Source organism: Mesocricetus auratus, unplaced genomic scaffold, assembly GCF_017639785.1.
Source record: "Mesocricetus auratus isolate SY011 unplaced genomic scaffold, BCM_Maur_2.0 Super-Scaffold_100676, whole genome shotgun sequence".
Taxonomy (NCBI): Eukaryota; Metazoa; Chordata; class Mammalia; order Rodentia; family Cricetidae; genus Mesocricetus; species Mesocricetus auratus.
This window is the reverse complement of record NW_024429266.1, coordinates 150937553-151006267: the sequence shown is the minus strand read 5'-3', so window position 1 is coordinate 151006267 and position 68715 is coordinate 150937553. Positions and strand designations below refer to the sequence as shown.

At 53.4% G+C, this 68715-nt stretch overlaps 1 protein-coding gene across 1 annotated transcript; it reads left to right on the top strand.

The window, feature by feature from the left end:
* The first annotated feature begins 9835 nt into the window (after positions 1 to 9835).
* Positions 9836 to 55034, top strand: Plxna1 (plexin A1). The gene is made up of 32 exons (XM_040739317.1): positions 9836 to 9918; positions 14636 to 15896; positions 17060 to 17242; positions 28037 to 28177; positions 29169 to 29269; positions 29500 to 29623; positions 29717 to 29870; positions 30256 to 30355; positions 31592 to 31706; positions 33706 to 33906; positions 35514 to 35610; positions 35688 to 35881; positions 36003 to 36154; positions 36235 to 36355; positions 36602 to 36738; positions 37864 to 38031; positions 38311 to 38404; positions 38765 to 39004; positions 39112 to 39255; positions 39649 to 39883; positions 40196 to 40338; positions 40853 to 41109; positions 41221 to 41287; positions 46582 to 46728; positions 46840 to 46999; positions 47631 to 47734; positions 47994 to 48090; positions 48385 to 48575; positions 48696 to 48865; positions 50273 to 50485; positions 50583 to 50733; positions 51905 to 55034. Exons 2-32 carry the CDS (start codon positions 14655 to 14657, stop codon positions 51998 to 52000), a joined length of 5739 nt encoding a protein of 1912 aa, XP_040595251.1. The 5' UTR covers positions 9836 to 9918; positions 14636 to 14654; the 3' UTR covers positions 52001 to 55034.
* The last annotated feature ends 13681 nt before the right edge of the window (positions 55035 to 68715 follow it).

Genomic DNA, 68715 nt, shown 5'->3' with positions numbered 1-68715 from the left:
ATGTTCAGAAGGAAGCTTCAACCATGGCTGGGTCTAGGGGCTGAAACCCATTTACTGGGAACTGGTCTCTTCTGACTCAGCTGGCTTTCTGTGTTGTCATTATTCTTGAACCCCGTGAGATACCCCAGCAAGTCTCAATTTATCCCTATAAAGTTTCTCTTCCCTGGACTTCCAGTTTGATATTCAAGATCATTTTTTAAAACCACCTTACAGCTATATAGCTAACATCAGGAAAACCTCAAGAGTTTCATAAACATGCAAGATGAGGCATGGGTGCAGCTTGCGGTGGTACCTGCCTCACATTATGAGGCTCTGGGTTCCACCCCCTGTTCTGTAAAGTTAGGGAAAAGCTCAAGTCATGATGTCTTACTGAAGAAATGCAAAATAAAGCCACCAGAAAGTCCTACATTCCCAGCCAGAGTCGAAATGCAGGCAGACAACTCCTGCTGTTGATAAGTGGTGTAGAGAGCTTTGGAAAATGGCTTGACAGTGTTGCTGTTGTGGTTTGTTTTTGTTTTGTTTTCTTCAGGGGAGTTTTGTTTGGCTTTTGGGTGTGTGTGTGTGTGTGTGTGTGTGTGTGTGTGTGTGTAGGTGTTTTGTCTGCATGTATGTCTATGCACCACATGTGTGCAGTGCCTGCAGAGATCAGATGAGGGCATAGGGTCATCTGGGAGTGGAGGGAGCTACAGAAGGTTGTGAGCCACCATGTGGATGCTGGGAACTGAACCCCAGTCCTCTGGAAGAAAAGTCAGTGCTCTTGAGCAGCTGGTGGTTTCTTGGGGGGGGAGCACCATGTTTCACTCTTGGGTTGGCACTCAAAGAGAATGATCATTTTTGTCCTCTCTACCCTACAGGATGTCATATAAATTTGTTCACAGATGCAAAGGACTTAGAGCAGTGAGCAGCTAGAACTACCCAGTCCTTCGAGAGAGAAACCTGCACAAAAGCCACTGCTGTGTTTGTTTTCTTTCAAGATAGTGTTCATATATGCATGCATGTAGATTCCCACATGGGCCAAAGGTGTTGGATCCCTCTAGAGCTTGAGTTACAGGCAGTTATAAGCCACCTGGCATGGATGCTAGTACCAACTTTCAGTCCTATAGAAGAGAGCAGTATGTGATCTTAACAGCTGACCCATCGCTCCAACCCATGCATTTGCTTGCTTTTGTTTCTCCCCAACAGAACCACAAACCTGGGCTGGCTTGGCACACATCTCATCAATCTGGGTTAGTTGTGGGCCCAGCCAGCTGGGTCATCAGTCACTCAGGCTGCAGTGCAGGCATGACCAGCCTGTTTCTCAGAAGCAACACTTCACTGTGTGCACCTGGGTGTCACCAGCATCCATTCCCTTGCAGCTGTCTTTTTACTGATGTTGAGCCCATCTCCTGGAAGCCACCAGCTGCCTATGGCCCTCACTTTTATAAGGCTGTCTCTCATCTTACATGGCATACATACGGAGCATCCCTTCCCCTTTGCCCTGTCTATCCTTTAGAACCTAGTCACATACCTAAGAAGAGGCAAGGATGTGACATAGTACTGATGGTCACAGATGCAAGACTGCAGAACTCATGCTGATGTGTACATAGAGGAGTGACAGAGAGCAACAGAACTACCTGGAGAAGTCTCCCTGGATACCTTCATTTCCTTTGTCATCCCTGCTCCCACCCTAGATGTGAACAGTGCCATGCTGGCAGGAATAGGGGACCTTCATATATGTGTGTAAGCATAAAATGGTGTGGTGCTGTGTGTTTAAGCCTGTGCACTTCATGGGGGGTGGAGTGAGAGGTCTCCATCTCCAGGGACTCCTGAGGAATGATCACTCAACTTTTTGGTAAGAGGAAAGACAGACAAAACACATACATGAAAGTTTCTGAGCAGCAGATTGTGTCTGCTCAGAACTGAAGGTATCTCAGGCTGGCTATGTGAGCCCAGGCTACCCCGAATTCTCACCCGCCGTCCTGAGTGGAGCTTGAAGACAGGCTTCTCAATGTGTTCCATTTTAATGTCTAAAAGAGTACCTATATTAACCATTAAAACATAGGTTGTTTTAACCAAAGGTGACCTCAAGGAAGTCCCAGGTTCTGGAGTTGTCACCATGCTGCCCCACAAAACAGTGCAGTTGAGAAGTACATGCACAGCAGTTTCAGACTAAGGAAACTCTTGTATTTCCTAAGCTGTGGCAGCAAGGAAAAACCCTTTGTGTGATTCCATTGCATCAGAGCCATGTGAGACAGACGTTCTTAGCACACTTGAGAATGGTGCGGTGGACCCAAAAATGGACCCAGCCCTGCCTGAAGCTCAATGTCTTTAAGCCATTCAGAGTGAGTCTGCAGTCATCTATGGGAAGAAGCGAAGCCAGGTTCCTACCAGGGTGAATGTCGGCTAGCCCAACCTGTGAGATCCCGCCCATTGCTGATATCTGGTGTCCACTCTGACTAGATATTAAATATTTGGGATGCCATTTTAGGGTTTGACTCTTTAATCAGAAGGGGTTTCCAGGGCACAGGGCGTAAGTTCATGGAGTGTGTGCTGGACTTTGAGCTTTTCTGGACCAGTGTCCTGACACCTGGTACAGCTGGTGCCCACGGGCTGGCGGAAGGGCTGCGTATGAGTCAGTGACTGGTGTCTTCACATGGTCCCTGTGAATCTTAGCCCATGCTAATGAGTGCCAGGGCCCATGACAGATGCCTCTGCTTTTGAGCTAGTACTGGCACAAGCCAAAAAACACAAGGTGTTGGTATTCAGCCTTTCTGACTGAAAGCAGAAGCTTGGGGAGTCTGAAGCCACTGCTAAGTTCAGCAGGGTGACCTCATGGAAGGAAATCCTTCCAGAATGGAGTGTCTCCACAGTATAGCACATGGTGTCAGGGAAATCCTGGGATGATGGCAGGAGCAGAGCAAGGATTCGGGGTAGAGCCAGCTGTAGAGAGAAGAGGCCTCTGTCCTGGGGCACGCCACTCTGCTTCGTGATGATGCATGCTCATACCTTTAACCTTTGTCCTGGTCTTAGGACACCCTAGATCTCCCCAGGAGCCTCCAAAAGAGCCTGAGATATCTGCCTGTGCTTGCAGATCAGTGCTGTTTCTGAGGGAGACCATGACTGCCATGGGCCAGTCCTCCAGTGGGTGCTTCCTTGGAGAGTTGAACAGAAAGTGACAGGCTGCCTAGAAAAGCCTCCCTGGATACCTTCCTTTCCTTGGTCATCTCCCACCCTGGACTTGGAGCAAATGAACAGAGACAGGAGCCACTGTCAAGTGGCATCTGAGATCTGGGGACTGGGGCACTCCGAGTCCCCACAGTAGCTTCTGAAGGTGGACCCTGGAGACCCTGTGGCAGCCCTGTCCAAGAGGCAACACTTGCAACAGGCTGGAAAAGGGTCAAAGCAGCAACCAGGGAGTTTTCTAAAATTTATTGTGAAATCATCACAATCCTAGGTTTACAGGAAGTTGCAAAGAGCAAAAGGACTCTTGTGCTAACTTCACAGTTGTCCTCAGTGGTCACATCTTATATGACACCATATTGAGACGAGAGCATTGGTCCTGGTGTCAGCAAGTTCTTTGTCATTTTGTCATGTGGACTTATGTCACCATCACTAACATTAAGTTACACAGCCGCTCCCTCAAGTTGGAAATGGTAGCTCATTCATATAATTCCAGGACTCAGAGGGCTGAGGCAGGAGGATTGCTGCAAGTTTAAAGCTAGCCTAGTGTTAAGGCCAGCCTAGACTATATAGTAAGTACTAGGCTAGCCAACACTATATGGTAAGACCCTGTTTCAGAGCGGACAGGAGTGGGGAGGAAGAAGGAAGAGGGAAACTGTCTTGGCTTGAAGTTCTGAAGGTCAAGGCCACTTGGTGAGGCTTCTTGCTGTAGGGCATGTCGAGGGAAACAGAAAGCATACATGTGTCTGGTCCTGTCTTCCTTTTCTTTTAAAGCCACCAGATTTCAAAGGGGCTCTACAATTGATATCTTCTAGTCCTAGTCCTCCCACAGACCCTGCCCTAGACACCATGGGAGGTCTTAAAATTCCACAGGGGGATTAAACTTGAATAAACAAACCTCAGGGATCCTGCTTTAACCAAGACCAAACCAGAGTACCCTGGTAACCTCCAGTTTGTCCTCCATCTCTGTAATTTTGTTATCCCAAAAATATACAAGTGGAATTAAGCCATTTGTTTTCTGTAACTACTGATAATATGGCTACCTGCCATTTTAACTTTTGCTTTGCCTCCAGTTTGTTGTTTTTATTTTCTTTTTCTGTTTAGTATTTACTTTTGGCTTCTCTGCCTTGTTTTTAGTATCTGTGGTTAGTGAGTATTACCTCATTTATTGGGACATTACACAATGTCTAAATTTAGATACTCTACAAATGACCATTGCATTTACCTGTCATTTTTCTCTTCCTATTTTCCTTTCTTCCAAGATTCTTTTATCATTTTCTTTCTGCTACATCATGGCTTTCTTTAGCCACAAGGAGTGTACACACACACACACACACACACACACACACAGACTGAATAGACTGCTGGTGAACACCTCTCTTGTCTCCATTTATGTCCCTGAATGATAGTTCCACTGGGTATAAAAAAATGTGATTATCATGTTTTCTTTCAGCATTTAATAATGTTCTGCATCTTTCTGGACTCCATAATTTCTAATGAGAAATCTGTGTTGTTTGAATTGCTTTTCTTCCTAGTGAAAGTGAGATTTCCCTATAGCTGCCTTCAAGAATTTTTAAAAGTTTTGGCAAGTGTGATGTGCTTTAGTGTGGATTTCTTTAGGTTATGTTATTTGGGGTTCACTTAGCTGCTTGAATCGTTGTAACTACTGCTTTTGCTGAAGTTTAGAATTTCCAGTCGTTATTCCTTTGGATATTTTCCCAGCTTCCCTCTTTTTCCTCTCCTACTAGGACTTAGATAACATGAATGTTGCATGTTGTTTTTATCCCAGGAAGCTTGAACTGTTCCCCTTGCCATGTAACTATTTCCCCTCTGTTCTTTAGATTATGTGATTTCTACTGGTCTGTCTTCAGGATCAGTAGATTGTTCCTCTGTCCCCTTGTTTTTGTTTTTGTCTTTATGTGATATGGTTATTTTCTTGGTGAGACTCCATATTTTTATTGTTCCATTAATGGTCATAATTGCTCATTGAGGAATCTTTTGTGATGACTGCTTTAAAATCATCAGCTAGTGCCAATATTGATGTCATCTCTGCTGATGATACCTTTCATAAATTTGATATGGTCCTTGCTTTGACAGGTGATTTTTAAGTCTTTTCAGTGAAACAGAATTATGTCTCCCTCCCTTTCCTTCCTCTAGTCCCTCTTGCTACCCTCCCTTGAGCCCCCAGTGTCTCCCCCTCCACTTTCAAGCTGACCTTTCCCTTTATTATTGTTACATACAGACAGACAATTGTGGGTATGCTCAAATGTATATAAATAGAACTACTGAGTTTGTTTTTGTTGTTTGTACATATATGGTTTCAAGGCTGACCTCTCTGCACTAGAGAACCAGCAATGGGATTCATCCTGGGAAAAGCCAAGTCTCCTCCTTCTAGCATCATTAGTTGCCTGTAGTTCGCTGACTATGGGTCAGACCCCCTTCCATGTTAAGATGTCCATAGACATCACCATTGTTCCAAGAAACCTTTCAAATGGTTGGTTAGGGTAGTCAGAAGAACTCTGAAAATAATATAGCTTATAGAGGTCCCTTGTTTGCCTCTCGGGAGTCTTTATTTTGTTTTGTTTATCAGCCCTTGAACATTGGGGTTTGGCATATTGAGACTCTAAATTCCATTTCCTCCTTCTGTGTCATAGCTGTCCTCTTCTGCCCACTACCTGTGGGCAGAGTAGCATTGCCCATCACTGTTAACAGGGGAGGGAAGTCTAGCCGCTATACTTCTACCTAGCTATTTATAGCACAGTGGAAAAAGCCAGTCTCCAGTAAAGCCAGCAGACTAATGTCTTGCTTCTCTGATAATTGGCCAAGGGCTCCCATGTCTTAGAGTGGGGGTTTTGAGGGTGGCTCAAGAGGCTTCCCACTCTTTAGGACATCACCAGAGCCACTGACTTGGAGGGAATACCTGGGCCCTATTGCCATAGGAGATCCTGCTACCTGCTCTCCAGTTCTTTGAACAGTAACACTCCTGCTGTCACCTGCATCTAACCGTGAGGTACGGAGAGGGCAGAACAGGCTGGGAGAGTGCTTGGAGCCAAGCGAGCCCTCTGTCTGCAGTACCAGCTTCTGGCTTGGGTTTCTCTCCTCCTCCTCCTTTTGGAGAAGACCAAGCATGGGACCTGTGAACACCTTCCACTGACATCCTCCTTTCCTGGCCTAGAACAACTGCCCACATTTACACTGATCCTTTCTGACCAGGGAGCAGAGTGGGTTTCCCAGAGTACAAGTGATTGTACACTGCGCCATGTCTCCTCATCAGGCTTCCCAGGGCCTGAGGTGTGAGGGCAAGGGGAGTTCTTCTCTTAGACACCTGTTCCATAGATACCAAGGACGCCAGAGAATCATGCTGCAGGCTGGGGATGACTGGGTGTACAAAGCTTTAGTGGGGTTGGTAGAGGGGTATTGTCAGGGACTAAGGCAGAGAGAGCCATGGTCTCCTTTGGGGATACAGAAATCACGCAAGAGCTGGAGAACATACGGTGAGCCAGAGGGGTGAGCAGGCTGACAGGTGGACATATTTGTGCTGGGCCTGGGAGAAGTGGACCCTCTATGGTGCCTGGGCTCTCCTGATGCTGTCCTCTTTACCTCTTCCTCCTCAGGTGGGGCTGTCTGTAGGGAGGAAGAACCAGCTGACTCTAGAGTCTGTCACATGCAGAAATGGCCCTGAAACTGTTTGGGGCTGGAGCATGTGATGGGGGTCTTAAGAACTTGTTGGGTACCCTGAAAAGAACCTTGCTCCTGGGAGCTTCCCCTCCTCTCCCGTTCCTGCCCTCTGTACTGCATCAGGCAGGGAAGTGATCCCCGAGGGGAAACCCAGAGGGAGAAGCCCTGGCAGCCGCAGTCACAGCAGCTGTGCTGACTCACTTCCCCTCCCTGGAATGTGGTCAAGAGCCCTAAAGCTGCAGACCCAGGTTCAATCTCAGCTTTTCTAGTCACTGGCTTTCTACTTCTGCTTTTCGGAACTCAGTAAGGTCACACAAAGATGAGCGGGGACATCAACTGAGGGACAGTGCAGTTGGCAGGCTGAGGGATCCGCAGAGGCTGCTAACCTGGACTAATCCAAAGCAACAGCCCCTGGCCATGTTTCATCCAGAGAGGACACGTGGAGGTCATCTATCACTCTCCCATATATGGGGTGGTAGCCTTCAATTTGTTGATTCTTTGGGGATCTTTTTTATATTCTACATGCATATCCACGTCATGTGTATGGTTCTGTAAGAAATTTTTGAGATCCTGACTTGTCCCCCATATTTGCCTTTTAGAACCTTCAATCAACAGAAAATATTAATTTTAATGAAGCCAAATCTATCCATATTTTAAGCCTTTCCTTGTTTTTAGGCTGTTGTTTAAGAAAGCTTTCTTGGGAACTCCCTGACTCGGGCACTGGGATCTGAACTCAGTCCTCCTGATTGGGCAGCCAGCCCCCTTGACACTCAGTCTTCTCTCTCCAGCCCCTGCCACCACACCCCAAACCCTGCCCACATAGCCTTCTCTGTCACACTCAGGCCTTCCATCACCGGGCAGGTGACATGAGACAGGGACTCTTGAAGTTCCCAAAAGAAACACAGTTGAGGTGCTGACTTCCAAAGTTCTTGTTGCTCATTAGTAAGTAGACGGGTGCTGCCGAACGGTGTGGGAAGAACACACGGGAGACAAAGGATTGAGAGCAGCTGGCAGTAAGCCTTCTGGAAGAATTCTCAGGCGTGGGAATGTGGAAGGATAGAGGGTCTGGCCAATGGCACTAGAGTTTATGGTTGGACATCTTACAGAGCCGTGTTGAACTTTGGGAAATAGGCACAGGTGGGATTCCAAGGTAACCATGAGCTGAGTTCTGACTTCACACAGCCCTGGCTTTCTCAGAGAAGCTGGAGATGAGGACAAACCTCAGAGCAGAAGTCAGTGTTTTCTTGGACATGCTGATCACAAAATGGGAAGAGCCTTGTTGCCTGCCAAGTGGTACTTTGGAAGACAGGTCTGCATGGGACACGGGGCAGGTGTGGGCGGAGGCAGGCAGCCTCTGGAGCCAAGGAGCAGAGGGAACTCAGAGAACAATGGGATGAGCACATCCCCAGGCCAGCAGGGGCCTTCGCATTGCTACCTCCCCAAAGTGCTGCAAGCAGACTACTGAGTGTGTGAGGCAGGCCAGGCTGTGGCGTGGACAAATAGCCAAACACATGAAGTAGCCGTGTCAGCTCTGTGCCAGGTGTGCAAGTGGGAAGCCCATGGTCTGAGCTGGACCCCTGGGCTAGCCTCCAGACTGCCACCAACCAGCTGGGGAGCTTGGGCAGGTCATATGACCCATGCAGTCTCAGTTCGTCCCATCTGTACAGCACAGCAGAGATTTGTACATTCAGCATGTAGCGCCTGTGGGATCAGACAGCACATTAACTTGGAGAGAGGAGCCTCACCACCATTCAGGGGCACGGAGAACCAGCGCCTACCCTCAGCCTGCCAAAAATCAAAGCGAAATCTTTGCCACTGTTACTGACTCTTGACCATGCAGAGGGGCGGGGCGTCACTGATGAAAACCAGTTTACAGTGTCTGCTGAAGCTAAACCCACACCTACCACGACCCTGCACCGGGTCTAGAGTGGCGAGTCCTAGGGCATCAGCAGAGGGGAGGCTTAACTACCAGAGTGGTTCACATCACAGTGAGAGCAGAGACTGCCCAAGAACCCCTGCATTCCTCTCAGAGAGGATAGTGGGATCCCATTTCTATAGTATCCCCAAATAAGCTACACAAAAGGATATGTCATTCAGGAAGACAAAATACAAATGGTCACACCCAGAGAAAAAGCCAGGCAAGAATGATCACAGGGAAAGAGGATGACGGTTTCCTGGGAGAGGAATAAGTAGGGACAATGGTCCTTACCGAGTGAGCTGCACTGGGTCCCCCAGGCTGTGCCCAGCAGCGCTCGCCCCTCCCACTACCACCTTTTGTGGATGCTCTGTTCCGTTCTGCGCGCAGCTGCTTGCCTCGCTTTGGATGCTTTGCACTGGGTTCTCTTTGCGCCCCAGACCGGGCGCACCCAGCTCTGCAGGCAACCTCCGCCCACGGTCCACCTGGCACTGTCCCTATGCTGCTGGGGTGGTCTTAACATGCCCTGCTGCAGGACCGCGTACCGGACTGATCAGTCGTTCCTGAGCTTGGGCATCTTGGCACGTGCCACTGCCTGGGGCCTGCGAGGTGCAGTGCCCGTCCCACCTAAGAGATCGGGCGCGCAGGACGAGATGAGCAATATAACCAGGGCAAGTGCTTCTTCCATCCTCAGTTTACCCTTCCGTGGACGAAAGCTCTGCTTCCAGGCAGTGCTCGTTATAGAGTGCACCGACTCCTGGGATCACCCAGACCACCTCACCCACCCCCAAACCAGCCCAGAGTGTAAGGCTGAGGTGGCATCGCCCTTTGAAGGCAAGCGGTGGGACCCGGCGCGCGCGCTCTCGGCGTGGGGCTGGGCGCCCCCTGCAGGCCATTGCGGGTCCCGCCCCACCTCCCAGCCCCGCCCCCGGCTTCGGCCGGCGCATGCGCGCGGCACAGCGCTCCGCGGGGCGGCGAGAGCGAGGCCGGTCCGCAGCCGCGCGGCGCTCAGCGCCCCATTCATGCTGGGCAGCGGCGACGCAGCCACGCAGCGGAGCGGAGCCCGGGCGCTGCGGCCTCGGCCTGCGCGGCGTGGGCGGCCCCGCGGAGGGCCAAGCGGCAGGGCGCGGCGATGGCCGGTGGCGGGGCGCGCCCGGGGTTGTCGGGTGAGTCGGGGCGCAACTTTCCCCTCGGGCGGCGGGAGGCTCATCGCGGCCCGGGGTCCCTAGTGGCCGGGGGGGCGCTGGCGGTAGCCAGGGGGTGTGCGCGGGGACTGCGGCGCGCGTGTCCGCGGCTGGCGTGTCCTGCGGCTCCGGCCGGGCGCCCGCGTGTGTCCGGGCGCGGTCTCCGCGAAACACTGCCGCGTCCCGGCGGGTCGCAGCGCGTCCGGGGCCCTGCGATCCGGGCGGCGCTATGTCTGTGATCGCATTCGCGGCCCCCTCCTCCAGGCAGAAGAGAAAGTTTGCAGTGGCCCCGCGGGGAGGGCCCTGCGGGTGCTCTTGTCGGCCGGTGTCGCGCCGGGTCGGACCGGGCCGCGGGTGGGGACGTGGGCCGCAGGCGAGCGCCGCGCTGGGCAGGCCTGGGCAGGGCCGCGGGATTTGGGGAGGTCCCAGGCTGTGCCCTGGGCCGGCCTCGGGCGCTGGGGTGGAAGTTACGAGGCTTCGTGGGGACCCTCGCCCCCTCCGGCCCCGGCGCGCGAGTGAGCTCCGCAGCCACCCCCGGCCCGCAGGCCCTCCACCCGGCGGCTTCAAGGGGAGATGCGGTGCCATCGGAGAGGCCGCCGGCTCGGGCCTCCTCGGCCTCCCCCTGCGCAGGGCCTCCACGGGGTCATTCCTTCTCTGGAGGCTTCCCCCTTGCTTCCTGGACGGCCCCAGGCCTGGTGTGCTGTGCGGCGAGGACGGTGGCGGTGGTGGGCTTACTCTGGCTGCTGCGGAGAAGGACGAGCATAGACTCCAGGGAGGCCCCTCTGCCTGCAGAGACCCCAGGTGCAGCTCTGGAAAGGGATGAGAAGGCTTCTGAGGGGCTACTTAGTGCTAGGGGCTGTCTCAGGCTCATCTGTGGGGTGCTGGGGCCACGCCCCTTGAAAGAAAGGGGTGTGTTGGGGGGATGGGAAGGAACTGAGCCTCTGCCCCTCAACCAGGCTCCTACCTCCGGCTCTGTTGTACCCTGGTGCTGCCTATCCCTCCAGCAGGTGCTGTGGTCCGGTGAGGGTGGTACTATCCTGTGTGTCTCCAGCCCTCCGGGAACACCCCCAATTTCTCAAGTTTCTTGCTTGTTGGGGGTAAGTAGGGGGTGGGGGTGCTGTCTTAGGCTGGCCAGGAGTCTGTTGGATCTGGGAAGCACTCAGCTAGTGCCCTAGGCAGAGGTGCAAAGCAGGGGACTCGGCTTCAGGGCCAAGCTGTCAGGCAATGGGGAGGTGGCAGCTTGGAGCCCACCAGAGGTGTCTTCAGGCACAGAGGACAGTATGGGTGGAGACTTGGGCTCTGTACAAGGTTGGCTGAGCTATGTGTTCTTGGGTTTGGGGCCAGACAAGATGTTGTGGACAAAGCCACATCCGTGGAACATCTGGCCAGGAGTACGGGACTCCAGGGAAGACCAGAAGCTGGCACCTTCTCTGGAGAGCAGGACTCCAAGGCCTCCAGGTAGAGATTAGGCCATTGGAGACCATCTCCTGTGACCTCCTGTAGGGTGGGGCAGGGTGACAAGGCAAAGCAACCCCGTGGCTGCTGAGAGGGAACCACTGGTGAGATGACAGCTAGACCAGCCTGTCCACACCCACTAGGCTCCAGAGCATCAGGGTACAGAGAGCAGGCTGGCCCCATGTGAAGGCTCTGAGGTCTTTGTTTCTGAGCAAGAACCATGGTGTCATCCAGGGTTAGGAGAGAGCAGGGTACCAGATCTGTGTGGGCCACTGGAGGCCTGTTCCAGACTGGTCCTGGCTGAAGCCCCATCACTGAACCTGTCTACTCTCCCCGGGTCCCTATTGTACACACCCAGCACCCCGTGGTCCTCCTGTTCAGCTTCTCACTAGTCCATGTTGGGGAGCTGTGGCCATTTGTGCTGCCCCATCTGCATTTCCAGCAGAAATGTGTGTTCTCCCCACCATTCTTCTAGAACACCTCCACCCCACCAGTATCCACTGGACCTGGGTCTTCTAACGCAGGTGGAAAGGCCCTTCTGGGAGCTTCTGGAGGCTAAGGTGGCCAGGCAGCTCACAGAACCCAGAGCCTGTCTGCACCCCTCCCCCAGCCTGGCCCAGCACCCGGTACCAGGCCCTACTTTGCAGGCACACACTGTTTTCTGAGTGGACTTGGCCCCTTTCCTGCCTGGGGTCTCTACAGTAGCTCTAGCTTTAGTCCCTTTCTGTCAGCTGGCTGTGTGACCTTGGATTTGTCTGAGTCCTGAGTCTAGTCTCTAGACTAGAGAAAGTAGTCCCTGCTCGTCTTTGTGTGTGGTAGGTATGGGCTTGGGATCTCCTCTTTTGTGGCCGGCTGCCCCCCAGGCCAATCCCTTCCCAGCAGCTTCTGTTGGGAGGCGGGGGAGTAGGCCCAGGGCCAGACTGGAGTTTGGATGGTGGCTTCTTCAGCCAGGTCCCTCCCGTTTAATATAAAAAGTAGGACCCGTAATTGCATTAAGACATGTATAATTATCCCGGAGGAGGGGAAAGCCCAGCCCCTGGTAATTGCAGGCCTGCTTTGAACTGATAAACGGTGAGTGATTCATGTTTTCTTTGGAGTTCACATGGACTCAGTGCTCAGCCCAGGCCCGTTTTGTCAGCAGGCAACCTGCTCTCTAGTCTGCTTTGGTTTGTGGGATAGGAGGCTGGTGGGGGTGTTCTCCCCCTCTTGTCTGCCTGTGGGGGCCCCTGGTGGCTGCTGGTTTGGGGCACAAGGCAGCTGACAGCCTGCTGGGAGGTTTCCTGCAAGGTGGTACCATCCCGTATCTACTCTGGGATTTACACCAACACTTTTTGCTGCCCTGAGCCTTAGTTTCCCCATCTGATTTCAGGTTGAAGATAGCTTTGTCCAGGCAGGCCTGGCTGGCCACTCGCCGTGACTTAATTGTTTATTCAGTCACAAGTGTTTGCCGAATCTGCTTGGGCCTGGTGGCTCTGGAGAGAAAGTGTGACCTTTCTGCACCCAGCTTATGTCCTTTGGGGGGGGGGGGGGGCATTTGAGCAATAAGTAGCCAGAACCACTAACCAAGCCTGTGCCGCCACGGATTAAAGCAGACCAGTGAGTGCTAGCAGGTAGGACATCCCAGCAGGTCCACACGTTCAGCCTGCCTGCACGAGCAGGTCAGAAGAGGCATCACACTCAGGTTTACCTGAGCAGCTGTGGGGCAGAACAAGGTGCCTTGTGCTGTACAGTAGGACATGGAAGATTAAGGACTGAGCATCTGTAACTAACTTCCTGCCTCTGGCTAGCTCCACACCTGGACTTGCAGAAGGTACATCTTTAAACCTCCATGTCCCCAACTATGAATGGACTGTGGGGGAGGGCATTGTGACTGCACACTCGCCACACTAAACACTTCCATGGTCAGACATCAGCTAAGGAGTAGGGTGAGAGGTCCCACCACCACACACACACACCAAGCCCACAGGGCAGGCTCTGTGGCCCTGCTGTCCTCAAGAGTGTGACACTTGTCAATCAGGACATGGACTTCAAACTGTTTCATCCACCAGAAAAGCAGTGTTGCCATCCCGTTGGGGACTAGGGAAACTGAGGAAAAGGAGTTGTTTCCATTAGGGCTGCTGCATTTGACCAGCACTACTCAATCCTGGGAGGTGGCACTTTTCAGATGTAGTGGAAACACAGCTGGATTTGAGGTGTCCTGCCAGGGTTTGGGAGGCAGTGCAGATCCAAAAAGTCGCCCAAACGGCCTCATGGAGTCCTGACTGTGGGTAGACATGGTGGAGGAGCCAGGAGTGGGCAGAGGACACTGTTGAGGGCTGGGATTCAGGGAGCCCTCCCTCTCTCTGGAAGTCCTCTTCGCTGAGAGTGCATTGTGAAGCTGAGTACCTGGAAGGAGGCATCGTGGGGAGTGCCCTCTGCCTGGGAATGTGGGGATTCTAGTGGGAGTTGCTGCTTCTAGATTCATCCTTAGAGTGTCAGCCTTGAGGTTTGTAAGATGCTGGGCCAAGGTCAGCCAGGGAGCAATGCCAGAGTCAAGACCCCATAGAAAGTTGCGCAGGCTAGTCTAACCTAAGCTCAGAACTATTGCCATGTGGCTGCAGAACTGTGTGTGTGTGTGTCTTTCTGGTGGTCCTTGTGGGTATGGATACTGTCTGTGCTGGGGAATGTTTAAAGTCTCAGGGGAGTAGTCCACACATCAGAGAGTGTCTAATAGTGCTGGGAGTCACCAAGGCAGCTGACACTCTGTGGAGGAGGGGATGTGTACTACAGTCTATCTCTGCTCAACTTTGGTGGGGAACACTGAGGCAGGGAACATGTCACTCATTTGAGATTGAGAATTATGAGGGATCTTGATCCTTAGGGCATGCGCAGGTTCTGGGTCAAGGTCATGTAAACCCCAGACCCTTGAAAGATGCCCTGTGTTCTTGGGCCCATTCTTGCTAGGAGTGGCAGGGCACAGACTCTAGTGGAGCACCCTGCTACCAGGCAGGTATCCTGTTTTGCTGCTGCTAGCTACAGTGTGTTCCCTGTGACAGTTGGCTCACCCTTGCAGCCTGCATGCCTCAGGACACGGAAGTGCCTCCTTTGCTCTGCTCTGTCTGGGTACTGGTAGTGGTCTTTTTGGAGGTATCTACAAAGCACACACACATGCGGAGAACTCAGGAAATGAGGAGGCCATGTATGGATGCCCTGTGCTTATGTGGGAAATCCCACACTTACATCCTCTCTTGCTTATTCTTTCCAGGGCCAAGAAACCCAGTCCCATGATGCTCACCCCTATAGGACCTGAGTACATTGACTTGAGGCCCCAGCCCACCATGCCACTGCCAACCCTGAGCCCTCGGACACTGCCGCTGCTGCTGCTGCTGTTGGTGAGGGGTGTGTGGATGGCCATCAGCTCACCCCCAGCTGGTGTGGGTCCTCAACCCACCTTCCGCACCTTTGTGGCCAGTGACTGGGGCCTCACCCACCTGGTGGTTCACGAGCAAACAGGAGAGGTATATGTTGGCGCAGTGAACCGCATCTACAAGCTGTCAGGGAACCTGACCCTGCTTCGGGCCCATGTGACAGGCCCCGTAGAAGATAACGAGAAATGCTACCCACCCCCCAGTGTACAGTCTTGCCCACATGGCCTGGGGAGCACAGACAACGTCAACAAGCTTCTGCTGCTGGACTACGCTGCCAACCGCCTGTTGGCCTGTGGCAGCGCCTCACAGGGCATCTGCCAGTTCCTGAGGTTGGATGATCTTTTCAAGCTGGGTGAGCCACACCACCGCAAGGAGCACTACCTGTCTAGTGTCCGAGAGGCCGGGAGCATGGCAGGAGTACTCATTGCCGGGCCCCCTGGCCAGGGCCAGGCCAAACTCTTTGTAGGCACGCCCATCGATGGCAAATCAGAGTACTTCCCCACGTTGTCCAGCCGCCGGCTCATGGCCAATGAGGAAGATGCTGACATGTTTGGCTTCGTGTACCAGGACGAGTTTGTGTCATCTCAGCTCAAGATCCCATCAGACACACTGTCCAAGTTCCCAGCCTTTGACATCTACTATGTGTACAGTTTCCGCAGCGAGCAGTTCGTATACTACCTCACCCTGCAGCTGGACACACAGCTTACCTCGCCTGATGCCGCTGGTGAGCACTTCTTCACCTCCAAGATTGTGCGGCTGTGTGTGAATGACCCCAAGTTCTACTCTTATGTGGAGTTCCCCATTGGCTGTGAGCAGGCTGGAGTGGAGTACCGCCTGGTGCAGGATGCCTACCTGAGCCGGCCAGGCCAGGCCCTAGCCAAGCAGCTGGGCCTTGCTGAGGATGAGGACGTGTTGTTCACGGTGTTCGCACAGGGCCAGAAGAACCGTGTGAAGCCCCCCAAGGAGTCGGCGCTGTGTCTGTTCACACTGCGGGCCATCAAGGAGAAAATCAAAGAGCGCATCCAGTCGTGCTACCGTGGTGAGGGCAAGCTCTCACTGCCCTGGCTGCTCAACAAGGAGCTGGGCTGCATCAACTCGGTGAGCTGGGGGTGGGAGCTCCTGCCACCCTTCTTGTGGTCACCTCTTATCTACACACCTTGGTGTCCCTGTTCTATCCTGGGCCTGTTTTCTGCTTTTTCCCTAGCCTGCTCCCCAGCCCTTTGAGTTAAGACCCAACACACCAGCCCCAAAGTCTGCTCCTAGTCATGACATCACCTCATGACTAGGAGCAGCATCTGTCAACACAGCTCCAAAGCTCTTGGGGAACATTGGATGATGATGATCATTTTTAGATTGTTCCCCTTTTACAGATGAGGTTATAGAGGCTAAGAGGTGGATTGATTTACCCGGGGTCATACAGCCAGCACAAGGACCCCAGATACTGCTTCTCTGGAGCTTATCACCTTATCCTCTAAGGGTGGCCATAGGTATGGCAGGGGCTCTGAATGCAGCAGGGAGATGAAGCCACCATTCTCTTGTCTCAGGAAAGGCATTGTGTCCCCACGTGTATTCTGGATGCCCTGAGACCTGCTCCTTACTCCCTGATTATTTTCCAGGGATTCCTAGCCTAACTGGCCTCCCTCTACCTCCATATCAGTGGCCTCTGCCCTAACAGACCTCAGACCCCAGAGGAGAAGCAGCTGTTCTCTTCCTTCTCCCCCTAACTCCTGTCCTGTCTATCCACCCTCCTCCTGTGCCTCCACTCTAAGCCATCACCGGAACCTTGAGGTATTGATTGCTTCCTGTCAGCACAGCAGGTCCTTCTCTGTGCCTTCTGGGTGTGCTCACCCCCTCCTACCTTGCACATCATCTTTGTTTACATGCAAGGTGCAAATGTAGGATTTGCAGAAGAAAGACTTTTTTTGGCTGTCCCCCAACTCCAGGCTGTTCCTTCCTTTGTCCATCATGGCTGTTCCTGGAGTGACTGGCCTGCTTCCATGGTTGTGGGCCCCTAGCTCACCTGCCTGTTCTTCAGGTCACCCCTCTGGGTCTTTCTCCCACTCTGGGCTCATTCACTGGAACTCGACTGCTTCACGGACCCTGTTTCTTTCCCAGAATTTTGTAGACCTTGTTTGGGTCTGGCAGGCTATATGGCACCCCTCACTTCCACCCTGGGCCTTCCTTCCCCAGCCTTGTCCCCTGCTGTGCTCAAGGTGAAGGTGCTCATAGCTGCTAAATGCTTACCTTGTCACTTCTTACAGCCCTTGCAGATCGATGATGACTTCTGTGGGCAGGACTTCAACCAGCCCCTGGGGGGCACGGTCACCATCGAGGGCACACCCCTTTTTGTGGACAAGGATGATGGCCTGACTGCTGTGGCTGCCTATGACTACCAGGGCCGCACCGTGGTTTTTGCTGGCACTCGCAGCGGCCGCATCCGCAAGGTCAGGCCTGTGTGGGCTTGGAGGGGCCCCCCTGGGTAGTGTGTTTGTGTGTGTGCAGGTCCCATCCAAGGGAGAGAAGCTAGATTTTCTCTGACAGGGAGCCAGGGTCTGTGTGTGAGGTGGGCGGGTACATGCCTCTTTGTGCCAGGCCCAGTGACCCTGAAGGGCTCAGATCTCCGGGTGCCTCTGGAGGGCCTCCTCCTTTCTGGGCTTCCATGGGAAGTTTTCCTCTGTCCTGTTGTTTATCTGGGGGCCCAAGGGTAGACGAGGCTTGTTCTACTGTACAAGACTTTCAGGGCCATTGTACAGAAGCCCAGGTCCTAAAGGACGGTTTGGGTGTCTAGGGACTGGAGGGGAAGCTTGTGTAGATGTTGGGTTGGGCAGGACTGTGCAGTCCCCCTCCCCATTGAGCCCTCCTTTCAGCCCTGGGAGATCTGGTGTCTGCTGAAGCAGCACTTTGAGTCAGCCAGCCCCACTCCCACCCACCATGCAGCAAAGCAACGCCAAGGCCAAGGGCAGGGCAAGGGGAGTGCCCCGCCCCCATCACACCGTAGCCTGGTGCCTAGGGAGCGGGTGGCCTGAGTGACCGAGGGCCCAGCTTAGTAGGCCTTGGGGTGAGGCTGGCTCTGTGTACTGAACTGTTTGATTTCTAGACTCTCTTCCTTTCCACGACTGGCTGGACAGTGAAGGTTTCCAGAGGCTGTGGGTTTGCCTGTCACTGGGTAGGCAGTGGGTGGGGTCCCACATGGATGGAAGCAGCCTCTAGTAACACTGAAAGGTGGAGTTGCCTGGGTACCCAGAGGGCCGTCAAGCAGGGCCAGGAGATGAAATAACAGCTGAGAGCTCTTGCTGACACAGCCCCCTCCCTCTGGCCTGACTGCTCGTGTGCCTGTGGGTGAGACTGGGCCCACGGCCAAAAAGGCCTGACTGCTCTCAGCCCCTAGCCTTGTATGCGGAGCCTCAGCTCAGCCTTCCTGTTCTGGGATCTCTGGGAAGTCCTCATATCAGTGTCACTACCCTGGGCTGGGGTGCTGCTGCTCGTGGTCTTGAGGCCTTGGAACCTGAGCTGGTAATTGAGGGGCCTTCGGGGTAAGCGAGGAATCCATGGATTCTCTACAGTATAGTCCCAGCACCTGGCCAGTGGAGGTGGCTGGTTGAAAGACTCAGACCAGGTCCCTCCTGCCCTTGGAGCCCTGTCCTGTTTGTTGTGACTTTCAGGTGGTGTAGGTGTGCCCTGGAACTCCAGTGTAGCCTTTTCTATAACTTAAGAGTGCCTCAAGAAGGTACATGGGACTGGGAAGCCACTGAGGGGGGTTGTGGAAGCTGGGGTGCAGCAAACCTAGAGACATTCTTTTGGGGTTCCCTAGTGCCTATCTCCTAATTGGAGATGGGCTTCTATGGTTGGGAGTGTCCCTTTTGATGTCCTGTGTGAGGGGGTGGCAGACAGCCCCAAGTGAGGCTGGGAAAACAGGTCCCTCCAGTCCTGTCTCCTTGCTGCCTCCTGGGCCCCAGGGGCCCCTTTGGTTCCCGGCTTTGGTTGGCAAACTCAGAGCATACCTGTTCCCCAGAGTGTTGGTTGGCAGTGCTCCCACAGAGAGGAAACTGAGTCCTGGAGTATGGAACCTTGGAGGCTATCCATGAGCAGAGGCTGCATTGTGAGCCGTATCTGTGGCAGAGGTTGAATTGCCAGCCCTGCTGCCCCATTCCTGTCTCCTGCCTCCCCGCTCTCTCATGCCCAAGAGGGCGTGTGGGTGAGCAGGTAGGAGTGGGGTCGCCTCTGCTGTCCAGGCCAGGTTACCCCCTTGAGATTTTGTTCGGACAGCCACTAGACAGTCCCGCTGAGGAGCTGATTCTTTGCCCCCAGCCGGTGCTAAGTGCAGCTCTTGAGTGGATGAGGCCTTTCTGGGTATATGGGATCAGCTGCCGGGACGGTGTGTGCAAAGTTGAACCGACGTTTCGTTTCGATGTCTGTGGTTGAACTGGGTGCATGCTGTTCCACTCAGGGCATGATGTAATTACGTCACAGGACCCGGATGTCTGACCCTTTTCACCCATTCCACCTGTCCCAGACGTGGGATTTCATGAAATGGTTTAACAGGTGTTCCTGTCTTATCAATCTTCTTTTGTTGCCACTGTTGTGCAAATGAGGTGTTTCTGAGGTTTGTCAGCTCTCCTCTCTGTCTGTGTGAGCCTTTCTTTTCAGTAATGAGCCCCCTCGTGTGAGCATGCAGAGTGCTTATGTGACTGACTCACTCAAAGCCTCATTCCAGCATCCATTTCATGGATTGGGAAACTGAGGCACAGAGCAGTCATGTGACATGAGTCCAGGTGCCTTGCTCCCTCCCTCCCCTCTTCAGTGGGTTCTTGGGGGATGACTAGAACCTAGCAGGGCTCTGAGACTTAAGCTCTGCTTCAGTGACTCTGGGGGGCCCATTCCCTCACTACCCTTTTCTTAGTTGCTGGTCCCTAGAACTGCGTCCAGGGCTGCTATGGTGGCCTTTGAGATTGTGGTGGCCTCCAGGCGGTATCTTTAAGTTGTCCCTGGGAGTAGGGTGGAGTCCCTTCTACCTGTCCTGGCTTGGAAATGCCTGTAGCTCCCACTGCTGGGCCTGGGGCCTGGTCCACTTCCAGGCAACAAGATTCCCACAGCCTGTACCTCCCCAGGTCATGACCCTGACAGATGGGCGACTTTCTTTGGTTCCCTGTTCAAGCTAGTACTAGCCCTTTGCCTGTGGACTGCGAGCTACCTCCTGCATCTGGGCTTTGGAGTGGCCTCCTGAGTCCTCTTGTTTTTATCCATGCTCCTCCCACCCCTAAGGCTTCTGGGCCTGGCTCTGCTGACTGACCAGCTGTACACAGGGGTGCCCATGACCCCACCTCCTCCCCCACTCTCAGCACTGTGTGTTGGAGCCTGGACTCTGGGGACCCCAGGCCATTGCCTGACCTAGGGCAGGCAGACTGGGCTGGCCCCTCCCATCTTTCCCAGGCCTGGGACTTCCAGGGCTTTAAAAAGCATCCAGGGAGCTCCAGAGACTTGGCTGGCCCTAGGCCAGGCCCTGCCAAACGTGTTGTTGTGTAAAATTGTAGCGATTAATTTAAGACCTGCCAACTTCAGCTGCTCAAGGCCTGGCTGGGGTGCCCCTACCTCCCCCTTCTTCCCCAGAGCCCTGCCTGCCAATGTGACCCTCCCCCAATAGAGGCCATCTCTCTGGAATGCCCCTCCCAGAATCCTCTTGGGCCCCCAGAGCCCTAGCCCTGTGAGTAGCTCCCCCTACAGCCTCCAAAGAGCCATTTCTAGCTAGAGTTCCCAGGTGCAGCCCTTGTTTGGTCCTGCAAGATGACCCAGGTGCCTCTACAAAAAATAGGCTCTGGACTCCTGCCAAGTACTTGCTCCAGGCTATTACAGATCTGGTGTACCCCAGGCCAGTCACCCTGTCCATTTATATGTCAGGGCCAAGGGACTGTGCACTTTGAGGTCCAGCCAGGTTCTCTGGTAAGCGTGCCAGATAGAATATTGCCTCTTTTGCCAGGATATCCCCCCCCCCAAGAATCTGGATATCTATATTCTTTTGTGTAAGAGGTTGTTCAATGTTGGTAATTAACCCACATTTTCAGAAATTTTTTATGAGCCATATAGCGTGCTTTTGGACCATTAGTTTGGGGCCAGAGACCCACACTATGACATTATACAGCTGAGGAAAAGCATCACAGGCCAATGGGGGTACCAAAGCTGAAGGAAGGGCCTGAGGAAATGAATACTGTATCTTCTCGGGCCAGTTTGGGGCCCAGCCTTTGAGGAGGTCTACCCTGGCTCTCCTGGAACCTCTTTCCTTTCCTGGACTTGCATGAGCCTAAGCTTCCCTGTGAGCTGTCCGGATGCTTAGGGAGGGTGGAAGGCAGGACTGCAGTGTAGGTAAGGACAGGCAGTGGTAGTCATTAGATCACTATACCTTCTTGTCTTCTTGCTGCTGTGAGCCTCTGCAACAGAGGTGTGGCTGTGGAGCCCAGTGTCTGCCAGACCCATGCTCACAGGCCTTGAAGGCCATCCCCTTCATGCCCATCTGTCCAGGCATAGATGTCTGGCTCTCCCAAGGGTGTGTGCTCCCCAAGGTGTTAATCAGTGTCTTCACATGTACTGAAAGGAGGGCACAGCTCTGCTCAACACATCTGAAGCCTGGAGCAGAAGTGAAACCGCCAGCCAGCTTGCTGTACAATTCAGTGTGCCGGTGGCCTTCTTCATATACAACTGCTTCTACTGCCAGCGGAGTCTGTACTGCTGCAGCTGCCTGGGGACAAACAGCTCCTCCTCCCACCACAGGCCCTTGACCTTGGATGCCTCCAGCCTGCCCTCTTTGCCTCTGCCCCCAGCCCTGCTAGAGATCCTGTGTCCTCAGTGGCACCAATAGTGGTGCCCACAGTGAAGACTCACTGGGGGGCGCATCACCTTCCCCAGATCCCCTCCAAGGCTCTGCCCATTCCAGGGCTGCCCTCGTTGACCCCTTGCGGCTGTCGTGCTGGGAATGGGCTGAGTCATGTGCATTTCCTTTGTGTCCTTTGCTCAGCTGCTGTAAGGTTCATCCTGACCACAGTGTCAAGCTGTGGCCTGCTCTGGATCCATGAGCTGCACACTGTGTGGGCTACATGCAGGTCAAGCATGCAACCCTCTGCTTGGCATGCAGGGTTTCATGCAACACTGCTCCAAGGACCCAGCCTTTGGGGGATAGGTTTTGACTGTGTTAGGAGGAGCTGCTAGTCTCCTTCTTGATCTTTTCATCTAACCTCAGATGTCTTGTTCCAAGCACTAGGTGGGAGACCCATGACTCTGCTTGGCAGAACCTGTTTCTGCTTTCTCCCTCTGCTGGCTGTGAGTAGGGAATGGAGGGGCCCAGGCTGCCTGTCTTCCGTGGAGTATGTTTGTCCCTGTGGAACCCGTGTGCACTCATGGTGCTGAGCAGACATGTGTCTCCTGGGAGCACTACCACCCTCTTGCTGGTTCTAAAGGAGGCGTGCAACCAGGGGCTGAGTTGAGACACAGACCCAATCAGTGCTAGCTAGCTACTAACTCCAGTCTGATGGCAGATGAGCTCCTAGTGGCCAAGAGGTCACTCAGATACACATGGAAGTCACCCTTAGAACAATCAGCTGGCATTGTGCCCTTCTCTGAATATCCCCCCTAGGCAGCCATTCTCCTGATAGTAGTCAGGACCCGTCTATGGCAGGGGAGGCCAGAATAGCCCCAGCCCAGGGCTCTTCTAGGAAAAGTGTTTTATGAGTAGAGAACAGTGGGATCAGAGCCCAGAGTCTCCCAGTAACCCTCAGTAAGATGCTCTCTCCTATGGAACTGTGAGCCCCTGAATTCTCAGTCCTAAGAAGTGATCTACTGTGTGGGAGAGGTCAGTGCAGAAACAGGCTGCAACAGGTCCTCACAGCCCTGGATGGCCTCTGCAAGAGTGCTATCTCCTGGCCCTCTACCTTTATGTGTGGTGGAGGTAGAGGCTGGAGAGATGTGACTCCTGCAGCCCCTGCCTACACCTGGCCCAATTATACCTATTGGGCACCTTCAAACCGTGTTTTGTCATCCAGTTATGGGTAGCATAAGTGCCAGCTACTCTTACACTGTCAGCCTGCCTGGCCTTTGTGTGTGGTGGGGATGCAGGAGGGGGCTAGAGGAAAGGCCTTTATGGGCATGGAAGCCGCCTTATGTAGCCCCTTCCTGTGACGACTTCCCATGGAAGACAGCCTTGGCAGTTGTGTCTGCAGAAGTTCCCAGGCTGCTGCCCCTGGTCTGTAATCTCACCCAGACCCTGTCCTGCAGAGTGAGATCGGCTCACTCAGTACATGCTCACAAGCAGGGGGGCCAGGGCTAAGTAGTTTGTAGGGTCAGCCCAGGCTGTTGTTGGGGTGAGCAGAGCAAGGGACCTCTCCTCTCTTGGGTTAGGCAAAACTGGGCAGCCCCCTGCCTCCGGGCAGCTAGGGCGCGTGCCGGCCTTGGCATACAGCCTGGATGGCCCAGACATCCTCTTCAGCAACCCCGCCTGCCCTCAGTCTGGATAATGGCCCTATTGTTGGCTCTGGACTGGATGGACAGCTGACCTGGCCAGGCTGTCAGCTGCCTGCCCACCCGCCTGTAGCAGTTGGCCAGGGCCTTAGAGGTGATTGGAACCCAGCAGGCAGCCTGGCCAGGCCTTCCCCACTAGTGGCAGCCTCCTCTCCAGCCTGACAAAGTGCTCTCTGGCCTCTCCTGGGGTGCCCTGGGAGCCATGGGTAAAGTACTTCCTGGCCTGCTGTATTGTGGTTGGTGCTCTGTCCATAGGGGAGATCAGATCCTGGCCTGGCTTCTCTCGATGGTCAACTCAGATTCCAGGTCTACCCACAACAGAGGCCAGAGTCTTGAGAGGCACAGGCATAGGATGGGGAGAGCCTATGTCACCAAACAGGTGCTGGTGCAGCTTGACACTGTGTCCAAGGAGGCTATGTAGCTCCACCACAGCCTCTGGGGGCAATGGGCTCTTGAGGACAGTTATGGAAGATTCTGGTGTCTGGGGAAAAGTGTGAGAAGCAAGAAGGCAACTGCTGGAAGTGGTAAGGATGCCTGGGATGCCCCAGCCTATGCCTTCCTATGCTCTGCCAACTGCCCAGCTGCTTTTCAAGGGGCTGCTAGACCAGCTGTCTCCAGGTGGGTGGGCCTGGAGTGGACAGCTGTGGGCTGAGACATTGGCACGTGGGCTCTGCTGCCCTTCTATTGCCCTGGCCCTGTGCCCACTCTGCCTCCTGAAGCTCTTCCTTTTGCCCTCCTAGGATGCCCTCCTGGCTGACTCCCCAGTACTTCGGGGCAGACTATGACCCCAGTTACAGTTGGAGGTCCAAGGCTTTGTTTTTCTCACAGGTTCTGTGTGACTCTCAGTTTACCTCTTATCTGTGTGGTCTGATGAAGCTGGCTATACTGTAGTGACTGTAGCTTAGTGGGTTGCAGCATGACCCGGGGAACATCATTCCAGTCAGGTGTTGCCTTAATGTTTGCATGTATGGGCCTTATTGTACATGTGTAAAAGTACACAGGGAATGCTATCAAATACACATACACATACAGAGGGACCTGTATTACATATGTATATACATGAGGACCCCATTACACATGTATATACATGAAGGCTCCATCACACATGTACAGACAGGGTCCCCATTACACACATGTATACCAGAGGATTCCTTCATCTATGCACATGGGGACTCCATCAAATATGTATATACAGGGACTTCATTATATGTGCATAAGAACCCTACTACAAGCCGGGCGGTGATGGCGCATGCCTTTAATCCCAGCACTCGGGAGGCAGAGGCAGGCGGATCTCTGTGAGTTCGAGGCCGGGCTGGACGGACAGCCTCCAAAACAATACAGAGAAACCCTGTCTCGTAAAAAACCAAAAAAAAAAAAAAAAAGAACCCTACTACATGTACACACAAAGGTCCTATCAAACACATACACACAGGAACAGCTTACATGTGTGTACATGGACCACACCCTACATGTGTCTACAGGTTCTCCATCACACACATATATATCCTCTTAAGTATTCTGTTATGCATAGATCCAGGGACTACATGTAAATGTACACAATGATCTATCACATACATATCCATTGAGACCCCCATCACATGTGTGTGCACAAACCTTACTACATATGTATACAGGGTCTCCTTCCATGTGCTCACACAGGGATCCACCATGTATATACAAAGTGTCGTCACACATGCTTATATTCAGAGACTAGAACGTGCCTGTGCATACCAATACCCATTATACCTGTGTATGCAGAGGCCATCACACATATGTATACAAAGGGTCCCTATCCCATGTATACACTGAGACCCTCTTCACATATTTGCACATTGAGGCCCTATCATACCTGTGTACATAGGAATTCCATCATCACATACGTGTTCATGACCCTTGTCCCATGTGTGTACACAGGGACCCCTTCAACTGGTATGTACCCAAGGACCTGTCATGGATACATCCATTGCACGTGCAATCACAGGGCAGGGACACCGTATGTGTACATATAGGAACCCATTCCTTGTGTATACAAAGGAACCTCATCACCCACATGTGCAGAGACTCCATTATGCATGTGGTTAGGGAAGTGCATCACACACTATACACATAGGGACCTCATCATGCATGTACCTCAGGAACTCCATCACACATGTGTTCTTACAGGGCTTGTATTTATTTTCTTTGCTGGCTCTGTGATAAAATTCCCTGACAAAAACAACTTAATGGAAAAAGGGTTTGTTTTAGCTCACTGTCCTGGAGGGATAGAGTCCATCACAGTAGGGAGGCCATGGCAGCAGGCAGGCACATGGGACAGAACTATAACCTTCAAAGCTCGCCCCTGTGATGCTTTTTAAGACTCCCACCTCAAGCAGGTTCTAAAACATCCTCACACGGTGCCACCAGCTGAAAGTTAAGTAAACACATGCGCCTATGAGGGACATTTCATCTTCAAAACGTAAGTCCCATTATCACACATGCACTCGGGGACACTGTATATATAGGGCCCACCACACTGGTATGCGCAGAGGTCCTGTCAGGTCTGCCTGTGCATGGCTTGGCTCAGAGCATGGTGCTGCTACCCAGTCATGTCCATAGCACCTCCCCCAATACCTCCACTTCCTCTAGCTCAGGACTGGTTTCCACACTCTTCCGCTGGTTTCCCTAGAGTTAGCCTCTACTGGGCCATATCCTTGGGACCTGGTTGTGGATGTGTCCCATTGCTGGGCAGGTGGATGGACAGCTGGACTCACATGCCCCCAACTGCAGCTGTCTGTGAAGACCACCTGTTCCAGTCAGTTAAGCCAGCAGACTGGGGGCAGGGTCTCCTGAGCCTGGGTGGCCTCTAGTCCTTTCCTTACTGACCTCTCAGAGAAAGGCCTGCTCTCTGCCCTGGCCTGTCCCTTCCCTGAATGCCTGGAGCTGATGTGTCTACCCAGGCTGGGAGGGGTGGTGGCAGGCAGGATAGGACTGGGGTCATATCCCCAACCGTACCTTGCCAGTGGTAGTCAGTGTGGCAGGAGTCCCCAGGTCCCTGTGCAGAGCACCCTGCATGCTGGGTGCAGATCTGTCAACTGGGGTGGGATCTTCCTGGACTGTGCAGGTGGGTGAGCCCAGGGTGTGAGGGAAGGAGAGCCCTGGCTGTGGTCTTAGAGGCTTGGAGGACATTGATCTGGGACTGTCAGTCCCCTGAACACTGGACAGACTGTTTCCTGGCGCCTGTCTCAGGTTGGCCTTCCTGTCTGCCAGGGTGGTGGGTGCTGGTGTTTCACTCCCATTTCATGGATGGAGAAACTATGGTGGAGAGCTTCAGCACCCCATGTGGGTCCTTTCAGCTGAGAGACATCAAGCCGAGTGCGGGCCTACACAGCGTGAGTCCAGCCTTGCCGTGACTGCTGTGCTACCCACAGTGTGGCAGTGTGAGCTAGCCGGAGCAGTGTGGCAGCTCTGGCACAGGCATCAAGGGACCTGGCTCCCTCCCCTGCTCTGACATAGCTGAGCAGTATAGGTTTAGATTAGGGTTGGTGTCCTTGCCTGCTCCTGGGGTACTGGGCTGCTGTGGCCCCTTACCACCTTAGCCAGCTGTTGTTGCTTGTCTATCAGAGGCCTAGGAACAAAGTTTGGGCAACTGTGGGCCCAGCCCCAGAAGGCCTCCCAGGACCTCCTCCCTTACCCTGCTCTTCTGGGCCTGGTTTGACTTAAGCCTGTCTTGGTGTAGAGGCAGCTGAGCGGATGTGGGGGGTGGCCCAGGCTCTCAGGAATGTGACCCTCCCCCCTCTCTCAGCCAGCAGCCTCTTGGCCCAGAGACACAAGGCCCCACCCTGGCTGGCCCCTCTCCCAGCTCCTGACAGAGCTGGCCTACACAGGGTGCTGATTTTGCCTGACCCTGCTGACCACAGGTCTGTCCTGCCCCCTCACTGTGGGGTACAGAGAAGGCCAGGCTCACTCCAGTCCCCCACCTTGAGGTAGAGAGGTAGACTCGATGGGTTAAAAGCTAGACGTGGGTTTTGGGCAGCCTTAGCTGCGCAGTGGGTAGAAGCAGCTGCAGGTCCTGTGCCCAGGAGACTGTGCCTGGACCCAGCTGAGCCGGCAGACATGCCCCACGAGTCCCATCCTGAAAGCCCCCGTGGGTCTTTCTGTTAATTAAATACATTTGTTTGGTAAAAGCAACTAAAAATACTTGTAGCACCAAGGCTGTAGGGAAGGAGCAGGCTAATTAGTGCCTGGCTTGTTTGGGACCTGAACTATATTTCCATGCTGGTGAGACTCCCTTCTTTCTAACACCTTGCTGGGGTGTTCCTCACCCCAAGACACCTAGGGACAGCCTTGGCCTGGCTATGTGTGAGCCCCATGTCTTTTTCCCCAACTAGACTGACCACCAGGTCTTTGCATGCCCCCTCGCCTCAAACCTGCTTTCCTTCGCAGGCCTTAGGTGATCCATGAAAGAGTCCAGAGTACCTGAAGCTTGGTGGTAGGCACTGTAACCCATGTGTACCCTACCATTGAGTTTTGGTATCGGGACTGATAGAGGAACCAAGACACACCCACCTGCTCAGTGTGTCTTGTCCTGTCTCTGTGTCCTTGGGCTGAGCTGGGTCAGGGCAGTGAGCTGGATCAGCCTTGCCTAAGTCTGAACCAAGCCTGGGACTTTGGTGGGGAGGTACATGTTGGTGGATGAGGTAGGTCTAAGAGAGAGTATTGTTAGCCTGTCTCACTGACCGCTCTTGCTAATAACACAGATTCTGGTGGACCTTGCAAACCCCAGTGGCAGGCCGGCCCTGGCTTATGAAAGTGTGGTGGCTCAGGAGGGCAACCCTATCCTGCGTGACCTCGTCCTCAGCCCCAACCACCAGTACCTCTATGCTATGACGGAAAAGCAGGTACGTGCAGCTGGCTGCTCAGCCATGGGCTGTCAAGGTGGCTGGGATGGGTTCCCTAGCCAGAGAACCCCATCATAAGGAAACTGAGGAATAGCTTGTCTGGAGTCATGAGGCTGCTTTTCCCCCTGGAGGTACCCTATTGGCTATAAAACCTGACATGTCACTCACCAGTCAGATGAGCGGTGGACTTATTCTAGGAAGTGTGTATATAAGGATTCCATGCCATCCATGTAGCCTCAGACTCCCTAGGACCTGGTCAGGAAGGCCCTCTTCCTCTCCCTGTGACCTCTAACCATGGAAGTTGGTGCTTGAAAGACAACATGGTCCAAGCACAGGTGCCATTGAAGGGCTGAGCTGGGATGCTGGGCTGAGCCTACCTGGCTCAGGCTCTGACTGTCTGTAATGGGTCATGACTATACTACTTGTGGGACTATGGCCAGCCCTGCCTGCCTAGTTTTTCAAGGTGGTGTTTTTATGTGCCCAGCCTTACCAGCTTGGTGCCTATTCCAACCCTTCTGTGCAAACTGGTGTCCTTATGACAAATGGAAAGGCAATAATTAGAGGGGAACAGGAAGGATGCCAGGCTTTGTGACCAGCTCTTGCTTCTGAGCATAGTTGGTTCTGCCTCTGGAGTCCTGAGAGCTGGGGAGACCCAGAGTCTGTCTGCCCCTCTGAGCACCTCCGGGGTTGGCCATGCCCCTTCTCTCTGAGCACAGCTGTGGTTGGCCCCAGTCATTTTTCACTGACAAGTCTGTCTGTCCCTCAGAAGCCCAGGCTAGGAAGGGGTCCAGACAGGTGGGAGATAAAGTGTGGCTACAGCTGTCGGGCTCAGCTGGCTACCTGTCTTGTCCCTGTTGGACCCACTTGTCTGACGCAGGGTGACCAAGCCTGGCTTTTGAATGCACTGAGCTCCTACAGGATGGGGACTGCAGGGACAGGATGGGAGCCTGGGATAGGCCTAGTTAGGCCTCACGCTATGATTCCTCCCCAGGTGACTCGGGTACCTGTGGAAAGCTGTGTGCAGTATACTTCCTGTGAGCTGTGCCTGGGGTCTCGGGATCCTCACTGTGGCTGGTGTGTCCTGCACAGTGTGTAAGTCTGGAAGGTCTGGCTTGAAGGGGTGGGTGACATTTAGCCTGGTGGCCCCAGTCATCATAGCTGCCCTGGAGCTGCCTGAGTCTCATTTGACCTCACTGACCAGTGATGGGAATGTTATAAGGTGGGGGCGGAAGAAGCCATGTCCTCAGCCCAGGGACCCCTCTCTGGTGACCTTGGAGACTCTGGACCCCTATGGGCCCAACCTGGGCACATTCTACCTACAGCTGCTCTAGGCAAGATGCCTGTGAGCGGGCAGATGAGCCCCAGCGGTTTGCCTCTGACCTGCTGCAGTGTGTGCAGTTGACTGTCCAGCCACGCAATGTGTCAGTCACCATGTCCCAGGTGCCGGTGAGTTTGGCTGCTGGGGGTGGCTAGGAGATAGTATTGGGTGGAGCAAGTGGGAAAGGCATCCACTCACCCAGGCCTTCTGCCACGGGCCAGCTCGTGCTGCAGGCTTGGAACGTGCCTGACCTCTCAGCTGGTGTCAACTGCTCCTTCGAGGACTTCACAGAAACTGAGAGCATCCTGGAAGATGGCCGCATCCATTGTCGCTCACCCTCTGCCCGGGAAGTGGCACCCATCACACAGGGCCAGGGTGAGTGGGCACCCTTCCTGCTCAGCAATAGCAGACACGGGCGGAAAGCCAAAAGCAGGAGGTGTGTGGGGCTGGGTAAACTTGAGGAGAGGTCAGAGTGGAGGTGGGGACGTTTGTTCTGTGTGTGACGAAAGCCTGGGGAAGGTTTGAACACAGCCCCTTTCTGCCTGCTATGGTCAATTTAGTTGTTCAACATTTGGCAAGTAGCCCAGTGAGTTCACTTAGTCCAACCTTCACGAGGAAGCTGTATTCTGACTCCTTACTGGACATCAGCCACCTGGGGCCTAAGCTAGAGGTCTAATGGGCTGGCTTCCATCTGGACCCTCTCTGTGGGGGCCAGGCTCTGTGGTCTATGACCTGGTGCCTCAGCCTCTCTATTCTGCAGGAGACCAGCGGGTGGTGAAGCTCTACCTCAAGTCCAAGGAGACGGGAAAGAAGTTTGCATCTGTGGACTTTGTCTTCTATAACTGCAGTGTTCACCAGTCGTGAGTGTCCCCAGATCATGCCCTTGTTACAGACCCATCCCTGGGGTCTTGCTGCAGACACTTTGCAGGCCTGCCCTCCTGCAGCTGACATCTAGTCAAACAGGCAGGGTAAGAGGCCCCCACAAAAGCAGCCTGCCAGTGAAGAGCTGGCTGGGCAAAGTCCTAAGGGTAGCATAGAGGAAGGCTGTGGCTGTGGAGAGCTGCTTAGAAACTGGGTAGGAGAGTGAGATGTGACCTATAAAAAGCCCCGCTGGCCACCAGAGTGGGGGCAGGACCTCTGAGGGAGACAATGATTTGGGACATTGTGGAACCCAGATATGGCACCTTAGTGCCATCTCTGGCTTGGCTATAGCTGCTGCACAGTAGGACAGCCAGGCATTGGCTTCTGCCTAGTTCCTCAGGCTTCTGGCTGAGCTCAGGAAGTTAGGTTTGGTCAGCTCTGCTTGCTGCTTTCCATCTTGGCTGTGAGCACCTGGCTTAAGGAACGAGGGAGCTGGGGTGACGCATAGTCCATTCACCAGCCAGGGCACGGGTCAAGAGAGGCCCTCAGAAGGCCAGTGCAAGGGCGAGGATTTCAAAGAGAACTATAACAGGTTTGGCCTGGGAGATGGGGCTGACTGACTTTTCAGTCATACTTTTATTTGTTGGTAGAGTCCCAGGGCCTTCTCTTATCCAGGCAAGGTAGGTCATCTCCAGAACAGGAGACTAATATATTCAGGGTCCCTTAGGATTGTCTTCAAGTAGGGCAATCCTGGGGTGCAGGAAAAGGCGTGTTCTGGAGGCCGTGAGGTTATCTTTACAGAGCCACAGAGTTATGAGATGCAGATTGAGCAGCATCTGCCTGGGTGGAGCTGATGTGGATAGGACAGTCAGAGGAGGCCTGAGCCTCTGAGTAGCGGGGGAGCCGCCTGTTGCCCGCACCAGCTGGAGCGCATTGCAGGGGGATGTGCGGCATTCGCTTCTGGGGTGCTTATGGGCACATTCTGGTTCTCAGTCATAATGACCAGTTGTCACCACAGTGACCAGTGCAGGGATGAAGAAGAAAGAAACCAGAGGAGGCAAGACCTGTGCAGCAAACCTGTGCAGCAAGCAGAGGGTCTGGTTATCTTCTCAGCCAGGAGCAGCCAGTGTAAAGGCCCATGGATGACACTCCAAGGAGAAGCAGCACACCAGGTTCCCATGGTGGAAATACAAGCTGCTACCCCCTAGGCCTAACTGTCCCATTTTCCCCTGCAGCTGCCTGGCATGTGTCAACGGCTCTTTCCCTTGCCACTGGTGCAAATACCGTCACGTGTGCACCAACAATGCGGCCGACTGTGCCTTTCTGGAAGGACGTGTCAATGTGTCTGAGGTAAGGCTGGATAAGTGGCCTTAAGACTTCAGAAGTACCGGTAACCATTGGGGTGTCACCCAACAATACCCATGGATGGCTAGGATGCCAGTTGTACACTGTGAGTTGTGACCAAAGTAGAGACAACTTCCTGAATGTCATAGTCTGAGGCCAGACTGGGAACATTTCTGGTGTCCTTGGGTATCCTTTATAATCCTTGGGAGACAGAGACTGGAGATTAGGAACCCGTTGGAAGCCTGGGCCAGAGCAGCCTGACCAGCAGGTCTCATGACAGCTCTCTTCCAGACAGTGAAGGAAGGTATCACAGAGCTGTGGTGGTTTCTGAAGCTCCACATAGTAATTGCTGCTGAATCTGACTGTGTGAATGGCAGGCCACTCCTGGATGTTCTCTCAGTACCACATTCTGACCTTACTGTAGGAGTGGAGAGGCGTAACCAGCCTTCCACAAGAATCCCATCACGTGACCTCCCCAGTGGTCTGGGGCCTCCCTCTTCACTCTTGGCTTCTCTCCCTTGCCAGGCCCGGGGATGATCTCTGAGTTCTCAATAGGGACATATGCTTGTCTGCCTGAAGGAAAGGACTGTGGGTCAGATGCATAGGAACCTAACATGAGTCCCAAACCGTCCCCTTCTCTTGGCTACTTCCGGGTTGACTCTGGAGTGAAGGTGGAATCGGGAGCCCTTAGGCGGGGATCCTGGTGCCACGGGTGTCTTCTGTCTCTCCCACTGCTAAGAAAGAAGGAATTGGTTAGACCTTTCATGGCTGCTGGTCCCTGGTCCTGAGCCAGTAGATCCCAAGGGATCTGTGACCTATCAGCAGGACCTGAGGTGCAAGTGCTGGTGGGATTGATTCGGCTAGACTCTGTGCCCCAGAGGACCCTACTTAGCCTACCTGTAAGTTCTGGAAATCATAATTAGAAGATGTGCTGCTGGGCTTGGAGAGGATACAGGGGTCTAGGTGAGGTAGAAGTTACACTAGGGAGGCCTAGGCAGGCCTTTCATCCAGAGGGTGGCCAGTGGATTGATAGATGGGAGGGCAGTTTTGGGGTAGTGGAGCAGGCAGGAGGATCTGGCCATGCTCCTGTCAGCCATGTCTGCCCGCTGCCTGCAGTACTCACAAAGGTATTTCAGGGGGCCAGTGAGCAATGCTGGGCTCTGAACGTGGTATGTTCAAGTAGATGGGTAGTAAGCCCAGCTCAGCATGGATGTTGGGGGCTCCAGGACAAGCTCAGCCTAAGTTGGTACTGTTCTCTCAGCTGGGTCTTCTGTCACAGCCTGAGTCTTGGGCTACAGCCACCACATGCTCCTGAGATGGTAGGGGAAGCAACAGTGTAAATGCGGTCCTCCATACCAGTGTCTTCACCAGGGCAGCCTTTTCAGATTTGCTGGGATCAAACTGTGAGAGGCTGGGTCAGAGCTCAGGCCCTTCTGGGCCCTGCAGAGCAGATCCTGGGCCCATATCCACCTTGGGAGCCAAGGCACCCCCCTGGGATCAGGCCTGTTTTCAGCATCCCTATTTAAAGCTGCTCCACAGGCTCCCACGGGGTACCTCCTCCTGAGGCTGCTGCCAGCCATGCTGCAAGCAAGCCAGGCGTTGCATCAGTTATTGTTGCTGAAGCCCTGGCCCTGGGGGGTAGGGGGTGGCTGTTTTTCTACAGGGCCCAGGCTATTTTTACATGCTCCCAGGCCCCCAGCTGAGAGCCTGTTACCCCAGTACTCTGTTCTTGGCTCCTGTTTCGGGTCTGTGTAGCTGTGGGCCAGATGGGGTACCTGTAGTCCCCAGAGTGGTAGGGTCCTAGGTTATGGCCAGAGTGAGTAGGCTGGCCTCTGCAGCTACAGCCTGGTGGGAGCAGGAAATGAAGACCACTGCCCCTGTGGTACCCAGATTCAAACTGACACAGGAGCCTGGGCTTGTGCGTCACCACAGCCTGGACCATAGTGGAACTTGCACTTCTTGCTGGCCACCAGACCCAGCTCAGCCAGAGCTTTGCTATCCCCAGGACTGCCCACAGATCCTGCCTTCTACCCACATCTATGTGCCAGTGGGTGTGGTGAAGCCCATCACCCTGGCCGCACGGAACCTGCCACAGCCACAATCAGGTCAGCGGGGGTACGAGTGCCTTTTCCACATCCCAGGCAGCCCAGCCCGCGTCACTGCACTGCGCTTCAACAGCTCCAGCCTGCAATGCCAGAACTCCTCGGTGAGGGAACTGCAGGCGGGTGGGTAAGAGGGGGTGCTCCATGCTCTGGAGTGGGCCATTGCCCACCTGGTCCCAGACCTAGTTTGTTAGTGACAAAACGCCAAGATGGCTTATGTGGCCAGGTGTGCCTTAGGAAGGTCAGAAAGCTCTGCTGGCTCCCTGGCCACCACAGAGCCCTTGGGTGAGTATGGCTGGTATAGGTGAATGGGCTGGTGGTAGGTCTGAGTTCCTGAGTGAAATAGTCAGGTGCAATGACGACTTCCTGTATCCTTATCTGAACATCAGCAGGTGGCATTGCTGGTGGAAGTTGTCACTGAGCTCAGCCAATCTGGTGTTGAGGACTTCTCTAGAGCAGTTCTTTACAGAACAAGCCTGTGGGGGTGGGGAGCTAAGCTCAGGTTTCAGCCCTTCTCTGGCTCACTGGTGACTGACTGGAAGGCCTCATTTTCCCCTCTGCCCAACAAGCATATAGTCAGGAGGGCAGTGGATGCTGTGGAACAGGCTTATGATCAGATTGGCAGGGCATGTGGACACAGAACTGCGGGTGAGGCTTTAGTTGGCCCCACCCCCTTGTCCAGCAGTCCTTGGATGACAGAGGTCTATACAACAGGGTAGGAGTTGGGGTCAGAGTCAGCTGCCAGGGTAGCATGGGCTGCAGGATAGTGGAAGGACAGCTTTCTAGCCAGCGGAGAAGGCTATTCTCTCCCATTTCCTGTCTCGCTGGTCACCTCCCATCCTTCCCTTACTGGCTCCTCACATAACCTGTACCCCATACACACTCCCCTCTGATTCTTATCACCCCTTTTTCTTCTGCTTCTGTCTCTCCACCCCTCATCTCTGTTGTCCTCTTCTATGCAGACCCCTATTTATCTTCCCTTCAGCGGTGTTTAAAGGGAAGTGAGAGTATCAGGGAATTTGATAGGATCCAATTAAATTCCTTCAGATAAAATAGTGATGAATTGCTGAGCCACCCCTTAGAGATGTCAAGCTGCCTGCCTCGGCCTGAACACAAGACGGAGCTGAGGTCATCAGCTCCACAGAGTGAGGCTGCTAAGCCTGGGCCCAGCCCCTGAGGCTGTTAGCCTAGGTAGTGGTGGGAGCCATGCTCACTCCTCAGGACAGTGGTCTTTTGATTTATGCTCAGGCTATCAGGGTCGCAAATACCTCACACCTCAGAGGTCCTGACCTGCTTAGCAGACAAAGACTGATGTCTACAGCACTTTCCTGATGCTCTTGGGCCCAGCTAGCCCTGCTTTCCCTGATAGCTGACTGCAGCTCTCATCCAAGGCTGCTCTGGTGCTGGAAGTAGTGTCTGAGGCAGCCTTGGAAGATTGCACTGGAGGCTGACAATTGATGGGCTTTCTTCATGGCTGCAGGAGATAGAGCTTGGCAGGAGGCAGCAGGGCCATGGAGCCAGAAGAGAAGCCCTGTGTGGGAGAGATGGACAGAGAGTTGTGTGTCTTCTAGTCCAGCTTGCATGTAGACAAGCCCATTCAGTAGTCAATTTCAGAGATGGTGAGGGCCCCCGCAGGTGCCCTTGGCCCTCTGTGTGGCATGGGGATGGTGACCCACCACCCCAAATATGACCACTGCTCCTACTTCAACAGTATTCCTATGAAGGGAATGATGTCAGCGACCTGCCTGTGAACCTGTCAGTTGTATGGAATGGCAACTTTGTCATTGACAATCCCCAGAACATCCAGGGTGAGTAGCAGGGCTGGTGGCCTGAGTGGATGGATGGTGAACGGGTCCATACTGAGCAGCCTTCCTTCCTGTCACAGCCCACCTCTACAAGTGCCCAGCCTTGCGCCAGAGTTGCGGTCTCTGCCTCAAAGCAGACCCGCGCTTTGAGTGTGGCTGGTGTGTAGATGAACGCCGCTGTTCCTTACGTCACCACTGCCCAGCTGACTCACCGAACTCCTGGATGAATGCGCACCATGGCAGCAGCCGCTGCAAAGACCCCAAGATTCTCAAGGTAGGAGCTGGAAACCCGGTCCAATACTGCCCAGCCCCACCCTTGTAAGCCCACCTACCACCTCCTCTCACCTGGCACGGGAGACCTTGCTGTGTCCGCCCCAGCCTCTGCCTTCCTGCAGCTGTCCCCAGAGACAGGCCCTCGCCAGGGAGGGACAAGACTCACCATCACTGGCGAGAATCTGGGCCTGCGGTTCGAGGACGTGCGGTTAGGAGTGCACGTGGGCAAGGTGCTGTGCAGCCCTGTGGAGAGCGAGTACATCAGTGCAGAGCAGTAAGGCACTCGGGTGGGTGGCGGGGGCCTGGGTGGCCTCGGGGCTGCTGCTGCAGCGCTGAGCCCCACCATGTCCACAGGATTGTCTGTGAGATCGGAGATGCCAGCACACTGAGGGCCCATGATGCTCTGGTGGAGGTGTGTGTACAGGACTGCTCCTTCGGCTACCGAGCCCTGTCCCCCAAGCGCTTCACCTTTGTGGTGAGTCCCACCCCATGCCCTCTACTTCTTGTTACCCCCAGAAAGTGGCTAGGGGTCCTGCAGAGGTAGCTGGATTCATGTCCAGGATGGGACACTGCTCTTGTTGCCCATACCTAGACTAAGCCCAGCCACAAGGGAGTGGTTGCCCTTGCCCCCTGGGCTGTCTGACTATCTGGGGACCCAGGGACCCAGATGCTAGAGTGTGCACCCAAGAGGGAATTCCCCTAACAAGTCATCTTCCTGCAGACACCAACCTTCTACCGTGTGAGCCCCTCCCGTGGGCCTCTGTCTGGAGGCACCTGGATTGGCATCGAAGGAAGTCATCTGAATGCAGGCAGTGACGTGGCTGTGTCCATTGGTGGTCGCCCCTGCTCCTTCTCCTGGTACGGGGTGAGAGGAGTCGGGCCACAGGGCTTTTCCTCCTGGCTCTGCTGTCCCCTTCTGTTGCCTGGGCAACGGGTATGGAAAACCTGTTGGGGTGATTACTATGGAAACCTAGAGGCAGAAAAGGTTGCCATGGAGATAGAGGGCCATCCTCTAGAGTAGGAAGGGGTGTGGCCTGACCTCAGTAGGTACTACCTATTGCCTCCACCCTAGTCCCTCCTAAGGAGAGGGGAGATGTCTCTCTTGCAAGCAAAATAAAAAGTATGTTTTAAAAGTTTAATAGTGGAAACAGACATCTTAACAAAAGCCTTAAGGCTTGAAGTGGATAATTTTAGATTAAGGATGATAATGGAAGGCCCTTTAAATATTTTCCTGTGGTAATTACCCGTTATCAGACTAATCATTGGTGTTTGCAGCCTGGAGGCTGTGGGCCTCCAGGCTGAGGTAATAAAGCCAAGGGCAGGGCCTCAGAGCAGGTTTTGCCTTGCCGATTGCTAATGAAGGTGACCTGTGACCCCATTCCCCAGGCCAACTTACCGTTGCTAGGAACAGGGCATTTTCCAGGCATGTGTGCAGTAGGGAGGGGGGAACTATTTTGTTTAAGGCACTTGGTGTGGTAGTGGGACTCTATGCTCAGAGGTCTGAGGAAGGCAGTGCTGGCAAGTGGAAAGGGTCAGGTGTGTAGTTTCGCGTCTCTGACCCCCACCCCCAGCAATAGCCTATCATCTGCAGGATGTGTTTATCCCAAGCCTGGCAGGGTGGACTAGGGTGGCTGCTTGGCACTTATGAGAAGACAGAGGCTTGGCCAGGGTCTCCTGAATAGCCAGCAGTAGGCAGGATCCACTTCACCTATCTGCGTTACAGACTTGTCATTAGGAGAGTAGGGTGGAATTCATGCCCCAGGGAGGTTGTAGAGCCAAGTGTAGGTGAGACCCAAGGTAGGGAGGGCAGGGGGACCAGCCAGGGTTGGATCAGACTTTGGTGGCCACTTAAAGGCCATAGCTGTCATCCCAGTAACCACCTGAATGAGGCCACTGCGAGTCAGTGCTCAGCTGCCATAGAGAGCTGCTGGTGTGTTGACATGCTGCCTCACCATGCCCTCACCCATCTTGACCTCATCCCAGGAGGAATTCTCGAGAGATCCGCTGTCTGACACCACCCGGGCAGACCCCTGGAAGCGCCCCTATTATTATCAACATCAACCGTGCCCAGCTCTCCAACCCCGAAGTGAAGTACAACTACACCGAAGATCCCACTATCCTAAGGATTGACCCCGAGTGGAGCATCAACAGGTGGGAGCCCATCCCTGCCCCCATTGTAGAATTGGAAGCGTTTCCCTGTTCTCAACATGGAGCCAAGGGTACCTCCCCACTCTCCACCTTAGGTCAGGGAGGACTTCTCCAGGGTGTTCCATGCTGTCTTGCTCCTACAGCCTCCTAAGTCGGTGGCTCATCCTGGCAAAAAGTGCTCTGGCTGAGCTTTGAACCACCTGCTCACACAGGGAGCGGCCGTGTGTCTGTTTTGTACTTCTAGGCTTAGAGCCTTGTCTGATTCTTCACTCCTTCCTTTAGTGGTGGGACCCTCCTAACAGTCACAGGCACCAACCTTGCCACCGTCCGTGAACCTCGAATCCGGGCCAAGTATGGAGGTGTTGAGAGGGAGAACGTGAGTGAATGCCCTGTGCCTCTGGTCCCCTACCTCACTCCGTCCTGCCCTGCCCTCCTCTTCTGGCCATTGGGTATTGATTGCCTAGGCCAGCACTACTGCTGCTAACACCCCTGCTTCTGCCTCCCTGAGCTTACCTGTCTGTGCTGAGGCCTTGAGGACAAAGTCGACAGCTAGGGGTGAGCCCTGGGCTCTGACATGTCTGGCCCTTAGCCTTCAGAGAATGGACGTCTTGAACATGTGCTCCCTTGATGCCTAGAGCATCCTCACGGGGGGCCATTATTCCCAGGGTGGGGCTGTCATTGGGTAACTGGCCCACAATGGGAGGGCCGGTCTGAGGTCCTGGTGCCTATGTCCCAGAGCTGCATGGTGTACAATGACACCACCATGGTGTGCCGGGCGCCGTCTATACACAACCCAACGCGCAGCCCACCAGAACTGGGAGAGCGGCCAGATGAGATTGGTTTCATCATGGACAATGTGCGCACGCTGCTGGTACTCAACAGCTCCTCATTCCTCTACTACCCGGATCCTGTGCTGGAGCCGCTCAGCCCTACCGGGCTCTTGGAGCTGAAGCCCAGCTCCCCACTCATCCTCAAGGTGGGTCTCGGTCACTGTGGTCTCCTGCTGCGGAGGCTGAGCTGGGATAGGCAGCTGGGGCCAGGGGACTGCCTCAGGACTGCCTTCACTTTACCTTCTCACTGCAGGGACGGAATCTCCTGCCACCTGCTCCTGGCAATTCCCGGCTCAACTACACAGTGCTCATCGGCTCCACACCCTGTATCCTCACTGTGTCTGAGACCCAGCTGCTGTGTGAAGCACCCAATCTCACAGGGCAGCACAAAGTCACGGTGTGTTCCCCATCCTACCTATATGCAGAGAGCCAGGAAATCCCTGTCACAGCCTAGCTGTGGTCCCCTGGAGCCACCCTCCTGAAACTACTGACCTTGCCCCCAGTAAAGCAATCCTAACCTCTGAGAAAATACCCAAGGGACAAGCTCGAATGCAGGCCCCATTCAGCCTTTGCCATCTTCACTTACGTGAACCCCTCTGACTAACGCCCCATGCTGAGTGCTTGTGCACTAGCTAACTACCTGGCCATCTTCAGTGTTCCAGCACCTGGGTCACCTGCTGGAGAGATACTACCTACTGGCAGATGCTGTGGGTGCCTTAAGGGCCGCTGGATAGAGGCCTCGAGCTCCAAGTGGCCAATGCCCTCTGAGCAGGTTTATCCCTTCTGGCAGGTACGGGCTGGTGGCTTTGAGTTCTCACCGGGGATGCTGCAGATGTACTCGGATAGCCTGCTTACACTGCCCGCCATCGTGGGTATTGGTGGGGGTGGTGGCCTCTTGCTGCTGGTCATCGTGGCTGTGCTCATTGCCTACAAACGCAAGTCGAGGGATGCTGACCGTACCCTCAAGCGGCTGCAGCTACAGATGGACAACCTGGAGTCACGCGTGGCCCTTGAGTGCAAGGAAGGTCAGCAGAGAGATGGGTCGGACCAGAGCTTGTGGGGGAGGTTGCTGAGGCAGTCACTACCACTAGGCCCATCTTGTCCTACTAACTGGCCCTGGTTCAGTCCCAGGGAGGTGGCAGAGGCTGTAATAGTGGCATTGAGAGAAGTTTGTCCTAAACTAGGGAAACTGATGCACATAAAAGCACGTTGGTTGGTTTAAGCTCAGGTCTAGTGATCCTGGACAGATAGCAGACAGGCTGGGACAGAAAAGGGGGAGGGGATCGTCAGGTCTGCTACCCTTACTCACATTGCCCTGACCCCACATCTGGCCCCAGCCTTTGCAGAGCTGCAGACAGACATCCATGAGCTGACCAGTGACCTGGATGGTGCCGGCATCCCATTCCTTGACTACCGCACATATGCCATGCGAGTGCTGTTCCCTGGGATTGAGGACCATCCTGTACTGAAGGAGATGGAGGTAGGACTGCCAGCTCAGAGCTCCCTGAGACTGGTGGGCAGCCAAGGGCATGGGAGCTGGTATGGCCTTCCAGAGAAAGGTTAGGACTAAGCCAAGGATGAGTATGGAGTCAGACCCACATTGGAGCCAGCTCAGGCTTGGGACCCTGAGCTCTGTGGCAGGGGCCTGAGTTCTGGAGCAGGTGGCTTGCCCTAGGTGGCACTATTACCTACAGTACTTTAGGAGGTAAGAAGGAGATCCTAGGCATGGAACAGTGCCCCAGGCCTCACCCAAGCTAATTACCCTTTAGCCTGGGATTCTGGTTCTTCTCCCTGTGCCCAGGCTGTATGGGGCTTTCTGCAATTCTGCAGCCTTGGATCTCTTGGAGGATCTAGGTGCCGAGCTTCACCTGGCCTGTGTGCTTCAGGTTCAGGTAGCCTCCAAGTCAGAGAAGGCTTTCCCCTGCCTTAGCTGTTGGGGCCATGTGCCCCTGTGTTCTAAGCCAGCCTGTGTACCTCCCCACCCCCACCCCCAGGTGCAGGCCAATGTGGAGAAGTCGCTGACACTCTTTGGACAGCTGCTGACCAAGAAGCATTTCCTTTTGACCTTCATCCGTACACTGGAGGCCCAGCGTAGCTTCTCCATGCGTGACCGTGGGAATGTGGCCTCCCTCATCATGACGGCCCTGCAGGGTGAGATGGAGTATGCTACAGGCGTGCTTAAGCAGTTGCTTTCTGACCTCATTGAGAAGAACCTGGAAAGCAAGAACCACCCCAAGCTGCTGTTGCGGAGGTACAGTGAGGGAAGCCTGGCCTGTGGGTGGGGTCACCACGGGAGTCATGGGACCTGTGCCTGCTGGATGGTAGAAGTGACTCCCCTCTCCCATCCGCTGCTCTCCTGCAGGACTGAATCGGTGGCAGAGAAGATGCTGACCAACTGGTTCACCTTCCTTTTGTATAAGTTCCTCAAGGTAGGTGGCTCCGTGTAGGGTCAGCTAACCCTCAGACCCAATGAATGGAGGGCAGGGTGGACTGGGTAGAAGTCAAGTGTCCAAAGAGGCACAAAAGCCCGGGTGTGAGTGTCCCAGCCCAGCAACCTAGACCCCTTGCTCCTGTTTCCTGTGCTGACCCTTGCCACCTACAGAAGTAGGGTAGGCATTCACACTCACACTCTGAAGTTAGTGTCCAGGCTGGAGTTTTGGACATAAACCTGGATCCCTGTTTGATGCCTGGAGCTAGCTGCTCAGCTCAGGAGGGGGATTGCACCTGGCAGGCTTCTGAGGGCCTGACATTAGCCCTCAAGAACTGTGTGCCATCCATGGTGGGGTATGAGTCCACACTGGGATTCTGGCTCTCCAGAGCCACCAGAGCCCAGCAGTTCCGGGGTGGGCTGGTTGGTTGAACTGGTTGCCTGCACACAGTCCCAAGGAGCTTTCTGGCTTCCTCCTACCTCATGGCAAATGGGATGCATACCACAAATGATGACAATGGGTCCCCCAGTAACATAACCTGTGCGTATCAAACCTGGCCAATGCTCTGTGGATATAGTAACCAGCAGTGCAGCTGGGCAAAGATGGGGCTGGTGCTGTCTCTTCCGGCCTCTGGACAGTTCTCCAGTAGGCTGCTGCTCAGCTCTGACTGACTGGCCTAGAAGTGGTGACACATGAGCCTGCTCAGAGGAAATCCTCCATGGTAGGATGCCTTTGCTTGATGGGAAGAGAGCCAGTAGGTAGGAGATGGCGGTAAGAGACAGCAGTGGTTTGAGGAGTGAGCCAGGAGGTCTGGAGCACCGGAGATAGTGGAAAGTGACCTGGAGGCACAGGGACAGCTGGGGAGAAGGGAGTCTGTGTGCACAGCAGCCCGCATGATAGTTAATGGGCATATCTCCTATGAAACTGCTGCCCTGTGGACAGTTATTTACATGCTCATTAAAGCAAGCACTGTGAACCAGACGAAGCAAGGCAGAGCAAAGGCTAAGGCATTCCGGCAGCTGTGCCCATGCTGGGTCCTGACGCGTGCTGACCCCGTTTGATCCGCATTCTCCACACCAAGGAGCGGGTGCACTTCACCCCACTGGGTCTCAGATCCTGAGCCAGTTCTGGAGTGTCTACTGCTACCATGTGGGGAGGCCGGCTGCCTCTGAAAGCTGGAGGCGCTGGCTCTGCAGCTGTCACTGTGGGACAGAGGGAGTGGAGCCTGTCAGACATTCGGGGCAGCCTCATGGAGGGGCATTGGCTTCTCGGGGCACTCGGGGATGTGGAATGATGGTGGGGTGGGGGGGGCGAGACAACCGAGGGAGCAGCAAAAAGAGGTGTGCAAGGAGGAGGAAACAGCGCTTAAGGGAAACAGTGGCCACCCTGCCCAGGCCCATTCCTAAGGGAAACAGCAGCCACCCTGCCCAGGTCCATTCCTAAGGGAAACAGCAGCCACCCTGCCCAGGCCCATTCCTAAGCCCTGGGCAGGTAGCTTGTAGTCTCCTCTCAGCTCTGGTGTTTGTGGTATGGTCCTTTTGCTGTTCAGTGGAAACTGATACTGCACATACCCAAGGCCAGGCCACAGGAGGCCATGCTGGAGCCTGCTCCTGGAGTAACCTCCTGCCCCAGGAGTAGGCTCAGGCTGGCCTAGACCTGTTCCATCTCTGTCTGTGGCCAGTGAGCCACACATAGGCCTCTTATCAGGCATTTGCTTTCTGGTGCTGAGAGAGGATACACCAGTGCCTACCTTCCCTGAGCTGGCCACCTTCCTGCTCCCCATCGTTCTGCCTTCTCTGGAGTTTAAGACTTGAGTCACATACTACATAGCTTCTCAGAGCAGTTGCTTTCAGTCATGAGGCAAGTTTCCACCCTTTCATGGCTCAACAGCTGGTCTCTTTTTAACATGCCACAGACTTAAAAAAATGTTTTAGTGGATTAAAGTATGTATAATGCAGAAATCCACTACCTTTTAAATTTTTTAAAAATTACATTTGTATTTTTTATTATGTGGGTGTATGCCACAATGCATATGTGAGATCAGAGGACAACTTGTAGGAGCTGGTTCTCTCCTTCCACCATGTGGGTCCATTGTCAGGGTTGGCAGAAGGTTCCTTTACTTGCTATGTCATCTTACCAACCCTTATCTCATTATTTGAGGCAAAGCATCCCTAAATAGCCCAGAATCACCTCAAGCTCATGCCCTCCGTGCGTAGTCTCCTGAGTGTCTAGCGTACAGGTACCTGGAGTTAACACTGCACTGTTGGTCTTGTAAAGCTGAAACCTGTCTTCATGAAGCACTCCTTGTCCCTCTCCCCACCTTCCACTGTGCCACCTCTACAGCCTCCGCCTCCGAATGTCACTGCCTTGGGGAGTCCCTCTAAGTGGGGTTGTCCGGCACGCCCTTGCACGGCTGCAGACCCGTGCCTGTGGACAGGCGTGTAGGACCTCTGTGACGAGCACAGCCACTGTGCTTGCCGTCATTGGGCCAGTTGCTTGTGGTTAGCTGCAGTCCACAGTGTGCAGTGGACAACTGTTAGACAAGTGCAGCGTGTTGTCAAAGGCCACTCTGGGACGCATGGACACTGCCTCTCTAGAATTGGAACGGCCCCCTCTGGCCTGCATAGCTGTACCACACACACAGCTTAGTTTGTGCTGGGGAAGACGGAAGGGAAAGCAGAACGCATGGGGTTCAGTCTAAGGCTTCATGAGTCTGCACATGGACAGGGTCTGAGCCCACCCCCCACCGCACCGATACTGGTGACCAGAATGCATGAGGTGGTTGCTCTGCCTACCTGTCACTACACGGTCAGCAGCACCTGTGACATAAAGGGGTGGAGCCTCAGCTCTGGTGGTCACAGCTATCAATATTCAGTGCATGCTATTCGATTTCTGAATCGAAGCCAATGTGTACAGGTAGAGTAACACATTGTTCAATCTTTTGTTTTGAGTTCTGGCTGCATTGTCACTCTGGTCTGCAATTCTGGCTTAAGCGATCCTCCTGCCTAAGCCTCCCATGCCCATCCTGAGCACTTTTCCCAGTAAGTCCTGGTGCTGCTTCGCCTTTGAGTCTTCTCTGTTACCACACGCTCTGCTTCATGCGTCACTCCCTGCAGTCCCCACCCAGGCAGGGTTAGGCCCATGCCTTCAGGTAAGCTAGCACACGGTGTTTGTCCTCTTGATAGCTGTGTAATGCTCCACAGTGTCCACAGTGTGACCACTGTGTTGTCAATTTCACTGTCCTCTGTCCCATTGGCAGAAGGTGCTGGGGAATCTGAATTCCTCCCCAACACAGTCAGCTTCTGGTGTAGCTGTCTGCTGCAGTGGGCACGCAGAGTGACCATAGGTAGCAGACATACTCGTTTGCAGCATCAGGTGTGGTGACTCTAAGAAGCTGTCCTGGCCTGGGTGACGCCGACTCCTTCACTGTAGATGAGTGTGTGTGGACAGGCAGCAAGCTACCTCGGCTGACATTTATTTAACAAGTTAAACCTCTTGCGTGGTCAGTCACTTTCATCTTCTTTGAAGCAACATTTGTATGCTTTCTAGGGTTATTTTCTTTGGTGTGTGGTAGGTTTGTTGTTGCTGCTGTTGTTTTAAATACCAGCATTCCTTTATGTGTGGCTCCTAAGCTAGAGACGATATGTGGCGTGAGGTAGGGATCTACCTTGACCTTCCTTGCAGATGGGAAAGCTGCTGCTCGGCCTCATTTACTGAGCTGTGCTCTTCATCTGTTGCCTCTGTGTATCAAAGGGCCATCTCTGCACCTCAGCAGGCTTGAGAGGAGTCTGAGGCTCTACCCTCTCCCTGTCATGGGATAGGGAGATGAGGCCCAGAGAGAGGAAGGCCTTGGGCTTAGGACAGCTTCTGTCTGGGCCCACCTTCCTGGACTCTCGTCTCTGACTGCTCTTTCATAGTCTTGGCAGGCCGGTGAAAGTGATGGTCTGGGCTGGCAGGGGGACGGCTGCCTTCCGGGTCTGGTGAGCTGCCTGACTGAGTAGGAGCTTTCTTTGAGAAGCCCTGGCTTTTCCTGAGCAGATGCATTAGGGCTGGGCGGGTCTGCATTCAAGTCTTTGGGCACCTTGCCTGCCTCCTCTGCTCTTCTTGCTGTGCTTAGGAACCCCAGGGCAGGCATCTAATCTGGGGAAACATGAGGTAGTGTTTGCTGAAAGAGGCAGCTTTGATGGCTCTGAGTCCCAACCTGCTCCCCCTCCCTGCCCCTCCCTCTTCGTCCCTGGCTGACTTAATGAAGCCAAGTTTGCAAATGAAACATAATTTCAAAGACAGGAATGTTGTCAGAAGGTCTCAGATGATCTATGCTCCTGGCCGTTCCTTAGCAGCTGTCTCTTTAATTACCTCAGATACTAACAAGGGTCTAGAGCATCTGGGTCCAGGAACAGTTACTGTGGGCTTGCCAGCGATCCACCTGGGTCAGCCTCCTGCCTGGGCATTCTCAGCCAGTGACCACTGTGAAGGGTGACACCAGCAGTCAGGGGTGGGCCTTCAGGGCTATGGGACCAGCCTAAGCTCCGGCCAGCTGCTTCCCTCACCTTGCTGAGTGATGTGAGCCTTTCCTGTGATAGCTTTTCCTTGATTCAGCTCACTCAGCAGTGGCTGCCTCCCCCACACTGCTGAGGCTCCCAAAACTGACTGCCTCAATCCAGGAGAACTTAAGGGGGATACAGGGATGGGCAAAGGGCCTGCAGTGAGGGAGCCAGATGACAGGTAGCTGAAAGTAGGGACAGTGCAGGTCCTCACCAATTGTCCTGTCAGCCCCCCTTTCTCCTTGGCACCAGCCTGTGGGTTCCTTTGCCCCTTGGTGGTGAGGAACCTCAGGAGTCCGCATGTTTATGCTAATGATCATGATGAAAGCACAGTCTTGGTGATGCTGGACTTGTGGCTAGGTGGGTTCCTAGACATCCAGCAGATCCTAATCACACGTGGTGTGTGCTGAGGGCAGGGGTCCGCTAAGGACACTGCAGGTCAGAGTCCACCTGACTTGCTCTTCCCTGATGATCGTGTTGCTCATGTGTACCTGCCCTTAACTTGTACCACTGTATGTATCGAGGATTTCCATATCTACGGTCACAAGGGCACTGGGGTTATTGCTCACTAGATGCCCTCGTCCAGTGCTGACTCCACAGACAGGAGATGGAGCTCTTGGAAGCAACTAGGTAGTCCTCAAGGGCTGGCTAGGTCCTAACGCAGCCTTGTAACCTCCCATCTGCGCAACTAGGTAGTCCTCAAGGGCTGGCTGGGTGCTAACGCAGCCTTGTAACCTCCCATCTGCGCAGGAGTGTGCTGGGGAACCGCTCTTCATGCTGTACTGTGCCATCAAGCAGCAGATGGAGAAGGGCCCCATCGATGCCATCACAGGGGAGGCCCGCTACTCCCTGAGTGAGGACAAGCTCATTCGGCAGCAGATTGACTACAAGACCCTGGTGAGCCCCCAGGCCTGGGTCCTCTCCTTCCAGGACACTGAATTGAGGGAGCAGGACTGGCAGAAGCATGGGGTGGGACTAATGCTGCCATACCACCCTCCACATACACAGACCCTGAACTGTGTGAACCCTGAGAATGAGAACGCGCCTGAGGTTCCTGTGAAGGGGCTGAACTGTGACACCGTGACACAGGTCAAGGAGAAGCTACTGGATGCTGTGTACAAGGGTGTGCCTTACTCACAGCGACCCAAGGCTGGGGACATGGACCTGGGTGAGTGGCGGGCAAGTATCCCTGTGTGTTCTAGTCAGAGGCCAGTCCCCTAGTGCCAGCTGTCTTGATTACATCCAACAGAAAGTCTGCAAGGGAGGTGACAGGGTAAGCTAGGGTCTGCAGGCCAGGGTAAAGTGATGGAGGCTTGAGGAAAAGAGGCAGGCCATGGATTTGAAATTCTGTTTAGGGGGCAGGCCTTTGCATTGGGGGAAGTTGAATGAATTGGGACACAGAGCTGGGATCATGTAGCAGATGTGGCTAGAAAGGCTGGGCCTAGAACCTGGGTAAAACAGAGCCTTCTTCTTGGGCTCATCCAGGCCAGACGAAGGGCCAGACCATGATTTTACTACCTCTGAGCCGACAAACGGAGCTGTCAGTGAATGGAGGGGCCTCGGCTTGTTACTCTACTCCAGGCTCTTCCCCAAGTGCAGAGCAAGCCCTCCCTGCCTTCATATCTTCCCCACTCCTTGTTCTGTGTGCCAATAGAATGAGGCACTTGGGAGGGAGGGAGAGATGGAGGGATGGAGGGATGGAGGGAGGGAGGGAGGGAGGGAGGGAGGGAGGGAGGGAGGGAGGAGGGAGGGAGGGAGGGAGGGAGAGAAGGCCCACCTTCAATACCTACTTCCTGTAGAATGGCGCCAGGGCCGTATGGCACGCATCATCCTTCAGGACGAGGACGTCACCACCAAAATTGACAATGACTGGAAGAGGCTGAACACACTGGCTCACTATCAGGTGATCCTACCATCCAGGAACCGGGCCATCCAACTCTGCTCACTATGTGGGTTTTCCTTCCCCTAAACTGTAATATCCCAGCTAGGTGTGGACTGTGCCATATCCAAGGGATTATCTGCCCTGGAACCGTCCTGATGGAGACTCAGAGTGCTGGCATGACTTGCCTCCAGGGGAAGAACCAGGGGTGTCTTTAGGTCCCCCGTGTTGGGCAGGACATCTTGGTACCCTAGAAACTCACATCCTTGACATCTGTCCACAGGTGACAGATGGCTCATCAGTGGCACTAGTACCCAAGCAAACATCTGCCTACAACATCTCCAACTCATCCACCTTCACTAAGTCCCTCAGCAGATATGGTGAGGGACCAGAAGGGTTGCAACCAGGTAGTGGGTGGGCAGTGGTCCTGGGTTGGATGCCCTTCTTCTTAGTGCTTTGCCATAGTGTGCTGGGTGCCAGGACTAAAGGGGCTTAGCTGTGGCTGTCACTGGGCTCCTGGCCTTCCCTTTGGTTCTGAACCAGTGTCTCCCCATAACCCATAACCAGGCATTCCCAGCATACCTAGAAGGAACCTTGGTGCCCCCGATTCTAAGGGAAAACCGTCTGGGTGGGACAGGGAAATAGCCCTGCTAGCTGACAGGCTATTCCTACAGAGAGCATGCTGCGTACAGCCAGTAGCCCTGACAGCCTACGCTCACGAACACCCATGATCACGCCAGACCTGGAAAGTGGCACAAAGCTCTGGCACCTGGTAAAGAACCATGACCACCTGGACCAACGCGAGGGCGACCGTGGCAGCAAAATGGTCTCTGAGATCTACCTGACAAGACTACTGGCCACCAAGGTGGGTGTATGGGGGTAGGCCCGAAACACAAGGCCAAACTCAGAGTTCAGCAAACGTGTCTAGGTCACCTAAGAGGTTGGTGCCCTGGACAGCTCTGAAGCTCAGCCCCTCACCCTGCAGGGAACATTGCAGAAGTTTGTGGATGACCTGTTTGAGACCATCTTCAGCACAGCACACCGTGGCTCTGCCCTGCCTCTGGCCATCAAATACATGTTTGACTTCTTGGACGAGCAGGCCGACAAACACCAGATCCACGACTCTGATGTGCGCCACACCTGGAAGAGCAATTGGTGCGACTGGTGGTGGACAGGCACCACGGGGTGGGACTGCCAGGGGCAAGGCAGAATGGACCAGGCCCTACAGTGCCTAGGCCTTCCCAGTTTCCAGCCCTGGATCCTGGAGCAACCCTACTACTACAGCCTATAGGAATTCCTTGGGTGAGGGATCGACCTATAAGAAACAGCTTAGTGGGCCAGAGCCAATTGATAACATAGAGGAAGTGACATTCATAGCACAAACCTGTGCTCAGTGATGTGTGACAGAGATGGCTCTCAAAGGCCACTCTGAGGTCACATGGCAGAAAGTGTGGAGCTCTGTACTGCAGGTGAAAGTGAGAGTTGAGGCCACCGCAGCCCCAGCAGGCTCATGTCCGTGCTTCCCGTGACCACCTCTGTGCTCAGCCCTGACCCAGCCTCTCCCAGCATAGACCGCCCACACTAGTGAACCAGCCTTAGCTGCCTGCAGCCTAGCCATGGGCTCCATCTCTTCTTGCTGCTCAGCGTTCTCTGGCTTTGGGCTTCTCCTGTGTGCAGTCCTGTCCCAGCAGGCTCTGCCTTGTGTGTGACTTTTCCACACCATAGTAACCCACAAGTGTAGAGGAAGGCCACTTGAACTCCCCAGCAAGGTTGGTCACTGTCACCAGATCCCTCCTTCTCTAGGACCTCCACTCTGTGTTTCCATGCCCCTCATACCTACACCTCTTTAGCTCCTTACTCCTGGAGTTGTGCTCTGACCTCCAAGTCCAGTCGGTCATCAGCTTTCCTGGTCTCGTGTCCCTTAGCCTGTGTGCTGGATGGTCCTGACCCGGCACAGAGCCTGTACCCCCCCTCTCCCTTCTCATCATTCCTCTATTGCTCCTCTGGGGCTATGGGAGCCTAAGCCCCAGATCACCTGTGCTGTCTGTCAGGAGGTGCAGCACCGGCCGGATCACGCTGCTGTATGCAGTCTTCTAGATTACTCTAAAACAGCTGCCTCAGCCATGTGGAGTGACCAGCCTTGGCACATGCCCATGGTCACCAAAAACCTGTCTTCAGTTTCACTTAGTTTCTGTCTGAACAGCATGTGTGGTAATTGGGTGCTTGGCCAAGGGTGTCTGCGGCATTGTGGGACATAGAGGGTGGGAGTTAAGTCATATGTCCTGGGACTATAGCTGAGCATAGGAACAGGGATATAAGCCAGTGTGCAGATGTCAGAAGTGGCCCCTGTACATAAGCTGGACATGCAGAATGGTACTCTGGGAGGCACCAGGTGGCCAGTGGGGTGAGGGGCCTGCCCCACTCGGGCATGTGGACATCCCCTCATTCTCTGAAGGACAGGGTCGGGCCTGTGGCATAGTTGACCTCACTTCTAGCTGCTACAGAGGGAAAGTGGGGTAAAGAGGGGTTGTTCTAAGCAGTCTTGGGCCTGCTTGTCCACAGCCTGCCCCTGCGCTTCTGGGTGAATGTGATCAAGAACCCGCAGTTTGTGTTTGACATCCATAAGAACAGCATCACGGACGCCTGCCTCTCTGTGGTGGCGCAGACCTTCATGGACTCCTGCTCTACATCAGAGCACAAGCTGGGCAAAGACTCACCCTCCAACAAGTTGCTCTATGCTAAGGACATCCCCAACTACAAGAGCTGGGTGGAAAGGTGGGTGGCCAGCAGGGGTCATGCAGACCTGGGCACAGATTGGTGGGTGGGTAGGCCTTGTAACCCTACCCGCACTGACCCTGCCACCTACTGTCAGGTACTATGCTGACATCGCCAAGATGCCCGCCATCAGCGACCAAGACATGAGCGCCTACCTGGCAGAGCAGTCCCGGCTGCACCTTAGCCAATTCAATAGCATGAGTGCCCTGCATGAGATCTACTCCTACATCGCCAAGTACAAGGATGAGGTGTGTCCCTGATCCTCGGCTCTACCTGCATCAGAAGTGGCCCAATACTTGCTTTTGCTTCTGTACCTGACCATCCAGTTTTTTCTGGGACGATAAGGAAAACAGGGACTCTGGGGCAGGGTGGAGATAGAAGGTGACAGTGTCTTCCAAAAATGGATAGCTAAGAGTTTATGAGGCTGAGTGATATCTCTGGAGCTAGGCACAAGCTGTCAGCCTCTTCTGGCTTGGAGTGGTACTGCCAGGAAGTTTCTTGTCCTTTGCCCAGGAACAGGTTCCTGGCTTATCTCTCTAGGGTGACTTGTCTCTACTCTGGGCTGGAGCATATGTGGTCAGTGGTCAGGCTGGACATGTGTAGTGGGTACTGGGTGGTGCCAAGGCACTGAGGCAGAGTGGGCCTGGCTGGCTAAGGTCCCTAGAGTTCACATGGCTGAGCTAGGGCCCACCTGGGGATAGACAGATGATGTACACAGGCCAGGGTGACCTGGGTGTGGAGACTTTGAACTTGGCTATGTCCCTGAGCCAGATGGATTGTTATAGGTCTAGAAGCAGGGAAGTTGTGGTCTCCTGGCTGGGCTGAGCCAGTGAGGTGGATAGTCTCACAGCCTGTCTGGAGGTGAGAAGCCACAGAGGCAGGTCTAAGGCCATGGACCTATGGGCTCAGAAGGACTCTGGACACCAAACCACCATGGAAGGGCTCACAGGCCGTGGTGATTGAGGGCATAGGGTGGGACACTGAGCCTGGGCTCCCACAAAGACTGAGGTATGGGGAGCCAGATGACTGTAGGTAGAGGTGTGATCCTCAAGAAGACGATCTAAGAACATGAGAAACTCAGCAACAGGAAAGGGCAGTGACCATGTCACATCAGAAGGCAGGCAGGGAGCAGAGTGCTGCTATAGAAGGCACACAGAGCCCCGAAAGGGTGGGGTGGGAGAGGCCAGAGCCTGTTGGTATAGGGGATGAGGGTAGAAGTGGTGATCTTAGGGGCTCACTCTGGAGTGCTATAGCAATCTGGACCAGAACTGTTTGCACAGCTAGGAACTGGTAGCATCAACTCTTGAGTGCTCCCCAAATCCCCCACTAGGCATAGCAGTGTCACTTGAGTTGTCCATGCAGGCTTCCCTGAGAACTTTCAGCCCTCACCCTGACCCTATTCCCCCTTGGCCCCTGCAGATTCTGGTAGCGCTGGAAAAAGACGAGCAGGCACGAAGGCAGCGGCTCCGGAGCAAGCTGGAGCAGGTGGTGGACACGATGGCCCTGAGCAGCTGAGCCCTGGACATGACCACCCAGCAGGAGGCAGAGCAGGAGGGCAGCAAGGGGGACCCAGGAGACAGCTCACCTGTGCCGAGTGCCAGCTGTGGGGCTGCAGTTGGGTCCTGGCCCTCGCCTTCCTCTCCCTGCCATGCAGGGCCGATTTTTACCGCTGTGGATATGAGGGTTCCTGCTGAGCCACCTCTGTGCCTAGGGCTTGCTGCCCTGGGGCAAGGATTGCAAAGCATGCCTGGTCCTGCCCAGGGATATTTGCTGCTTGGCAAGAGCTGCTGGTGGCCTTCCTGGGAAAGAGGTGGCCTCTGAGGGGCCGAGATAGAAGGCCAAGCCCTCCATAGGGAGGGCACCAGGACAAGGGGCTGGACCAGTTTGCAGTTCCTGGCTTCTCCAGGTGCTCCCAGCAGGCAGAGTCTGAGGGGGAGGTGAGATACCCTGGGCTGGCTGGGCACAGTGAGCCACAGCCTGGGCCTGTCCACCAGCCTCTACTCCAGTACCCCGTGCTTCACCACCCTCAGATTCACCGCGTGCTCTGCGCGGCCAAGGCTGGAGTGCCACGTCCTGCGGAGAGGCCCTACTCCCCTCCTATGGAGGGGCTGCGAACCACACTTGTGAGTGACATGCGGACTACGGCTAGGCAAACCCCTCTCTGTCCTCAGGGCTGTGCCTCTGGGAGCCTCCCGGCCTGGGGCTCCAGTCAGAGTGCATGTTCCCATTATTTATTCCCTGCCTCCTGCTCCTGGCTCAGCCCACCATGGAGCTCCGGAGGATAGCAGACCACCATCCACTATCCTCCCTGCCCCATCACTCCCCAGTGGCTTCCATTCTGGCATCTCAGCAGTGTCCTGGTCCCCCACAGTGGGACACCTGGGTACTGCTTTTCAAGGGAACAAGAAATCCTGCTGCATTCTGCTCTGGGGAGTAGGGACAGGGCACTTCTGCCACACTGCTGGCTGTGGACAGTGACCCAAGGGACCGGAGGTCAGCTGTGTCCACCTTTGCCCACAACAAGCAACAGAACACATTTTTAATGGACCCTGTACATATATACATGTATGTGTATATATATGTATATGTGGCCCTGGCCCCAGTGGGGTGCTGTACAGTTACTTGAGGGAGGAGACACAGGACGGCAATTCAGGAGGAACCCAGGTGGAAGAGAGCAAAGCCAAGGGTCCTGGAGCTGCCATCTGATGTGGCCTCTGCTTCCCGCAGACCGAAGAAGCCGCTGCCCAAGCTACCGGCTGCCCCAACTTCGGGTACAGAGGCTGTGGACCTGCATGACTGTGCTAGCGTTTAGTCTGAGTTGATCTTTTCGAACTGCAAGTGTTGAATACTAGAGGTGGTTAGACCCTTTTTTTTAATGTTTTTTAAATTAATTAGTCATTGGGAAAGCAAGCAAGCGGCCTATCCCCTTTTCAAGTTCACTTTTTCGATGGTACTAAAGATTATAATGGATTTTAAGGGACAGCTAACTGTGGGCAGGCCCAGCCTCAGTGCTGGGGACAGCACACCCTTCGTCCATGGGCTCCTAGCCCTGTGGTCCCTCACATTCCAAGCTGGGGAGCCAGATGGGACAGGGTGGAGGTCGGATTAGAGTTGCACCTTTTAGGTTGCTATGGGGGCAGGTGCAAGGACTCAGGGAGCTCCTCCTTCATGGTTATCAAGGGGCCTGGGCACCCTAGGCCTTGAGCTCTGGTCAGGTGTCTGTGTGGCTCATTCTTTGGGCTGATATGGGGGTCAGAGCCAAGTCTAGCCAGCCTAGATATAGCCGTTTCTCAATAGCCCCTGTTACCTGGGGTTTTACCTATGAATATACCCCTCTCTTCCTTTTGATGCCTCCAGGCTGTGCCTGGGTGGGAGCCTCAGTTTCCCCTAAAGTCTTCCCTGGATGTTGGCTTCAGATGGAAGCCCCCAGTTCTTCCAGCTCTGCCTGGACCACGCACAGCTTCTAGGCTCAATGCCTTCACTATCCAGCCCCACCACCCTACCCAAGGCCCCCAGACTCACACTACCCTACCAGGCCACCTCACCCATGTGGTTGTCATAGGTGGGTGGTGAGGTGGCCTGGAGCAGCCTCCCCAGGGCGTCTGTTGGCAAGCACTTTAGCATATCTGTTTACATGCAAGCTGCCCTAGCTGTTCTTGGTACAGCCATCAGGGCCAGGCCTCACCTCCCTGCCACTCCTAGACTGGGCTCTGACATCTGTTGTCCTTGGTGTTCAAGAGCCATTCATCTCTGGCGCCCTGCAAAGGGCTCCACTCCAGCTTAGATACAGCTTGTGTTTGGAGCCCACTGTGCACCGGGCAGTAGATGCTCAGGGCCACCCTCTACAGTTCTAGGCCCAAGGAGGTGGCCAAACACTACTCCAGCCAGCCTGGCCCTAACACTCCTGGCACTGCCGTCCTGCCATGGGCTCTGTCCCCAAAGCCCTAACCTGCCTGGTTTTCCCCTTTGAACCCAGACTCAGGAGTGCCTGGGCTGTTAAAAGCTGAGCCTGGGTGCCTGGCCTCCACATGCCTTGGGCTGGCCCTGTGCTCTCTAGCTGCCCCACCCTCTTATGGTTGGACAGCTAAACAGGGCAGCAGGGATGAGGGCTTTGATGTGTTCCCAGGAGGCACAGCATTGAATCCCAGGCGCAGGCCAGCAACCTCTGTTGGTACAGAGGGGCCCGACCGCCACCCCTACTCCAGTTCCCCCAGTTTGGATCTGGTGGCTCACATCGGTGCTACACAAGCTAGAGTAGATATATTTAGAGAGAGAAAGATATTTTTAAGGTGAAGCCCATGATTAGCTGTCCTTTAATGCCACAGAACACTCCCTTTACTCCCCTCCCCACCCCCACAAAAAAAAAAAACCAGTCATTTGGACAGTCTGAGTAGACCAGGCCTCGGCCATTGCTTCTCTGGAAGCGGCAGAGCTGATATACTCAGTCATCAGATGTGTAAATATACGGCTATTTCCTATTTTACGGTTCTTCAGATTTAGTACTTGTAAATAAACACACATTAAGGAGAGATTAAACATTTTTGCTAAAGCTTGTGGCTCTGGGTCTTATTCTAGTGGGGTGGGGTCCAAGAGGTGATCACAGAAATAGGATCTTGTCACATCCTCAGGGCAGTGCCTCATCGGTGGCATCAGGCACCCTGAGACCTCTGCCCTCCAGACTGGAGGTGAACACACCGGCAGTGCACCCAAAAGCCTAATAGACCCATGTGTCCCATCAGCCCCATTTACAGCTGAAAACAGCACACCCTCTCATCTGAATATGGGCAGGGACAGAGAGGGATCCTCATGGTAGCCTGTGTGACAGGACCATGCGCAATCCCCAGTGGGAACATGCTCATCTATAAGGCTGACCCCCTGAGGCCCTGTTAAAAACAGATTCTGTCCCCAGGGTTCAGGGCAACCCAGAAGTGCATGCATGACCCAGGGCTGTGGCCTTGGGATCCTGAGTTGCCCACAAAGAGTTGGTAGTATTTCCCTAGTGCTTGGCCAGGGGCCTGTCTTCACCATGGCCTTGCACTAAGGAGCCGAGGGTGGGGCAGCTCTTGTGCACATTCGTTCAGTTTAATGGGGTGAGTGAAGGGGTCATACAGTCTGTTGTTGCATGACTTGGCTCAGGTGCCCAATCTTGCCCTCACCTGGGCAGTGTTGTGGAGTTGGGTGCAATGGCACTGAAGGAGGCAGCGTTCACTGCCCGTGGAGGTGCCTCACTCCGTGGGAGCGTCTCAGGACCTAGGACCCATGTCTGATGACTGTGCTGTGTTGTTCATCCACTGCACAAGGCCACGGAGCAGAGGGTCCAGGCTCTGAAGCATCCTGCCTGCCCCTGTCTCATTCCAGTCCTCTGAACTCCAGTGGCATTCCGTAAGTCACAATCAGTGCTCCTCCATTCCCAGCTGCTCTGTCCTGACAGCCTCCACAGTTCAAACAACAACAAAAGGCAACGTAATCACCATGAAATTGCATGGGAAATAGATTTAGCAAATGTGGTTCCGTTTGGGGTGTGACATAGCCCATTTATGTCTCTTGAGCCCTCCCAACTTTCTGGCACAATCAGCCCTGCCTCAATTACCCTCGTTATGCTGCCAAGGGCTCTGGCCCTGCCACCGAGGAGTGAGCCAACCTCTCAAAGCAGCAATCAGTGCCCCTGCACGGGGTGATCAAGCATGATTAGGGCAAGCAGAGACTGATTGCCACACAGTTTATAGAAGCAGGGCTGTGGTGGCTCTGAGCAGGGCAGTCAAGGGGTCTGGGTGGCAGAGGCTCAAGGCCAGTCCTCAACTCTGGATCAAGAGGACATTTTGCTGTATCTCCCTTGGGCCCCAGAGCAGCCACGACTCCAGCAGAAGACAAACCAGGTCAGAGGTGCGAGAAAGATGTCTTCTGATAGACTCCAGTGCATGGAGGAAGTCTAGCTGAGGCTCAGTGAGCCATATCAGGAACCAACCAACCCAACCAAGGGCAGGAGATGGCCTCTGGGGAAAGAATGGAGACCTGTCAATCATGTAGTCCCAGAGGAAGGAAGGACCGTTTGCAGAGATAGGAGTGGCCTAGGCACCAGGGCCAATGTAAAGACCTATGGGAGGCCTGAATGAGGCAGGAGCCAAGACAGACTGCCTGCAGAGGAATGGGCATGCCAGCCTTTGGGAAGCAGGAAGCTGACTTGGTTTACTCTTAATGACTACAGGACTGGTCATTGGAGGCTGATGAGAAGCACCTGCAATAGCACAGCTACATCTACCTGGGGTGCTGTGTGGCCAACATCCATGAGCTGACCCGCCACACCTGGCTGGGCACCTAGGTCTCCTGGAGTGAGGTTCTCGGAGACAATAGCTTCTTCAAGCTATGCTGGACCCAAGATACAATACAGGGCAGATCTGGTCATGGCCCAGACCCTGGGGATGGTTGTTTCTTCAGTGTGGCCCAGGCGGGTAGCAATCAGCCACTGTTGGCTCATTTTGAAGGAGGCCAGGGACAAAGATGAGATACCTGCTCCAAGAGACCCAAGAGGGGCCTGCATTAATTCTTTGACTGTCCTGGCTCCTGAAGCTCTTATCTGTAGTGAGACTCTGCAAGGACAGTGCCCAGGAACTCCCAAACACTGGGAAGGCAGAGGGAACCTTCTTCTCAAGACCAGGTATCCGAAGCTACCACCTGCCCCTGAGAGACTTGGCTGATGTTTACAGAAGGGGTCTGCTGGGAATCAGGCATTCTGGCCATGATGGCTGCATCTAGTTCATAATCCACCCCCCAATAAACACCCAGGCATGTCCTTTAACGATGCCCTTCTATTTGTAACATGGTAGGCTAGGGGAGAGAGCTTTGACTTTTACAAAGGTCCAAGACTGCCTGACTTCATTCTTGCCTGGATCGATGTGATTGTATGGGGCCATAAGCACCCCACCTTTCTCCTGTCTTCCACATCTTTCCAAATCAGGTCCCTGGTGGCCACCACGTTGCAGGGAAGAAGCCCCTTTGGTCAGCAGGTGCTCACGTGGGGATTTTATTAGCCATTCTCAGGGCAGCTGCACCTGTTTGAACCAATTAAGCTGGCCTGGAGAAAGAGATGCTCTGGTTGGCTGGACATAGATAGGCACATGACCAAGAAAATGGTCCATGCACTTTAGCCTGAGTTTTGCTAGTCATTCAGAGCTGTGACCATGCACAGGTCCTGGCCTGCACAATCCTGAACCCGACTTCTTTGCCATTGTGACACCACCTCCTGGAGAGAAAAGGGAGGCTCCTAAGACTCATGAAGCTATAAGGTCCCTAAGGCACCTTCCCCAGATCAAATAAGCAGTGACAGTTTCTAAGGAAGAGACTTTCCAGTGGAACTGCCTGAAAGTTGCGCAGGGAGCTCCAGGGATACAAATTCTGAGAGTGGTCACCCATGCCAGGTCAGGCCTTTCAGTGGTTCTGCCACCAAAGTCTCCCATACTTTTTCAAGTAACAGCGATAAACTCATTGGTTCACTAAATGAGGTGGGTGGGATCATTTCTTTGGCCAGTCGTTGATGCCCCGTTGAGATGATCAGTTCCCTTATTTGGCCCACCTTGCCTCCAAGAAGGGAGAGAGCACACAGAGGAGGGTATGAGGGCACTTAAAGAAGACTCACATAGCCGGGCGGTGGTGGCACGCACCTTTACTCCCAGCACTCAGGAGGAAGAGGCAGGTGGACCTCTGTGAGTTGGAGACCAGCCTGTTCTACAGAGCAAGTGCCAGGACAGGCTCTCAAAAAAAAAAAAAAAAAAAAAGATAATGATTCACACAAAAGGAAGTGGGAATCCTGAGATCCTCAGTGGCAGCAGGGTACCAACCAAGAGCAGTTGCAGGCATTACAGATCCATGTCCTTAGCAGGCTTGACAACACTGCCCAGAAATTGTCAGCAAGCTTGCAGCTTCTGGTGTCCTCAGGCATGGAAGCCTCTGACAAGACTGCCTCCTCTGAATCTTGAGAGAAGTCTTCCCTCTCCACAGAGGACCCAGAAACTGGACCAGAGCCAGGAGCTGGACTCTCAAGCCTTCTTGTCTTCTTCAAAACATGCTGCAAGGAGAGTTTGGTAACTCTCATATATTGGGACAGGTGAACTCTGATTGGCTGAATTGCATGCATGCAAATAAGATATAAAATGGGACCAATCAGGGAAGAGCTATCAAACCCAAAGAGGAAAGAGTCTACCAAAACCTGAGGGATGCCCTAAACCCTCTCCCCATCTCTTCATGTTTCAAAGCAACCTGGAAAGGTGGGAGCCTCCAGGCAGCCTTTCTGTTTCTGTGGTTGGTGCACTGCCAGCTGTTTGAGCTTGCTCAAGGATGCTGGGGGCTTGGAACCAGATCAAAAGTCCAGGAGTGCTCGATCTTCTCTGGAGGCTGCCCAACATAACCTGCTGCATTCCAGGGTTCTTGTGTGGATTTGCACCAGCCAGAGTCTCTGTGTGCATGCATTTGTGTGTGTATGTGTGTGCCTGTACATGTGTTTTTCATTCCCCTGCTACCTGAGAAGCTGAAAAGTAAGAAGGCATCTGATTGTCAGATGGTGGCAGAGGAGTCTCGTTTGTCCCTGGATTGCTCCAATCATTTGTAGCTGTCAAACATAGGCCACCCAGCTCCTCAACATAGGGCTTTCCATTTCAGGAGGGACTCCTGTCACCAGTGCTAACTGTAGTCAAGAGATGTGTTTTCACATCTTCAAACTGAAATAGAACCTGGTTTTAGGGTCAGTCTACCAGCTTTCCTGATGCTTGGGGTCTGGCTGCCATCCTTAGTTAGAGCTGTCCCCAGTCAAGGTCTCTTTCCTACTGTTTCTGTGACCCCCTGTGCTCTCCTTCCCAGATCCCTCATTTTTCCAGGCTGCCTGCTGTGGTTTCATGTCAAATCTGCATGATAGGGAACTCAGCACACCCAGTGCTAGGCTCACACAAACTGAAGCCTGGAGTCCAGGTTGGGGCCCTGTTAGGCTCCAATGAAGAATTGAGACATTCCTCCAACTTTTTGCTCATTGGTCATGACTGAACCACCAGAGGAAGGACATTTTTTTTGGTTTTTATGGGACAGGGTTTCTCTGTATTGTTTTGGAGGCTATCGGTCCAGCCCAGCCTCGAACTCACAGAGATCCGCCTGCCTCTGCCTCCCGAGTGCTGGGATTAAAGGCGTGCACCACCACGGCCCAGCAGGAAGGACATTTTGGTGGTGTGAATAGGTCTATATAGAGAGTGGGACTATTAGGAGTGGGTGTGGCCTTGTTGGAAGAAGTGTATCACTGTGGGGGCTGGCTTTGAGGTCTTATGTGCTCAAGCTATGCTCAGTATGGGACACAGTTCACTTCCTGTTGCCTACCAATCAAGTTGTAGAACTCTCAGCTCCTTCTCCAACACCATTTCTGCCTGAATGCTGGCATGACCCACCATGATGATAATGAACTAAACCTCTGAAACTGTAAGTCAGCACTAGTTAAATGTTTTCCTTTATAAGAATGGTTGTGGTCTCTTCGCAGCAATAGAAACCCTAACTAAAACAGACACATAATTGTAGTTCAAGAAAGAGCCATAAACTGGCAAAATGGGCTCATTTGATGAAGTCACTTGCTACCTAACCTAATGACCTGAGTTCCATCCCTGAAACCCACATGTATTCCCCCGCATCCTGCTCATAAACAAACATGAATTTAATATCATTTTAGAAGACCAATGAATCCACTTCTCTAGTCAATAACTTAGATGCACTCATGTCCACTGATGTGGTGGGTAGGCTATCTCCTTATTACACTTTGGCACTAGCCTCTATCACACAGTAAAAGGGATGGACTTGAACCCCACCCAAGGTTACGGCAGGAGTGGGGTGAAAGGTTATGAAAAAGTCAACCAGGTTGACTTCCAGTTTGAAGCATGCTGGTGGTGTGTGCGAGGGAAGAGCTTCTAACCCTTTATGCTAGCTGCCTTGAGTGCCACGGGCAGGGTTTGTGGAGAGAGCTCAACAGGCAGGGGCAGAAGTCAGGCAAGAGAAACCCTCCTCTACTGGTGAGACTGAGGAGAGGGAAGGAGGCTTCTGGGGGCCGAGGAACAAGTGACTCACAGTCAGGGCCATTCAGAGCTGAGGGACAGAGGAGAGTTATAACTACACTATAGAAAGCCAAGCCAAAGAAGCCTGAGTGATGTCCTGAGTAAATGTCTATTGTTAACATGGGCGTGGCTCTGCCAAGGACTCCAAAGCTAAGACCCACAGGGTATCAGCAAAGCCTTATGGGCCAGGTCCCAGGGGAATGCAAAGCTTTCCTCAGCTGCCCAAGTAGCAGTGTTTATGAATGATTATCAGTGTGTACAGACTAGCAACTGCAGCTTCCTCCTCTGAGATGTTTACAGCCTGAGGCTGGTCACCTACAGAAGCCTACAGAGACTAGCAAAACCCCTCCTCTCATGCTATACCTAACAAATATGATAAGCAGGATTCCACGCAATCTCAGCTTTACTGTGCACACGTCTGTGTGTCTATTCTTTCTTCATTCCCTCACTGGTCCTCCTGGGGTTCCAGGACCCAAGCTGCATAAGACATGGCACCCAAGAGTGTGCTCACATCACTCATGGTGATGTGCAGGGCTCCACCTGTCCAGCTGTACAAGGTGACATTTCCTCTGGAGCTGACAAGGGACCTGAGCTCTCTTTCCTAGTGTCAGGAGACCCACGTGCTTTGCCATGACCTTAAGCCATCTGGGGAAGAAGAAAAGGAAGGGAATAGCCGTTCCTCTTGGGAAGCTGATCTGGAACCAACACCCTTTTCAAAGCAGAAACAGTTATAAGGGCTTGTTTAGCAGCATGGGGTTGAGGCAGTTTTAAGTCTGAGGTTTCACCCTGCCTCCCTGTGGGGCAATATCAGGAGTCACAGGCGATTAGGAAGCCACATTGGCAAACTCATCTGAGCAGGGAGTATACACACAGGCTAACGGCAGTGCAGTGACACAGACCCGAGGGTCCCAATCTTCCCTTCTCTGAGGGTTGGCTACATGTCTGACAGACATGTGACATCTGGCAGATCAGAACTTGCTCCACACTGTGGGGCTCACTAGGGTCATCCACAGAGCCGGTTTTCTTCCCTGAAAGAGAGGTGGCAGGTTTGGTTTGGCTTGCTTGCGAACAAGGGGCAGAGTCTATGAAGAAAGAGGTGTGGTGTCTCTTTGGGCTACCAGCTATGAGGCTGATTCTAAGAGTTGGGATCCAAGACATGAGGCATGTCCACTGTCCCATGTAGTAACCAGCATCTGCTTCTCACCCTCAGTCACCTCAGCCTGAGAAGCCTGATGGCACTGCAGAGTGTGGCCATCCCTCCTAAGAGACAAATGGCCCCCTATCTACAGCTTGACGTGACACCTGGGCCTAAGAGTATGCTCAGAGCTGACATGGCCAACCTAGAGACTTCAGCAGTCTCAGACAGACAGACAGACAGACAGACAGACAGACAGACAGACAGACACACACACACACACACACACACACACACACACACACACCACTATACCTGAGACTGTCTCCTCAGGTCTCTGCCCACAAGTCAGGGACCTCTGAGGCTCTCACTTGTGGACATCAACACAAAGGGTAAAGCCATGGCTGTATCCCATGGTGGGCTAATCCTGGATTAGGAAGCTGCCAGCACAGAGCCACTTGGTTCCAGCATGCTCTCAGCATGCTGCTAAAGGCCCATTAAATCTTGCAGGCAGAGGCTCTCAAAGCTCGGGTGGGTGGTCGTGACTTTGGAGTTCCTGCCAACTTCCAAGCTCCCATTTTCCACAGTCACTGGCTCGCAGCATCTTCCATCGTGGAGTGGGCATTACCCTCACTCGGTGCAGAATCTTCACCAACCCACTGGGAGTGGGGGACGCTGAGGACTGGCCTTGCCCCTGGGTTCTAGAAAGGACATCAGGTTCGGTTACTCTGAAAGGCCTGTTTCTTCTTTCTCCAGGTACATCAGCATTGCCTTCCTGGTGGCCACTGAACTTCAAGTCTCCACATCACACAGAAGGCTTCCCCCATCACAGCTGTTTTATTTTGCTGGCCTGTGGGGACAGGGTCTGCTCTGTCTCCATCCCAGATGTCTTCTGCTCCTAGGGTGGAACCTGGCACACAGTAGGTGTTCAGTGCTCGCTTGTTGAGTGGATACATAAAGAATTACCACATGCTAATCTTTGCACACGTGGAGCTTATACATCCTTGTGACTAGACAAATGCACCAAGCCCATCTCCCGTAAGCTGGACCTTTCCAATAGGGCCCAGGATTTGCAGGACCTACTACGATGAGTTGTTGTGTTGGTCTTTTTTTTTTTTGTCACTGTGACCAAATATATGAGGAAAACTACCTAAACATTTTTTGGTTACAATCTTGGAGATTTTAATCCGGTTGTTCCTGCTATATGGTGGGATGGAGCCAGACATCAAGGAGGGAGAACATGACAGAAAACAACTTCTCACCTCATATTGGCCAAGGAGCAAAGACAGAGAGAATGGAGAGGCCAAGCACAAAGTATCCCCTGCATAGGTGTGGCCCTAGCAACCAACCTCTTCCATGTAGGCCCCACACCTCCTAATTCTATCACTTAAAAAAAGATTTATTTATTTATTTATTTATTTATTTATTTATTTATTTATTATGTAGACAGTGTTCCATCCGCATGTATCCCTGCAGGCCAAAAGAGGGCACCAGATCTCACTACAGGTGGTTGTGAACCACCATGTGGTTGCTGGGAATTGAACTCAGGACCACTGGAAGAGCAGCCAGTGCTCTTAACTGCTGAGCTATTTCTCCAGCACCCTAATTCTATCACTTGTGGACACTACCACGGCACTGAGGAGTTTATCAGTGGAGTCATCCAAGATGAGGCCAAAGCCCTGTGATGCTGTCATGTCTCCAAAGACCCAGCTCAACTCTGCTGCAATGAGGACCCTGCCACTACTCAGTCTGTGTATGTATTGGGGCGAGGATTCCCAATCCAAACCCTTTCTTCCAGCCCCAAACAGAACTTCAGTGCATTGGTGAAATCGCAAACCTTTCACAAGACTGGCTTCTCCTCTATGACACCAGCTGCCAACCCTGTCCTACTGGTAGCTCTGGGTACAAACTCCATGTGGTCCTCCCATGCAGACCTCACCATGGGCTTCAGGTTTTTGTTTCCCAGCTGTATAAATGGCCGGCCGACTGCAGAAGAGCCTCTCTCTATCATTTTGCCCCACCTTGTCCTGCTCCTCTTGTGGAGACTCTGACTCCCTCACACTCACCTCTGGTCAACTGACTTGGCCACTGAGGCATGGCAGAGATGCAGCCTCAATGTGTCTTGGATCACTAGGAGGCTCTCACCTGCAGGAGGATATGAGACCTTACAAAGAGAGACCTACTGCCCCAGCCAGACATGGCCACCCAAGATGTGCTGTGACCAGCTGTCCCTAAACATATACAGAAGAACCAGAGAGCCAAAAGCCCAGTCAGGGGCCCTGTAAGCACTCGCAGTTATGAACTGTCCATCCAGGCTTTGGGTGGCCTGCAGAGCTAAGCATCTCCCATATCCCTTTCAGGCTACACTGAAGGGGCTGGTCTTCCTCCTCCCTCCCTCCCTCCCTCCCTCCCTCCCTCCCTCCCTCCCTCTTTCCCTCTTTCCCTCCCTCCCTCCCTCCCTTCCCTCTCTCCCTCTTCCTCCTTTCTTTCTTTTTCTTTTCTTTTCTTTTTTGCCTGTTTTTAGAAGTTTGTTCCAAAGTAGCTAAAGTCTCTCTTCCTAGCATTAGTCTTCCAGGCCTGAGTGATCTCCAGGATCCCAAATGCTCCTAGCCCATGACACTATGGAAGACTGCCTGGAGTCTGAAGGTCCCAGCCTGCTAGGGCATGTGCATCAGGTACTGGAATGACTACCTTTGCACTGTGGATTACGGTTGGGCTAGAGAGGCTGGGAGCGCCCGATTCTTCCTTTGTGGCTGCTGATATCAACTCTCTCTGGTGTATCTTATCTTGCCAGCTATCTGACAAAGTGTGACCTTCCACCCATGCAATCAGGCCACAGAATCAGCTCATTGAGACCCCCAGGCCTTCAGGAACTGCTTGCTGAGAGACAGCTGAGCAAGGACACCCCACTGTGGGAGCCCCTGGTTCCTCTCAGTAGTTATGTGGTGGCATTGGCTATGGTCCTGGATGTGGCTTTTCCTGTCTTGTTCCAGTTTTCCCAGCCTCCTTGAAGAGCTGTGAGAACCTGTCAGTTTGCATGGCCTCTGTGACTTGCATTTGGATCCCCTTTGAGCTCCAGGTCTAGGTGTCTGCTGGGTCCTGGAGTGAGACTGAGACACTGGCCAGCAGGATGGGATTCCTCTCATATGCAATTGGTGTCCATCCTCTGCAGTTGGGCAGTCTAAGCAAGGTCAGGAAGCACACCCAGACAGAAAACAATGAATGCCCAGTATGTGCCCAGGACAGCAGAATGGGTCCCTGTCTGTTAGCTGGACCCTCCACACCCAAGGTGACCTGGTACCCATGGCTTACTTCTGCCTGCAAAGTCTCTAGAACCTAGTATACCATCCAGAACTGCCATTTTTCTCCAATTGAACCCCAGGCATTTGCACCCTACCTACATAGGGCTCCAGAAACATCTCAGGAGGCAAAATGAATGCCCCACTATCAGACTCTGCCCTGAAATATGGTCTTTGCACATAGTATATATGGGCCCCTGCTCCCCTGCCTGCCTGATGTGTGCTGAGCCCCCATGGCTCAGTCATGCATGCATGTCTTAATTCTAGAAGAGTCCTCCTGCCCCATTGGGGTGGGGTATGCCCATACTTCAAGGTTAAAATGATGTCATCAGCTGTGCCTTACTTTGAACACTCCGTGATTTACTGATGGTGAGTTCTTGTCATCTTCTCAGGGGTCAGCGGTCTGTCACTCTCCCAGGTCCACTTCTGTTACAAGGCCTTCAGGAGGGTCCAGATCGTCTACCCAGTTCAGTTCCCTTGTGCCATCTTTGGTATGTGACCCCTCAGGTTAGTCTACATGACATGTGAGGGCTTTGCTCAGCTATGTTGGCCAAACACAGCCAGAGGCAGACAGCTGCAGACACCAGAGCTTCCAGTGGCCAGTCAGGCCAGCTTTGATTCAGATGGTACAGAGCTTGTAGAGAGGACCTATGGGGACACCCCAGCCCCCCCAGAGGTGTACAGGTGCCAAGTGACATCACAGGCTGGCTAAGAGCTGGGCGGCCATCCATACTGACATGTCCAGCTGGGTCTTATTCTATCTGGGGCCTCCCATGCCACTGTGGCTGCTGCCACCATTCTTGATGGTTTGTATTACCAGTTTTCTCCTTGAAGTCTAGTTCCTCTTTCTGCTGCAGCTGATGGCCAGGATGCTGGCACACCTGTTACTGTTGTTAGGCAATCCCTACAGGAGCCACTCAGGCATCCTTAGTGCACAGAAGCTGCCTTCTCCAGGGCAGGTGTCCATGGAGAAGCCTCCAGTGCCTGCTGGAGAGTCACAGGTTAGCTTCACTTAGCCTGGAAGGACCACCTGGGCCCCCTTTTACTGCAGAGACACAAGCCTAAGCTTCATGTGCTACCTCAGAGGGTTGCTTTTCTGGGGCTCTGTTCCTGGAAAGTGTGTCCACACACAGGAGGGCCTGAAAAATCCTCAGGGTTGTGCTGTTCTCCTGTTGGGTTGGAACAGTTAGGTGGGATCAAATTATCCCCAGCTCTTCTTAGTACCATCATGCTCTTCCAGGGAGTTTGAACATCAGGACTGGCAAGGCAGCTTGGCAGGTAATGAGCCAAGCCTGATGGCCCCAGTTTCATCACTGGCTCTACAAAATGTAAGGAGAACTGGCTTTTGCAAGCTGTCCTCTGACCTACATACACCCATGTGTGCACACAATAGATAAATAAACATACACAATTAAAAAAACTAAAGCTTTAGGGTCTGGACAGATGACTCGGTGGTTAAGAGCACTGGCTGCTCTTTCAAAGGATCAGGGTTTGATTCCCAGCACCCACATGGTGGTTTATAACTGTCTGTAACTCCAGTCCCAAGTTGTCTGCTGCCCTCTTCTGACTTCTGAGGGCATGACACACAGACACATGTAGGCAAACATCTATACACATAAAATATAATGGAGAGAGATGGAGAGAGAGAGAGAGACTCCTTTTAAGCCCCTTCCACTCTCATAGATTCTCTCTCGTTTTTCCTTAATAAATATACCTTTGCTCTGCAAAAAGAGAAAGTAGAGGAGAAAGAGAACATAAAAATTTCTAGACAAAGGGCATTCGTGTTGTGGTTTGGGGCATTTGTTTGTTTATATTGTGTGCAGATGTGTGTGTGGGCACCCAAGCCAAGGCACTCGAGAAGGTCAGAGGACAGCTGACAGCACATGGGTACTAAGGGCAGACTCAGGCTGTCAGGCTTAGTGAGTCATCTCCATGGCCTCACAGCTGCTTCATTGCTTCAGCACTAGAGAATGTTGTCTATACTCAGTTTTTAACCCTTACTTTCTAACCACAATAAAATATGTTATTTAAACACTCAGCATGTAGGGCTGTCACCCCTATAACAAAAATCTGTCTTGGAGTGGCATGCGGCTCAGTAGTAGAGCATTTGCCCAACAAGCATGAGGCTCCGGGTCCCAACCCATCACTGCCACAACAAACAGAAGCTTCTGTCTCGACCCATATGCCCATTTCATCCCAAGGCAGCCTTTTTATTTTTACTTTATTTTATTGAGAAAAGACCTGTCTCACTCTGTAGACCATTGGCCTCAGACTCACTGCGATTCTTCTGCCTCAGTCTCCGGAAGGTTGGGGTTATAGGTATGAGCCTGCACACCCATCTTCAGTTCTTTTACTTGTGCACAGTTATGTGTCTCAGCTAACTCTGTCTATTTTGGCTTATGGTCCCAGGGGTCAGCGTCCACTGTGGAAGGGAAGCACAGCAGCAGGCAGTGGGCGTGGTGGCCAGGGCAGGAAGATGAGCACTCACACCCTCAGTGGCAAGTCAAAGCAGAGACCGCAAACAGGAAGCAGGGAGAGCCTATGTAGTCTCAAAGGCCACCCCAGTGACATATTTCCTCCAGCAAGACCACACCTCCTAAACCTCCCTAAACAACACTTCCTACTGGGGACCAAGTGCTCAAATATCTGAGCCTATGGGGGCATTTCTCAGTCTAACCGTGCCTTCTTTTCTTACATTGTTTCCCCTTTGGGTCGGCCCCACCTGGAGGGCTGGTTTTCCTTTACTGTTACTCAAACACACTAGGTAACACACAAGTTTACCTTTGTTATTGTCCACATCTCTCTTGGAGCCTGTATGTCTTAGCTGTCTTTGCTATGGTCTTGGGACTTCCTCAGCATCTTAGGGAGGATGCTAACCTCATTCCTATGTTCTGGCCTCAGGGCCTGGGGTCCCCGTGCCTCTATTTCCTGGATGGTGCTTTTGTGGGCCAGGCACATTTCCTAGGAAGCTCCTTGATGAGTGTTCATGGTGGTTGGGGGCAGCATTGATGAGGCCTTGGGTGTCTCAAGGTATTTTATCTTACATTTACATTTGGGGATACTTATTTTTCATTGACATAGTTCTCCAGATGGGCCTCAGACTTATTAAGATCCTCCTGCCTCAGTATCAGCTTTTCTGTAGTAGATTCTTAATTCCCTCCTGCAACCAAATATCTGACAAGAAACAATTTAAGGGAAAGGAGTTTATTTTTGCTCACCGTCTAAGCACAGTCCATCATGGTTGGGCAGACGAGGCCACAGGAGTTTGAGGCTCCTCACTCACATCTGATTGAATGAGGAAATAGAGACAGGATGCTGAACAAGGTGGACATAAACCTCAAGACCCACCCCAAACAACCCACCTCCTCCAGCCTCCTCAAACAGTGCTACCTGGGCAGCTTGATACTACTTCCACAGAACCAGGATTATGCACAGCAGTAACATATACTACAAGTCACTGTAAGTACCCCATATACAAGCTATGTTACATCTCATATAAGTAAATGCATATGATGGTATTATAAGCAATCCTGAGGTGATCTGAAGTGTAAAGGAGGTTTGCATGGGTTATATGTAAATATGGCACTACTTGAGCATTGGAGGGTCTTGGTGTGAGCAACGTTCAGGGGACAGTTTGGCTGGGTATATAATTCTAACTGGGAATTTGCATTTCCTCAATATTTGGTACCATTGCTTCATGGTCTTCTTCCTTAAGCCATA

Coding starts and splice junctions, on each gene's coding strand:
- Plxna1 (XM_040739317.1), top strand. CDS start 14,655: ATGATGCTCACCCCTATAGGACCTGAGTACATTGACTTGAGGCCCCAG. Junction 29,270..29,499: donor TGGTGTGTCCTGCACAGTGT/GTAAGTCTGGAA, acceptor TTCTACCTACAG/CTGCTCTAGGCAAGATGCCT. Junction 47,735..47,993: donor ACACACTGGCTCACTATCAG/GTGATCCTACCA, acceptor ATCTGTCCACAG/GTGACAGATGGCTCATCAGT.